The following is a 72089-nucleotide window of genomic DNA, read 5'->3' as shown; positions in this document are numbered from 1 at the left end:
CCTGGGACAGATCCAGAAGTGGGAAAGACAAAGGCCAGTCCTGTAGGGACTTTAGGGCTAAGAACTTGGTGGGCTGATTACAGTGATATAAAGAAGTTATAGGGTTATTTAAGGTCATGATGAAGGAAAATAGTCAACACCTTAGCTAGAAAGTGGAACTGCTGTAGGCAGAAACCTGAAAGACTGCCTAACTGAGGGAAAGTGGGATCAGTTACAAGTCAAGGTGAGTTTAGGGACCATTACTTGCCTGATGTGGCAAGAGTATGGGCAGTGGCTTTCAGACATCTTTAATTGTCACCCACAGAAACACATTTCAGCCATGACCAAGCATATGTATAATATGTGTACTGTGACAAGAGCCTGTCTAAAGCAGGGTAGAGAGGTTAGTGACACCAGAGCCCTGAGTGCCAGAGAACTCAGGCAGTTTCAGGCAGAGAGTGGGGTTCTAGAAGAGATGAAAGATAGGAAGCTTGTTAATGGACCTTTTCAGAATATTTCTGTGGCAGTCATGCACTTATTCTGGATAACTCCAGAAAGTAAACCTAAGACTTGTGGGTGGATGTCATGGAAGAGCAGATTTCAACTCAAACTACATCCGAAATCTCTTCAGTGTAACAGCCTTTCTTTACTCTTGTTCACAGTGTAGAACAGTGGGAACAGTATCACATGCTTGCCTGTCCAGTGCTAGTTAACTAAAAATAAAAATAGTGTATGCTTATTATAGAAAGCTTGGAAAATTCAAGAAGTATTTAAAAATTAAATCTACCCATCTTCCTCTTTGAGGCCTACTTTCATTAAGTCTTTTTCTTTGGAGAATTACTTTTTTCATTTTTTTTTGGCTTGGTTTGAGGGAGAGTTAGCAGTGAAATTTTTATTTTTTACTTTATTTGTTCTTTGACATATGTAGACTATATTCTAACTGTTCACCTCCAACCCCTGTCAATCCTCCCACCAGTACCTTTCCCAGATTAATGACTTCTTAATGACCTTTTAATTTTAAGCCAGACAGTGGTGGTGCATGTCTTTTATCCAGCACTCAGGAGGCAGAGGCAGGCAGATCTCTGTGAGTTCGAGGCCAGCCTGGGCTACAGAGTGAGTTCCAGGAAAGGCTCCAAAGCTACACAAAGAAACCCTGTCTCAAAAAGAAAGATTTTTAAAAAATTTTTATTTTATGCATATGTACATGTGTACCATGTGCATATCTGTTGCCCTAGGAGGCCAGTCAGATAGTTGTGAACCACCATGTGGGTGCTGGGCACAGAACCTGGGTCCTCTGCAAGAGCAGCAAAAGCTGTTGACCACAGATTATTCCTCCAACCCCATGGTTTATATATATTTGTTTTGTTTTGAGACAGGGCCTCACTCTAACCCAGACTGGTCTTGAATTCAATCTATAGCCCAGACTGGCCTCAAACTCATGATAGTCCTCCTGACCTAGCCTCTCAACCACTGGGATTAAGTGCTAAGCCCCTATGCCAGGGAAGTCTTAACATTTAGGAAATCTTGAGTTTGGGAGATTGCTCAATGGGTAAAACACTTGCCACAACACCTGGCAACCTGAGCTTCATCCATGGGACCCACACAACAGAAAGATTGTCCTCTGACTTCCACGTGTGCACTGTGCTATGGCATCTCGCACATATGCATCACATATACAAAAGTAACAACTGTAACTTTACAAACCTGTACAAATACTATGAAATATATCCTGTGGAATTGAGAGTGTAGCAGAGTGGTATGGTGCTTGCCTAGTGTGGGGGTTTGATCCCCAACATTGAAAAGAAAGGCCATACATTTTTATTTTTTGTTTTTCAATACTGGGTTTCTCTGTGTAGCCCTAGCTGTCCTGGAACTCACTGTGTAGACGAGAGTACTGGGATTAAAGGTGTGTGCCACCACATCGGGCTCAAGGTCATACATTTTATAAAGCAAAAGCTCCCATAAATATTGAGTCTTCTGATGGATCTGTGCAAAGTAAATTGAAAATCTTCGAGAAAAGCTAGTTACTGTAGGTGCCACTAAGAGCATTTGTGATCTGCAATTTCAAGGCCAACCTGGTCTACAAAGCGAGTTCCAGGACAGCCAGGACTGTTACACAGAGAAACCCTGTCTCAAAACAAACAAACAAACAAACAAACAAACAGGCATTTGTGAATCATAAGAAGAGGTCAAAATACCAACTTTACCAGACATTTAGAAGTTAATGGATGTCATTGTAGGACTCAAGACCTCAGGGAAGAAATAAATTGCAAGTGTGGTAGAGAGTCGCCTGAGAAGTGAAGTTTGAAGAGGCAGCTGAATTGATCTCATATTAAACCTCAACAAATGAGGAATTGCTTACTATGATAAGTCAAATCCAGTTTCCTGATATAGAATCTACTTCCAGTGAAGATTCTGTGAATATAGTCAGAATGAGAAATAATTTGGAATGTAAATGTAAATAAAAAGCAGAGTTTGAGAAATTGGGTTCCAATTTTGTCCACTGTGGGTCAAATGTTACCAAATTGCATCCCATGCTAAGAGAACTCTCCAATGATTCAGAGCACCTGACTTTAGGAAATGCACAGCCACCCCAGTCTTCAGCAACTATACCCTGGTAAGTCAGAATCATCAACACTGAGGCATGACCCTCACCAGCAACAATGTTACCACTCTCTGAAGGTTCCCTTGATTGTTAGCATTTCTTAGCAATTCAATTGGCATTTCATTTCTGACTGACATAAGTGCATTGTCTTTTTATAATGTGACTGAATACTGACTATACTACAGAACGGTGTGAATATAACTTTTACACATACTGACGAACCAGAAAGTTGGCGTGGCTTGATATTGTGGTGTTTGCTTCACTGCAGTCTGGAACCAAAATCACAGTCTCTCCAGAGTACACCTGGACTTCTGGAACCAAAATCACAGTCTCTCCAAAGTACACCTGGACTTCCAGAACCAAAATCACAGTCTCTCCAGAGTACACCTGGACTTCTGGAACCAAAATCACAGTCTCTCCAGAGATCACCTGGATTTAATTTCTTTCATTACTCCACTACTTAGACATGTGGGGGCTTTTTTAGTTCACTGTTTTCACATTTCCATGAATATTTTCATACAGAAATCTTGCCAGTAGCTTAAAATTATTTCCCTAGGATAGAAAGAAGGCCGTATTTGAAATGACTGATTCAAAGGTTTTGAAATCTCTTAAGTCCACCAAATTGCTTTTCACAAAGGTCAGGCAAGATTTTATTCCCAAGTAAGTGTTCAAGAGTGCCCATCTCATGCCCACTAGCATTTATCTTTTTTAAAAAGCTTTGCCAATTTGACAGATGAAATGGACTCTCATTTTAATTTGCACTGGATCAATAGTGAGGTAGAAAATCTTTACACATGTCTGAGCCCTTTTATAGTTTTTCTAGGAATAAAATTCCACTTCCTGTGTTTGGATGTGTGGTGGGCAAAGAGAACTAAGTAAATTTTCACAGACTTGAAAAATAAATAACAGCAATTTATAAATAAAGGGTGTGGTTACCCACGGTATAGTCATATTGTTTTCCTGTTTTGTTTTGTTTGAGACAGTCTCTCTGTATAGTCCTGGCTGTCCTGGAACTCACTATGTAGACCAAACTAGCCTTGAACTCACAGAGATCTGCCTGCCTCTGACTCCCATGAGCTGGGATCAAAGTCTTGTACCACAACACCTGTCTACCAAAGTCAAATCGTGTTGTGGTTTGCCATTGTTAACAAGGTTTCCTGGGGAAACTGAGTCACCACAAAGCATGTGACTAAATAGACTCATGTGTTGCAGTCAATACAGTGTTGATGTTTTGGGGGTGACCTGGTTTCAGCAGCGTGTCATTCCTTGTATTGAGTAAGTATGGCAGATTTGAATTTCTCTTCATTTGGTAGTTTTATTTGTATCTAATTAACAAATTTGTTTTAGCTTCACAGATGTATAATATGTAAAACTGAGTCCATTCCTTAGTTTTGTGTTTGTATATACATGCATATATATGTATGCAATATTATGAAGGATATCTTAAGCTAACTCGAGGTTCTTGTGAGAATCTTTCTCCTATGAGAAATTCAAACAACATTCAAGTTTGAAAAACATTGTTATAGGAAGTTTGTCTCATTTATGATTCTCGAATCATAGGCATTAAGGGTTTAAAAAGGAAGGTGAATGTAGTGTCCACTTGTGTGTGGTTGATATATTGTACACCCCAATAAACTTATCTGGGGGTCAGAGAACAGAACAGCCACTAGATTAGTCATAGAGGTCAGACAGTGGGGGCACACCCATGCCTTTAATCCTATCACTAGGGAGGCAGAAATCTGTCTGGATCTCTGAGTTCAAGGCCACACTGGAAACAGAACCAGGCAGTGGTAACACACACCTTTACTCCCAGGACTTGAAATCTCATGTCTTTGCTTGGGAAAGACACATGCCTTTAATTGCAGGAAGTAATATGGCAGGACACAGAAAGGTATATAAGGCATGAGGAAACAGGAACTTGCTCTCTTGAGGTGTGAGGACAAGGAACTAGAGGCTTTTGAGTAGTTCAGCTAAGATCCATTCAGGTGAGGACTCAGAGGCTTTCAGTCTGAAGAAACAAGATCAGCTGAGGAGTTGTCAAGGCGAGGTTGGCTGCGGCTTGTTCTGTTTCTCTGGGTTTCAGCATTCACTCCAATATTTGGCTCTAGGTTTTTTGTTAATAAGATTATTTAGCAATTCATCTTACACTTATGTATTAAAATTTTTCTATGCATAATTATGATTTTCCAGCCTTTGGAAATAGTACCAGAAAGACCTATACTCTGTTTAGAATTCAGAGAATGTTTTGCATTAAAGCACACTATTTGTCAAAGTCGGCCTTGTATAGGTTGGTGAGATACAGAAGAATGTCTGCATTTATCCAACCTGACTCTTTAGGACACAAGTTTCAAGCAGACAGTGACTAAGCAGAAATTTTGTGAAGTGGTAAGGAAAGCCCCACATGAGCTGTGGGGACCAGAGAGGGCTGGCCACCCTGATGCACAGCAGTCAGGAAGGATGGATACCATGACCTGACAGCACTGTTAGTCATCTACAGTAAGCCACCTTGACCCTGACCCTGAAGGCAGAGGATGCCTGCACACCAGAACAAACTTCAGAGAACAACCTGGCTGGAACACAGAGGGCCATAAAATCACTCTATATGGTACTAAAATGGCACCTGCATGTCCATATACATTTGTCAAGCCCACAGGACCCCAATAGTGAGCCCTGTTGTAGGCTATGAGCTTGGGTGATACTGATGTGTCCATGAAGATTCAGTAATGAGTGTGCCACTCTTGAAAGGGATGTTGACATGGGGGAGGTTGAGTATATGGGACAGAGACAGGAAATACCCTCCTCTCAATCTAACTGTGAGCCTAAAACTGCTTTTTAAGAAATTCTATTAAAATAAAAAGAATAAATAAAAACTGAGTGCACAGGTTCTTAGTTGATTCAAGTATCCAAGTAAGCCCTGAAGGTAAAACTGGTTGTCGGTAAAGTAGCCAAGCCCACCATTTGAGTGTTCTCTCTGCCTGGGACAACCTTGCTCCAAAGTGACCATATGGCTCACTTCCTCACCTGCTCAGGGCTTTCTTTCAGGTGCTTTTGCAACTGTCTGGGCAGTAAATACAAGAAAACTGGGGACAGTCACCCTCCTCCATCCAGGTCTGGGACTCAGATCATTCCATCTCATGGCAGTCTCAGAACACAGGGCCTCAGAATTCTCCAAGGAGGAAGAAAAGGAGAAGAACACCCACTAGCTGTGAATTGCTTTGGACTATAAGAGACATGTGCTCATTCTGTTTGGTCTGTTGGCCTACACCAGCCACCTGGACCTGCTTCAGAGCAGGCCAGGGAACACAGAACAGCATATAGCAGAGACTCGAATCATTGATGGTAGCACCACCAGTATCTAGGACAACCTGGAATGTGCTAGGAATTCCAGAAATTTTTATGAAGCCAATGAATGAATTCTGCAGTGGCAGTCTGTATTTGTGTGTGTGTGTGTGGGGGTGGTGGTGGTAGTGGGCGGTATTACTGACCTAAGAATGTATGCTGAAGTAGGATTAAAATAACGAATAAGTCTTCCTTACAGCATACCCAACAGTTTATTGAATATGTACAAGACACCATAGTTGATAACAGGAACACATGGGAATGAGACATAGTCCCTGACACCTAGCGAAGAATATAACACTAAAATATGCAATGTTTTCCCAGATCCATTATGGTGGTATTTTATTTGTACTGAAATGTGATTTTAATTGTATATTAATAAATAAAGTTGCCTGGGGGTCAGAGCTTTTACAGCCATAGCAAGAGCATGGCGTTGGTGGCACACGCCTTTAATTCCAGCACTTGGTAGACAGAGCTAGGTAGATCTCTGTGTGTAAAAAGATATAGCCAGCATTGGAGACACACGCCTTTAATCTCAATCCCAACCATAGAAGACCTGGAAGTCTTTACAGACAGGCAGTGACGAGGCATGGGTTTACAACCAATGAGAAGGCAGAACCAAAAGTCTTTATAAAGACAAATACACAGGAAGTAGCTCCCTTTCAGAGAGCTCTCTTGGCTGAAGCAGGAAGGGTAAGGCTCTTAGTTCTGACCTCTTGGCTTTCTTCTCTGAATCAGCTCTGTGTTTCTTATTTAATAAGACGGTTGGTTACATCTACATTTGGCACCCAACGTGACAAGAATCCATTAAAAACTGCTTAACTTGGCTTGGTGGCAGGTCCAGTTTCACGCTTGGGCGGCTGGATCCCTAGCCCGGGCCCAGGTCAGCTTGGCCTCAGGCTGGACTAACCTTGAGCTACTTGCTTGAAGCCAGTGCTACAGACAACTCAGGCCTGCCCTGCCAAACAGGGCCCCTGCCTGTAAAGCCAATGCATGTGGTTGGAGCTTGAGGAAGCTAGAGCCAAGGCTTGACTAGGCTCAAGCGGGAACACGTGGCTGGATTTAAGCTCTTAACCAGAACTTGTGGCTATGCTTTCTTGCTCTCTCTCTCTCTCTCTCTCTCTCTCTCTCTCTCTCTGTCTCTCTCTCTTTCTCTCTGGATTCACATTGCCTCTCATAGTTATTGATTTAAAAGACTGTTTCTTTTCAATACCCTTATAAGAAAAAGACAGAGAAAGATTTGCTTTCACAGTGCCTACCTATAATAATTCTCAACTGATTAAAAGATTTCAATGGAGGGTCCTCCTATAAGGAATGTTGAATAGCACAACTCTGTGCCAATATTTTATACAACAGCCATTGGAAGTGATACGTAAAAAATTTCCTAAATCTATAATTTATCATTATATGGATGATATTTTACTAGCTGACTCAAATGCAGATACTTTAGAAAGAATGTTTGAAGACGTAAAGAAAATTTTGCCTTGCTGGGGATTACAAATTGCTCCTGAAAAGATACAAAGAGGAGATTCTACTAATTATTTAGGATATAAAATAGAGCTACAAAAAATTAGACCCCAAAAGGTGCAAATTAGGAGAGATAGACTACAGACTCTTAATGACTTTCAAAGATTATTTGGAGATATTTCTCATCTACAAACTATTGTTGGGGTAAAAAATGATGAACTGCATAATTTGTTCAAAACCTTAGAAGTTGACAAGGACTTAAATAGTCCAAGAGAATTATCACCTGAAGCTGAGAAAGAATTGGCCTTGGTAGAAAAGAAAGTACATGAAGGGCACGTAGATCGTATTGATCCAAAGCTGGATTGCATTTTGGTTATTTTACCTTCTAGGCATTCTCCTACAGGAATATTAATGCAGAGGGAAGATATTATATTGGAATGGATATTTTTACCAAATAAACCAAATAAAAAATTAAAAACTTATGTGGAAAAAAATCTCTGACTTGATTTGGAATGGAAAATTGAGACTTCGTCAATTAGCAGGAATAGAACCAGCAGAAATTGTCATACCTTTAACTAAGGAGAACATTGAAAAATTATGGACAGAAAGTGAACCTTGGCAAAGAGCTTGCAGTAATTTTTTGGGAGAAATTAACAGCAAATATCCCAAAAGCGATAGAATTGATCTTATAAAGAGAGCTGATTGGATCTTGCCTCAAATTGTATGGGAAAAAGCCATATCTGTAGTTCATACATTTTATACAGATGGCAACAAACAAGAAAAGGCAGGTTACAAATCAGAAAATTTAAGTAAAGTGGTTCAAAGTCCTTATAATTCAGTTTAAAAATCAGAATTGTATGCTATTCTGTTGGTATTAATGGATTTTTCAGAACCTCTCAACATAGTAACTGACTCTCAGTATGCTGAAAGAGTAGTATTACATATTGAGACTGCAGAATTTATCCCTGATGCTTCAGAATTAACTTCACTATTTATTCAATGACAAGATACAATCAGGAAAAGGAGTCATCCTTTATATATAACTCACATCTGATCCCATACTGGTCTGCCAGGCCCTCTAGCACAAGGCAATGATCAGATTGATAAATTATTAATAGAAAATGTGCTGGAGGCCTCAGAATTTCATATAAAACATCATGTCAATAGTAAAGGTTTAAAAAAGGATTTTTCTATAGCCTGGCAACAAGCCAAAGAAATAGTAAAGAAATGTCCTACTTGTTCCTTCTACAATCAAACACCATTACCAGCAGGATGTAACCCAAAGGGTACTCAAAGGAAGGAAATCTGGCAGATGGACGTGTTTCACTTTGCAGAATTTGGAAAATTGAAATACGTACACCATACCATCAATACTTATTCAGGATTTCAATGGGCAACTGCTTTGAGTTATGAAAAAGCTGATTCTGTAATCACTCATTTGCTAGAAGTTATGGCCATCATGGGTATACCTGCACAAATCAAAACTGACAATGCTCCAGCATATATCTCTGTTAAAATGAGACAGTTTTTTGCTTATTACAATATAAAGCATATTACAGGCACACCACATAATCCTACAGGTCAAGCAGTTATAGAAAGATCAGACAGAACTCTAAAGGATATGCTAAATAAACAAAAAGGGGTAACAAAATCCCCAGAAATAGACTGCATAATGCTCTATTAACTTTGTATTTTCTTAATGCCAATGAGAAAGGAACAACAGCTGCAGAGAGACATTGAATAATAGAAAAAACTACAGAATTAAATCAACCTATATACTTTAAGGATGTGCTGACCTCAGAATGGAAACCAGGGTATGTGTTACACTGGGGATGAGGTTTTGCTTTTGTTTCTACAGGAGAAGATAAGCTGTGGGTACCATCAAAATTGAAAAAGGTTCGATTTGAACAAGAGAAACCTCTTAATTAGAGGAGGTGATAGTTCATCAACCAACATGAACATCCAATTTAAACTAACTTATATCAGTAACACATGCCTTTTCATATAATCAGATAATAACTTGCCAAAAAGGAACATCCCCAAAATTAGCTTTGGGGAAAGGTTTTTGTTTTTGTCTTTTAGGAGAATGAAGGTTAAGGAATCTGAACACTGGACAAATGAGACAACTGAAGAAAAGGGACAAATCATCTATCCCAGGAAACAGAGTGAAACGGCGTATGGGTATATATTATCTAAAAAATTTTATGTCTTCCTAAATGTTTGTTTCTGCTTTTCAACAAAGATTTAACACTATTGGTCTTCTAGTAGTCCCAGTTCAATTAAAATTTAAAGCTGGAGCCAGGCGGTGGTGGTGCACGCCTTTAATCCCAGCACTCGGGAGGCAGAGCCACATGGATTTCTGTGAGTTCGAGGCCAGCCTGGGCTACCAAGTGAGTTCCCGGAAAGGCACAAAGCTACACAGAGAAACCTTGTCTCAAAAAACCAAAAAAAAAAAAAAAATTAAAGCTGACTTTGGAGTTGGAGAATGGCTCTCTCCTTCTTAAACTCAAGCATGTTGTTAAAGGGAAAATGCTTTTATGAAACTCCCTGTATCATGCCAGAATAAAAGAGCCATCTTCTGCTATGGGACAGGAGAAAAGCCAATTAATTAAGGGACTATTCTATTACTAATGTCAACTCTTTGATTCTATTCTGATTCTTTAAACTTTTCTTAAAGTATAAGTTTTATATCAAAATTTACAAGATTAATATATAGATATATATATACATTTTAAACTTTGTTAAGATATGAATGGTCATATAGAGTACTAATTAATTCTAAAAAAAGGCTTCAATTAGCTATCTATACATGTCTTTGTGTTTGAGTCTCATCAGTTTTCTGCACGAAATAATGGCCAGGCCTAACATCAACTGAAGTCTCCAGGAAGAAGATGGGGCCCCACAACAACAAATCCACATGGACATTAATAATATCACTAAGCTAACAAACATCATCTACAGATCAGCTTTGAACTACAAGGTGCTCAGAGCAATTTTGAGATGACTAGCTGAGATGATCCTGTTTCAAGGACTACTTGAATAAGGACTTGAGATAAACCCTGAACTTTGGCATTATACACAGACTGAATAATAAAGGATATAGTTACCTTTCTTAGAATTTGACAATTAACCTAAAATTTTTCTTTCAGGATAAAGATAACTTCGCCCATACCCAGCAGGAAGCAATTTTAAGAACACGATGCCCACATTCCCAAAGAGGTGGTTTGGGGCGGGTGGTGTTTTGGTCTTTTTAATGTGTTTTGGGTCTGGAATAATTTTCATTGTTTAGAGAGGTTGGTTACAAGTCGTTGTCAAGGGTTAGGAAAAAGGCTAAGCAAAGGAGATTAGGTTTAAGGTTCTTGTTTAAAATAAAGAGAAAGAAAAGAAGAAAAAGACAATTACTAGTTTTAAATACTTTACATTGGATTGGATTGTTTTATATTGTATACAAATTATATATATTGAAATTGATATTGTTAGAAAATGTTATATGTATATTTCTAATTGTACTTATACCGTTCATTTAACAATGCAATTTTCTGATCCTTGAATGTTATTATTACCAACTATTAGGATATAAAGAAATGAAAGTTAGTAGTTAGACATTACAATAGAACTTGTAGTCATATTAGATGTGTTTTCAAAATTGAGCAGATATATTTTAGACAGGTCATCTTCAAACCCTTCAGAGATCTACAGAATATGGCATTTAAAATGTTTTAATAACTTAGAAAATTTTTCTTTTTTGTTATGACCATGAGACATGTCGGCTCCTGGCAGTACCAATCTACTTCAGAGAATATATGGGCATTGAAGAAACTGCATATGGAGTTAACTTTCATTGTGGCAAAAGTTAGCCACTGGACAACAAAGTATCCTTGAATCAACTGCTGACAAAATGGACAGACTGGACATGAAACAAAGGACTACTGATTCTTGCCAAAACAAGTGTGGTTATGGCTTTATCAAAATGCATCTTCTGAGGCCAGGACAATATGGAACCATCCCTGAAGTGGCCTTCGCAATTCAGAAAAGGTACAGTGCCCTTTTCTTCAAAGGCTGCTGAACAGGCAGTGGGCCGATGGCTCTGATGTGTAATGGAACAGCAGCTGAAACATTTATATTTGAAGAGTAACTAAGCTCATGCCTCTCAATAGTAGACTGGCATTTGATAGAGGGATGTGGAGAAGAACGGGATGCTGAGATGAAGCCATATATACACAGCCAAGAAGAATGGACAGCTGAATTAAAAACCATCAACAATTTCCAGAATATAAAATCCTGAATCATGACATGACACTAGTGGAATTCAGGTGTTTCTGGTACATGGACTGCTCTCACCCAATGTGAGGTTGAACTGTTGACCTTGTGTATATCCTACTTCACAAATGAGTCTGTCAGATACACTAAGCCTATAGACTGAAGATGATGCCGCAGCATTGCGGAGAAACCTCAGGTGACTGTCCAGGCAGCTGGCTGTTTTTGTCAACTCACAAATTTTTTGGAAGTTGCTTGCATGCACTTTCTGTTTTTATTTTTGTTAGCTAATATTATTTCCTTCTTGGGTCTCTGAGGGAGTTGAAGATTAGTTAGTTATAGTTGAAGATAAGTTAGTTATAGTTGAAGATAAGTTAGTTATAGTTGAAGATTAATTAGGATAAAAAGTGAATTAGATACATTTTGGACTTAACAAAATAGGATAATGAAATTATTATCTCTGAATTTGTCAAATACAAATGGACTAGACATTGTTTAGACATTTATTATTTGTATATATTGTATATAGTTATTGTACTTTTGTATATAGTTTTTCTTTTGTTAGTTATAACCTTTTTCTTTTTTTTCCTTTTTATTAAAATAGAAAAGGGGAAATGTGGTGGTATTTTACTTGTACTGAAATGTGATTTTATTTGTATGTTAATAAATAAAGTTGTCTTGGGGTCAGAGCAAATAGCAAGCCATAGTAGAAGCTGGGCAGTGGTGGTGCATGTCTTTAGTCCCAGCACTTGGAAGGCAGAGCTAGGCAGATCTCTGTGTGTTCAAGGATACGGCCAGCATGGAGACACCTTTAATCTCAATACCAACCATAGAAGACCTGGAGGTCTGTATAGATGGGCAGTGAGGAGATCATGTGGTTGGGTTTACAACCAATGAGAAGGCAAAATAGAAAGTCAATAAAAAGGACAAACAGACAGGAAGTAGGTCTCTCTGGCTGAGGATGACAGCAGTGGTAGTTAAGGGTAAGGTTTTTAGCTTTTAGCTATTGCTCTGACCTCTTGGGCTTTCATCTCTGAATTGGCTCTGTGTTTCTTATTTAACGAGACTGTTACATCTACAGAACACACTCTGTTTTGGAGAAAGAAGCACTCTTCTCATTATTGTGGTTCTAATGAATGCATAAGCGTGAAGTTGCTCAGAAATAAAAATAAACTCTGCTTCCTACATACACAGGCCATATTGCTTTCAACTCTGCTTAGGAAACTGATAAGAACAATAGCTTCTCTTACATCCAATACACTGTGCTTTCTGGGAACAGACCTGACTGTTATTTCCACTGTGTGTCAATGGGAGCCCAATACTGACTTTGATTACCAGGAAAGAACTGTTGTTGGTAGGAACAGAGACAGCTTGTGGTTAAACTCCTTTTATGAAAAGGAATACAACTACAAGTTTCCTTATGAGAAACACATTCTGTTTTGGAGAAAGAAGCACTCTTCTCTTTACTGTTTTTCCAATGCAGGCAAAAGAGTGAGTTTGCTCAGAACAAAAGAACAGTGCTTCCTACACACACAGGCCATATTGATTTCAACTCTGCTTAGATATCTGGTAAGAACAGAAGCTTTCTTACATCCAAAGCACTGTATTTTCTGGGAACACTTGAGAGCGGTATTTCCATCGTGTATGTCAAAGGTCATCCAATAGTGACTTTGCTTACCAGAAAAGAACTATTATTGGTAGAACCAGAGGCAGCATGTGGTTAAATTACATTTATAAAAGAGAATTCAACAACAATTTCCCTTAAGAGAAACACACTCTCTTTTGGAGAAAGGAACACTAGTCTCTTTACTGTGGTTCCAATACAGGCAGAAGAGTGAGCTTGCTCACAACAAAAAACTATTCTTCCTACACACACAGGACACAATGCTTTCAACTCTGCTTTGGATACTGGTAAGAACAGTAGATTCTTTTATAATCAATGCACTGTAGTTTTTGGGAACAGACGCCAGGAGTTTTTCCACTGTGTAGTTCAATGGGAGCCCAATAGTGACATTGCTTACCAGAGAAGAACTTTGTTGGAAGGACAAGAGACAGAATGTGGTTAAACTCAGTTTATGAAAGGGAATTCAACACCAAGGTCCTCACAGAAACAAACTCTGTTTTGAGGAAAGAAGCACTCTTCTTTTTACTGTATTTCCAATGTAGGCAGAAAAGTGAGCTTTCTCAGAACAAAAGAACTGTATTTCCTACAAACAGGCCAGGGTGCTTTCAACTTTGCTTAAGAAACAGGTAAGAACAGTAGCTTATCTTATATCCAATGCACTGTACATTCTGGGAACACACGCAAGAGGATTTTCCACTGTGTATGTCAATGGGAGCCCAATAGTGACTTTGCTTACCAGAAAGGAACTATAGTTGGTAAAACCAGAGACAGCATGTGGTTCAACTCCATTTATGAAAGGGAATTCAACACCAAGTTCCCTTTTAAGAAATACACTCTGTTTTGGAGAAAGTAGCCCTCTTCTGCTTACTGTAGTTCTAATGCAGGCAGAAGAATGAGCTTACTCAAAACAAAAGAATTGTGCTTTCTACACACACAGGCCATATTGCTCTCAACTCTGCTTAGGAAACTGGAAAGAACCATAGATTCTCTTGCATCCAATGCATTGTATTGCTTGGAAAAGACAGGAATGGTATTATCACTGTGTATGTCAATGGGAGTGCAATAGTGACTTTCCCATCTAGAAAAGAACTGTTGTTGCTAGGACCAGAGACGGCAAGTGGTTAAATTCCTTTTATGAATGGAATTCAACGCCAAGATCCCTTACTAGAAATACACTCTGTTTTGGAGAAAGAATCACCCTTCTCTTTACTGTATTTCTAATGGAGACAGAAGAGTGAGCTTGCTCAGAACAAAAGAACTGTGCTTCCTACACACATAGGCCATATCGCATTAACTCTGCTAAGGAAACTGGTAAGAACAGTAGCTTTTCTTACCTCCTATGCACTGTACTTGCTGGAAACAGAAGTGAGTGGTATTTCCACTGTGTTTGTCAATGGGAGCCCAATAGTAACTTTGATTACTAGAAAAGAACTGTTGTTGGTAGGACCAGAGAAAGCATGTGCTTAAATGCTGTTTATGAAAGTGAATTCAACACCAAGTTCCCTTACAAGAAACACCCTCTGTTTTGGAGAAAGAAGCACTCTTCTCATTATTGTGGTTCCAATGAAGGCAAAAGAGTGAGGTTACTCAGAACAAAAGAACTCTGCTTCCTACACACACAGGACATATCACTCTCAACTCACCTTAGGAAACTGGAAAGAACAGTAGCTTCTCTTACATTTAATTCACTGTCCTTGCTGGGAACAGACCTCAGTGTTATTTCCACCGTGTGTCAATGGGAGCCCAATTGTGACTTTGATTACCAGAAAAGAACTGTTGTTGGTAGGACCAGAGACAACATGTGGTTAAATTCCATGTATGAAAGGGAATTCAACACAAAATTTCTTTACAAGGAACAAACTTTGTTTTGGAGAAAGAATCACTTATCTCTTACTGTATTTCCAATGCAGTCAGAAGAGTGAGCTTGGTGAGAACAAAAGAACTGTGCTTCCTACACACAGGCCATATTGTTTTCAATGCTGCTCAGGAAACTGGTAAGAACAGTAGCTTCTCCTACATCCAATTCACTGCACTTGCTGAGAACAGACAGGAGTGGTATTTCTGTGTATGACAATTGGAGCCGAAAAGAGACTTGCTTAGTGGAAAATAATTGTTGTTGGTAGGACCAGAGACAGCTTGTGGTTGAACTCCATTTATGAAAGAGAATTCAACAAAAAGTTCTTTTGCAAGCAACATATTGTGTTTTGGAGAAAGAAGAACTCTTTTCTTCACTGTGGTTCCAATGCAGGCAGAAGAGAGAAGTTGCTCAAGTAAAAAGAACTGTGCATCTTAAACATACAAGCCATATCACTTTCAACTCTGCTTAGGAACCTGGTAAGAACAGTAGCTTCTCTTAAATCCAATGTACTGTACTTGATGGGAACAGACCTGAGTGTTATTTCCACTGTGTGTCAATGGGAGCCCAATAGTGACTTTGATTACCAGAAAAGGACTGTTTTTGTTAGAACCAGAGACAGCATGTGGTTAAACTCTGTTTATGAAAGGGCATTCAACACAAACTTCTTTTCCAAGGAACTCGCTCTGTTTTGGACAAAGAAGCACTCTTCTCTTTACTGTGTTTAAAATGAAGGCAGAAGAGTATGCTTGTTCAGAACCAAAGAACTGTGCTTCCTACACACACAGGCCATATCGCTTTCTACTCTGCCTAGGAAACTGGTAAGAACAGTAGATTCTCTAACATCCAATGCACTGCTCTTGCTGGAAACAGAAAAGAGTGATATTTCCAATGTGTATGGCAATGAGAGCTCAATAATCACTTTGCTTAACACAAACGAACTCTTGTTGCTTGGACCAGAGACAACATGACGTTAAACTGCATTTATGAAAGGCAATTTAGCACCAAGTTCTGTTGCAAGAAAAACTCTCAGTTTTGGAGAAAGAAGTACTCTTCCCTTTACTGTGGTTCCAATGAGGGTAGAACAGTGAGCTTGCTCAGAACAAAAGAACTGTCATTCATACACACACAGACCATATTACTTTCAAATCTGCTTATGAAACTGGTAAGAACAGTAGCTTCTCTTATATCCAATGCACTGCACTTGCTGAGAACAGACCTGAGTGTTATTTCCACTGTACGTCAAGGGAGCTCAACAGTGACTTATCTTACCAGAAAAGAACTGTTGTTGGTATGACCAGAGACAACATGTGGTTAAACTCTGTTTATTAAAGGGAATTCAACACCAAGTTCCCTTATGAGAAACACACTCTATTTTGGAGAAAGAAGCACTCTTCTCTGTACTGTGGTTCCAATGCAGGCAGAAGAATGAGTTTGCTCAGAACAAAAGAACTGTGCTTCCCACACACACACTGGCCATATCAATTTCAACTCTGCTTAGGAAACTGGGAAGAACAGTAGCATCTCTTAAATCCAATGCACTGTACTTGCAAGGAACAGATGTGAGTGGTGTTTCCACTGTGTGTGTCAGTGGGAGCCCAATAGTGACTTTGCTTACCAGAAAAAGACTGTTGTTTGTAGGACCAGAAACAGCATGTGGTTAAACTCTGTTTATGAAAGGGAATTCAACACAAAGTTCCTTTACAAGGAACACACTCTGTTTTGGAGAAAAAAGCATTCTTCTCATTATTGTGGTTCCAATGAATGCAGAAGAGTGAGGGTGCACAGAACAAAAGAACTCTTCTTCCTACATGCAAAGGCCATATTGCTTTCAACTCTGCTTAGGTTACTGGTAAGAACAGTAGCTTCTCCTACATCAAATGCACTGTACTTGGTGGGAATAGATTAAATGTTATTTCTACTGTGTGTCAATGGGAGCCCAGTAGTGACTTTGCTTACCAGAAAAGAACTGTTATTGGTAGGACCAGAGACAGTATGTGGTTAAACTCTGATTATTAAATGGAATTCTAAACAAACTCCCTTTACAAGAAACACAATCTCTTTTGGAAAAAGAAGCACTCTTGACTTTACTGTGGTGCCTTGAAGGCAGAAGGGTGATCTTGCACAAAACGAAAGAATTGTGCTTTTGATACCCACTGGTCTTGTCACTTTCTACTCTGCCTAGGAAACTGGTAAGAACAGTAGCTTCTCTTATATTCAATGCACTGTACTTGCTGGGAATAGATGCAAGGGGTATTTCCACTGTGTATGTCAAAGGGAGCCCAATAGTGACTTTGCTTACCAGAAAATAAATGTGTTTGTAGGACCACAGACAGCATGTGGTTAACTTTGTTTGTGAAATGGAATTCAACACGAACTTCCCTTACAAGAAACACACCCTGTTTTAGAGAAAGAAGCACTCATCTCTTTATTGTGGTTCCAATGCAGTCAGAAGAGTGAGCTTGCTCAGAATAAAAGAACTGTACTTATTACATACATAGGCCATATCACATTCAAGTCTGCTTATGAAATTAGTAAGAGCAGTAGCTTCTCTTACATCCAATGCACTATTCTTGCTTTGAATAGACACGAGTGGTATTTCCACTGTTTATGTCCATGGGAACCTAATCATGTCTTTTCTTACAGAAAATAACTGTGTTGGTAGGTCCAGAGACAGTATGTGGTTAACTCCATTTGTGAAATGAAATTTAACATGAAGTTCCCTTACAAGAAACATACTCTGTTTTAGAGAAAGAAGCACTCCTCTATTTACTGTGATTCCAATGCAAGCAAAAGATTTTGCTTGATCAGAACAAAAGAACTGTGCTTCCTATACACACGGGCCATATCTCTTTCAACTCTGCTTAGGAAACTGGTAAGAGCAGTAGCTTTTCTACATCAAATGCACTGTACTTGCTGGGAACAGACACAAGTGATATTTCAACTGTTTATGCCAAAAGGAGTCCAACAGTGACTTTGATTACCAGAAAAGAATTGTAGTTGGTAGGATGAGAGACAGCATGTGCTTAAACTCCGTTTCTGAAAGGGAATTCAACACTAAGTTCCTTTTCAAGAAAAACACTCTGTTTTTAATAAAGAAGCACTCATTTCTTTCTGTATTTCCAATGCATGCAGAAGAGTGAGCTTGCTCAGAACAAAAGAACAGTGTTTCCTACACACACAGCCATATAGTTTTCAACTCTGCTTATGAAACTCATAAGAATAGTAGCTTTTCTTACATACAATGCACTGTGCTTGCTGGGAACAGACCTTAGTGTTATTTCTACTGTGTGTCAATACTGACTTTGATTATCAGAAAGGAACTGTTGTTGTGGGGAGAAGAGACAGCATGTGGTTCAACTCCATTTATGAAAGGGAATTCAACACCAAATTAATTTATGAGAAAAACACTCTGTTTTCGAGAATGAAGATCTCTTCTCTTTATTATGGTTCCAATACAGGCAGAAGAGTGAGCTTGCTCAAAACAAAAAAAAACCCTGCTTCCTACACACAAAGCCATATAGCTTTCAACTCTGCTTTTGAAACTTGTAGGAACAGTAGCTTTTCTTACATCCCATCCACTGTACTTGCTGGGAAAAAATATGAGAGATATTTCCACTGTGTACGTCAAAGGGAGACCAATAGTGACTTTGCTTAAAAGAAAATAACTGTTGTTGTTAGGACCAGAGACAGCATGTGGTAAGACGCCATTTATGAAAGGGAATTTAACACCAAGTTCCTCTACAAGAAACACACTTTGTTTTGGAGAAAGATGAATTCTTCTCTTTACTGTGGTTCCAATGCAGTCAGAGGAGACAGCTTGCTCAGAAAAAAAAAATAGTGCTTCTTAAGCATCCAGGCAATATCACTTTCAACTCTGCTAGGAAACTGGTATGAACAGTAGATTCTCTTACATCAAATGCTCTGTAACTGCTGGGAACAGACCTGAGTGTTATTTCCACTGTGTGTCAATGGGAGCTCAACAGTGCTTTTTTTTTTTTTTACCATAAAAGAACTGTTGTTGGTAGGACCAGAGAAACCATGTGGTTAAACTCAGTTTATGGAAGGGAATTCAACACCAAATTCCCTTACGAGACAGCCACTACATTTTGGAGAAAGAATCAATCTTCTCTCTATTGTGGTTCAAATGCAAGCAGAACAGTGAGCTTGCTCAGAACAAAAGAACTTTGCTTCCAAAACACACTGGCCATGTCACTTTCAACTCTGCTTATGAAACTGGTAAGAACAGTTGCAGCTCTTAAATTCAATGCACTGTATTTTCTATGAACAGAAGAGAGTGCCATTTCCACTGTGTATCACAATGGGAGCCCAATAGTGATCTTCATTACCTGAAAAGTACTATTGCTGGTAGGACAAGAGACAGCATGTGATTCAACTCTGTTTATGAAGGGGAAATTAACACGGAGTTGCCTTACAAGAAACACACTCTGCTTTTGAGAAAAGAGCACTCTTCTACTCTACTGCGTTCCCTATACAGCAAGAACTGAGCTTGCTCAGAACAAAAGAACTGTGCTTCCTATGCATGGGCTATATCTAATTCAACCCTGCTTAAGAAACTGAGCAAAACAGTAGCTTCTATTCCATCCAAGCACTGTACTTGCTGGGAAAAAACACATGTGCTATTTCTACTGTGCATCTCAATGGGAGCAAAACAGTGTCTTTGGCTACCTAAAAAGAACTGTTGCTCCTAGGACAAAACAAAACATGTAATTTAACTGATTTTATGAAGGGAAATCGAACACTGAGTTGCCTTAAAAGAAACACACTCTGATTTTGAGAAAGGAGCACTCTTCTACTCTACTGTGTTTCCAATACAACAACAACATAGACATTGATCAGAACAAAAGACTGTGCTTCCTACCAACACGGGCCATATCTACTTAAACTCTGATTAAAAAACTGATAAGAACAGTAGCTTCTCTTCCATCAAATGCACTGTACTTGCTGGGAACAGAAGTGACTACTATTTCCATTGTGCATCACAATGGGCACCTAACACTAATTTTGTTTACCTAAAAAGAACTGTTGCACCTATAAAAAGAGACAACATGTGATTCAACTCCATTTATTAACAGAAATTCAACACTGATCTTGCTTAGAAGAAGCACATTCTGCTTTTGTACAGGAACACTCTTCTACTCAACTGTGTTTCCAATACAGCAGGAAGAGTGAGCTTGCTCTGAACCACAGAACTGTGCTCCCTACACACACAGGCCACATCTAGTTCAACTCTGCTTGGGAAACTGAGCACAACAGTAGCTTCTTTTACATACAATGCACTGTACTTTGGGGAACAGAAGCGAATGCTATTTTGACTGTGTATCTCAATAAGAGCCTAATAGTGTCTTTTTAGGCTTACCTGAAAAAACAGTTCCTCATAGGACAAGAAACAGCATGTGATTCAACTCCATTTATGAAGTTGAATTCAATACTGAGTTCGCTTACAAGAAACATACTCTGCTTTTGATAAGGAGCATTCTTCTACTCTACTGTGTTTCCAATACATCAGGAACAGTGAGCTTTCTCCAAACAAAAGAATTGTGCTTACAATGCAGGGGTCACCTCTAATTCAATTCTCCTTAGGAAACTGTAAATAATAGTAACTTATCTTACATCCAATACTGTCCTTGTTTTGAAGAGAAGGGAGTGCTATTTCCACTGTGTATCTCAATGGGAGCCCAACAGTGACTAGGCTTACCAGAAAATAACTGTTGCTCCTACGATAAGAAACAGCATTTGATTCACCTCTGTTTATAAATGGGAATTCAACACTGAGTTCGCTTACAAGAAACACACTCTGTTTTTGAGAAAGGAGCACACTTCTACAATACTGTATTTCCCTTACAGCCAGAACAGTGAGCTTGCCCAGAAAAAAAGAACTGTGCTTCCTACACACACGGACCAGATCTAGTTCAACTCTGCTTAGGATATTGATAAGAACAGTAGCTTTTCTTACATTGAATGCACAGTATTTGCTTGGAACAGATGTGAATGTTATTTCCACTGTGTATCTCAAAGGGAACCTAATAGTGACTTTGTTTACCTGAGAAGAACTCCTGCTCCAGGACAAAAAAGGCATTATATTCATCTCCGTTTATGAAGGAGAATTAAACACTGTGTTCACTTACAAGAAACACACTCTGCTTTTGAGACAGGATCACTCTTCTACTCAACTTGTTTCCAATACATCAGGAACAGTGAGCTTGCTCAAAATAAAAGAACTGTGCTTCCTACACACACGGGCCACATCTAGTTCAACTGTTCTTAGAAAACTAAGAAGAAAAGTAGTTTCTCATACATCCAATGCACTGTCCTTGTTTTGAGGAGAAGGGAGTGCAATTTCCACTGTGTATCTCAATGGGAGCCCAACAGTGACTAGGCTTACCAGAAAATAACTGTTGCTCTACATTTAGAAACAGCATGTGATTTACTTCTGTTTATAAACGGGAATTCAACACTGAGTTTGCTTACAAGAAACACACTCTGCTTTTGAGAAAGGAGCACTCTTCTACTATACTGTGTTTCCTTTACAGTCAGAAGAGTGAGCTTGCTCAGAACAAAAGAGTTGTGCTTCCTACACACAAGGGCCACATCTAGTTCAATTCTGCTTAGGAAATTCATAAGAACAGTAGCTTCTCTTACATCAAATTCACTGTATTTGCGGGGAACAGACACGAGTGCTATTTCAACTGTGTATCTCAATGGGAGTCTTATAGTGACTTTGCTTACCTGAAAAGAACTAATGATCCTATGAAAATTTATCCCATTTATGAAGGGGATTTCAACACTGAGTTTGCTTAAAAGAAAAACACTCTGCATTTTATAAAGGAGCACTCTTCTATACTACTGTGTTTTCAAAACAGCAGGAATAGTGAGTTTGCTCAAAACTAAAAACTGTGCTTCCTACACACACAGGCTAGATCTAGTTCAACTCAGCTTAGGAAATTGATATGAACAGTAGCTTCTCTTACATCCAAAGCACTGTACTTGCTTGGAACAGATTGAGCGCTATTTCCACTGTTTATCTCAAAGGGAACCTAATAGTGACTTTGGTTACCTGAGAAGAACTCCTGCTCCTAGCACAAGAGACAGCTCTAGATTCAAATCCATTTATGAAGGAAATTCAACACTGAGTTGCCCTATAAGAAACACACTCTTCTTTTGAGAAAAGAGCTCTTTTCTACTCTACTGTATTTCCGAAACAGCCAGAACAGTGAGCTTGCTCAGAACAAAAGAACTGTGCTTGATATACACACACGCGCATGTCTAGTTCAACTCTGCTAAGGAAACTGATAAAAGTGGTAGCTTTTCTTACTTCCAATGCACTGTACTTACTGGGAACAGATGCAACTGCTATTTCTACTGTTATCTCAATGGGAATCCAACAGTGACAAGGAATACCAGAAAATAACTGTTGCTCCTAGGGCAAGAAATAGCACATGATTCAACTCCATCTATGAAAGGGAATTCAACACTGTATTTGGTGACAAGAAACACATTCTGCTTTTAAGAAAGGAACACTCTTCTACTTTACTGTGTTTCAAACATAACTAGAAAAGTCTGGTTGATCAGAACAGAGTAACTGTGCATCCTACACACATGGGCCATATCTAGTTCAACTCTGCTTAGGAAACAGATAAGAACAGTAGCTTCACTTATATCAGGGCACTGTACTTGCTGGGAATAGACACAAGTGCTGTTTCCACTGTGTATCTCTACGGGAACCCAATAGTCACTATCCATACCAGAAAAGGACTATTGCTCTTAGGAAAAAAGAGAGCATGTGATTCAACTCCATTCATCAAGGGGATTTCACATTGTGTAGCCTTCCAAGAAAAACACTCTCCTTTTGAGAAAGGAGCACTCTTCTACTGCTATGTGTTTCCTATACAGCCAGAACAGGGAGCCTGCTCAGAACAAAAGAATGGTCCTTCCTACAAAAAAGGGCCATACCTAGTTCAACTCTGCTTATGAAACTGAGAACATTAGCTTCTCTTCCATCCACTGAGCTGTACTTGCAGGGAACCAAAATGAGTGAAATTTCTACTCTGAATGAAATCAATCTAAACACAATAGTGACTTTCTTTACCAGAATAGAACTGTTGCTCATAAGACATGAGACAGCATGTGATTCAACTCCATATATGAAGAGGAATTCAACACTGAGTTGAATTAAAAGAATTACTCTGCTTTTGAGAAAGGAGAACTCTTGTACTCTACTGTTTTTCCTATACAACCAGAAGAGTTAGGTTGCTCAGAACAAAAGAACTATGCTTCCTACACACAAGCCATATCTAGTTCAATTTTGCTTAGGAAACTGAGCAGAACAGTAGCTTCTCTTCCATCCAATGTGCTGCATTGCTGGGAACAGACAAGAGTGCCATTTCCACCTTGTATCTCGATGGGAGCTCAATAGTGACATTCCTTACCTGAAAAGAACTGTTCCTGGTAGGACAAGAGACAGTATGTGATTCAACTCCATTTATGAAGGGGAATTAAACACTGTGTTCACTTACAAGAAACATACTCCGCTTTGAGAAAACAGCATTCTTCTACTCTACTGTGCTTCCTATAGAGCCAGAACAGTGAGCTTAATCAGAATAAAAGAACTGTGCTTCCTATACACACAGGCCGTATCTAGTTCAACTCTGCTAAGAAACTGACAAGAACAGTAGCTTCTCTTACATCCAATGCACTGTACTTGCTGGGAACAGACGCGAGTGCCATTTCTACTGTGTATCATAATGCCAGCCCAATAATAGGTTTCATTACCTGAAAGGAACTGTTGTTCATAGGACAGGAGACAGCATGTGATTCAACTCTGTTTATGAAGGAAAATTCAACACTGAGTTGCCTTATAAGAAACACACTCTGCTTTTGAGAAAAGAGCACTCTTCCATTCTACTGTGTGTCCTCTACAACCAGAAGAGTGAGCTTACTCAGAACAAAAGAACTGTGGTTCCTATACACATGGGCCATATCTAGTTCAAGTCTACTTAGGAACCTGAACAGAACCAAAGGTTCTCTTCAATACAATACACTCTACTTGCAGGGAACAGGTGCTAGTCTATTTTAACTTTGTATCTCAAAGGGAGCCCAATACTGACTCTCTTTACCAGAAAAGAACTGTTGCTAATAGACAAGAGACCACATGTGATTCAACACCTTTATAAAGGGGAATTCAACACTGAGTTGCCTTACAGGAAACACACTCAACTTTTTAGGAAGGAGCACTCTTCTAATCTACTATGTTCTCGATACAGCCAGAATAGTGACATTGCTCAGAGAAATTGAACTGTGCTTCCTAGACTCACAGGCCATATCTAGTGCAACTCTGCTTAGAAAACTGAGAAGAACTGTAGATTCTCCTCCATCCAATGCACTACACTTGCTGGAAACAGATGCAAGTGCTATTTTCACTGTGTATCTCAATGGGAGCACAATAGTGACTAGGCTAACCAGAAAGGAACTGTTGATCATAGGAAAAGAGACAGCATGTGATTCACCTCTGGTTATGAAGGGAATTCAATAGTGAGTTGCATTACAAGAAACACACTCTGCTTTTTAGAAAGGAGCACTTTTGTACTCTACTGTGTTGCCTATACTTCCAGAACAGTTTGGTTGCTGAGAACAGAAGTACTGTGCTTCCTAAACACACAATCCATATCTAGTTCAACTTTGCTTAGAAAACTGAGAAGAATCTTACCTTCTCTTCCACCCAATACACTGTATTTGCTGGGAACAGATGAGAGTGCATTTCTACTGTGTATCTCAATGGAAGCCCAATAGTGACTAGACTAAGAGAAATGAACTGTTGCTCCTGGGAAAAGAGACAGCATGTGATTCAACTCTGCCAAAGAAAGTGAATTCAACACTGAGTTGCCCTATGAAAAACACACTCTGCTTTTGAGAACAGAGCACTCTTCTATTCTACTCAGTTTCCTGTACAGACAGAAGAGTAAGCTTGCTTAAAACAAAACAAATGTACTTCCTACACACGGGTTATATCTAGTTCAACTCTGCATAGAAAAACTTGAAGAACAGTAGCTTCTCATACATCCAATGCACTGTAATGATGGTAACAAATACGAGTACCATTTACACTGTGTATCTCAATTGGAGGTCTATAGTGGCTTTCCTTACCCCAAAAGTACTGTTGCTCATAGGAAAAGAAAAGCATGAGATTCAACTCTGTGTATGAAGGGAAATTTAACACTGAGTTGGCTTTAAAGAAACAAATCCTTCTTTGGAGAAAAGAACACTATTCTACTCTACAGTGTTTCCTATAAAGCCAAAACAGTGAGCTTGCTCAGAACAAAAGAACTGTGATTCCTACACAAACAGGCCTTATCTAGTTCAACTCTGCTTAGGAAACTGAGCACAACAGTACCTTTTCCTCCATCCAATGCACTGTGTTTACTGGAAACACACAAGAGTGATATTTCTACTGTGTATCTCAATGGGCTCACAATATTGACTTTCCTTACCTGAAAAGAACTGTTGCTCATAAGACAAGAGAAAGTATATGATTCAACTCAGTTTTTGAAAGGAAATTCAACACTGAGTTGTCTTACAAAAACACACTCTGCTTTTGAGAAAGGAGGACTCTTGACTCTACTGTGTTTCTATGCAGCCAGAACAGTGTGCTTGCTCATAACAAATGAATTGTGCTTCCTACACACACGGACAATATCAAGGTCAACTCTGCATAGGAAACTGAGCAGAACAGGAGCTCTCTTATGTCCAGTGCACTGTATTTGCTGGGAAAAGACACGAGTGCCATTTCCATTGTGTATCTCAATGAGAACCTAATACTGGCTTTCCTTACCTGAAAAAAAACTTGCTAGTAGGACAAGAGACACCATGTAATTCAACTCTGTTTAAGGAATGGAATTCAACTCTGAGTTACCTTAAAAGAAAAACACTCTGTTTTTGAGAAAAGAGCACTCTTCTACTCTACCGTGTTTCCTATATAACCAGAACAGTGAGCTTGCTCAGAACAAAAAAAAAGTGCTTCCTTCACATGCAGGCCATATATAGTTCAACTCTGCTCAAGAAAATGAGCAGAACAGTAGCTTCTCTTATATCCAATGCACTGTACTTGCTGGGAACAAACTTGAGTCCCACTTAACTGTGTATGTCAAAGGGAGCCCAATACTGACTTTCTTTACACGAAATGAACTGTTGCTCATAGGACAAGAGACACCATGTGAATCAACTCAGTTTATGAGGAGAATTCAACACTGATGTGCTTTAAAAGAAACAAACTCTGATTTGGGGAAACAAACCCTCTTTTACACTGCAATGTTTCCCTTAGAGCCAGAACAGAGAGCTTGCTTAGAACCATAGAATTGTGCATCCTACACAAACGGGCCATGTCTAGCTCAACTCTGCTTAGGAAACTGAAAAAAAACAGTAGCTTCTCTTCTGTCCAATTTACTGTACTTTCTGGGAAGTTTCGTGAGCACAATTTCCAATGTGTATCTCAATGGGAGCCAAACAGTGACTATTCTTACTTGAAAAGAATTGTTGCTTTTAGGAGAAGAAACAGGATGTGATTCAACTTCCTTTAAGATGGGGATTTCAACACTGAGTTGTATTACGAAAAACATACTCTGCTTTTGAAAAAGGACCATTCTTCTACACTACTGTGTTTCCTATAGAACCAGAACAGTGAGCTTGATCAGAACAATAAAAAAAAATGTACTTTCTACACAAGCAGGCCATATCTAGTTCAACTCTGCTTAGGAAACTGAGAAGAACAGCAGCTTGTTTTATATCCAATGCACTGTACTTCCTGGGAACCGACAAGAGTGCCATTTCCACTGTGTTTCTCAATGGGTTCCCAATAGTGAATTTCCTTACTCAAAAATAATTGTTGCACGTAATGACAAGAGACAGCATGTGATTCAACACCGTTTATGAAGGAGAAATTAACACTTAGTTGCCTTAAAAGAAACATAATTCACTTTTGAGATATTAGCACTCTTCTATTCTTCTGTGTTTCTTAGAGACCCAGAACAAGGAGCTTGTCCAGAACAAAAGAACTGTGATTCCTAAACAAACGGGCCATATTTATTCAAATCTACTTCAAAAATTGACAAGAATCATAGCTTCTCTTACATCCAATAAACTATAGTTGTTGTTGGGAACAGACAAGCATGCTATTTGCACTATGTATCTCAATTGGAGCTGAATAGTAATTTTCCTTACCCAAAAAGAACTGTTCACAGGACAACAGACAGCAAGTAATTCAACTCTGTTTATGAAGGGGAAATTAACACTGATTTGCCTTAAAAGAAACACACTCTGCTTTTGAGACAGGAACAGTCTTCTACTCTACTTGTTTCCTATAGAGCTACAACTGTGAGCTTGCTCAGAACAAAAGAACTGGGATTCCTACACAATGGACCATATCTTGTTCAACTCTGTTTAGGAAATTGAGCAAAATCATAGCTTCTCTTCCTTCCAATGCACTGTACTTGCTGGGAACAGACACAGGTGCCATTTCCACTGTGTTTCTCAGTTAGAGCCCAATAGTGACTTTTCCTACCTTAAAAGAACTATGGCTTGTAGGATAATAGTCAGCATGTGATTCAACTCAGTTTATGAAGGAGAATTCAACACTTGGTTGCCTAACGAGAAACAAACTCTGCTTTTGAGAAAAGAGCACTGCTCTTCTTCACTGTGTTTCCTATAGAGCCAGAACAGTGAGCTTGCTCAGAGCAAAACAACTGTGCTTCCTACACAATGGGCCATATCTAGTTCAACTCTTTTTAGGAAACTGATCAAAACAGCAGCTTCCCTTCCATCCAATGAACTGTAATTGCTGGGAACAGACACAAGTGCCATTTCCACCTTGTATCTCAATGGGAGCCCAATAGTGACTTTCCTGAACCGAAAAGAACTGTTACTCATAGGACAAGAGACAGCATGTGATGCAACTCCATTTATGATGGGGAATTCAACACTGGGTTGTCTAATGAGAAACAATCTGCTTTTGAGAAAAGAGCAGAGTTTCTCTCTACTGTGTTTCTTATACAGGCAGAAAAATGAGCTTGCTCAGAACAAAGAACTTTGTTTCCTAAACACGGGCCACATCGAGTTCAACTCTGCATAGGAAATTCAGCACACTGTACCTTCTCTTTCATCCAATGTACTCACCTTTCTGGGAACAGACATGAGTGCCATTTCCACTGTGTTTCTGAATGGGCATCCAATAGTGACTTTCCTTACCCGAAAAGAACTGTTGTTCTTAGGATAAGTGAAAGCATGTGCTTGAACTCAGTTTATGAAAGGGAATGAAACACTGGGTTGCCTAACGAGAAACAACCCTTTTTTGAGAAAAGAGAACTCTTCTACTCTGCAGTTTTCCTATAGAGTCAGAATTGTAAGCTTGCTCAGAACAAAAGAATTGTGCTTCCTACACTCACAAGCCATATTTAGTTCAACTCTGCTTAGGAAACTGAGCAAAACAGGAGCTTCTCTTCAATCCAATACACTGTACTTGCTGGGAACAGATGTGAGTGCTATTTGCACTGTGTATGGCAATGGGAGCGCAATAGTGACTTTCCTTACCAGAAAAGCACTCTTGATCGTAAGACCAGAAACTGCATGTCATTCAACTCCGTTTATGAAGGGGAATTCTACACTAGTTCGCCTTACACCAAACACACTCTGCTTTGGAGAAAGGAGCACACTTGTACTCTACTGTGTTTCCTATAGAGCCAGAAGAGTGAGCTTGCACAGAACAAAAGAAATGTGCTTCCGAAACACATGAGCAATGTCTAGTTCAACTCTGCTTAGGAAACTGACAAGCACAGTAGCTTCTCTTCAGTCCAATACACTGTACTTGCTGGGAACAGACGCGAGTGCTATTTGCACTGTGTTTGACAATGGGAGCACAACAGTGACTTTCTTTACCAGAAAAGAACACTTGCTCGTAGGAGCAGAAACTGCATGTGATTCAACTCCATTTATAAAGCAAAATTAAACACTAGCTTGCCTTTAACCAAACACACTCTGCTTTGCAGAAAGGAGCACTCTGGTACTCTACTGTGTTTCCTATAGAGCCAGAACAGTGTGCTTGCTCAGAACAAAACAACTATATTACTACACACACGGGCCATATCTGGTTCAACTCTGTTTAGGAAACTGACAAGAACAGTAGCTTTCCTTCTGTCCAATACACTGTATTTGCTGGGAACACACGGAGTGCTATTTGCACTGCATATGGCAATGGGAGCATAATAGTTACTTTCCTGACCAGAAAAGAACTGTTGCTGGTAGGACCTGAAACTGCATGTGATTCAACTCCCTGTATTAAGGGGGATTCAATACTAGTATGCCTTAAGAGAAACACATTCTGCTTTTCAGATAGTAGCACTATTCTACTCTACTGTGTTTCCTATAGACTCAGAACAGTGAGCTTGCTCAGAACGAAAGAACTGTGCTTCATACACGCACAAGCCATATCTAGTTCAACTCTGCTTCTGAAACTGACAAGAACAGTAGCTTCTCTTCCGTCTAACACACTGCACTTGCAGGGAACAGACGCGAGTGCTATTTGCACTGTGTATGGCAATGGGAGCACAATAGTGACTTTCCTTACCAGAAAAGAACTGTTGCTGGTAGGACCAGAAACTGCATGTGACTGAACTCCCTTTATGAAGTGGAATTCAACACTAGCTCCCTTTATTTGAAACACTCTACTTTTGAGAAAGGAGCACTCTTCTACTCTACTGTGTATCCTCTAGGCCAAGAACAGCGAACTTGCTCAGAATGAAAGAACTGTCCAAGTGGTGGTGGTGCACGCCTTTAATCCCAGCACTCGGGAAGCAGAGCCAGGCGGTTCTCTGTGAGTTCAAGGCCAGGCTGGGCTACCAAGTGAGTTCTAGGAAAGGCAAAAAGCAACACAGAAAAACCCCGTCTTGAAAAACCAAAAAATAAAAATAAAAATAAAAATAAAAAAATGAAATAAATGTGCTTCCTACACAAACGGGCATTATCTAGTTCAACTCTGTTTAGGAAACTGACAAGAATAGTAGCTTCTCTTCTGTCCAGCTGACTGCACTTGAGGGAACAGACGGAAGTGCCCTATGCAATGTGTATGGCAATGGGACCACAATAGTGACGTTCCTTACCAGAAAGGAACTGTTGCTGGAAGGACCAGAAACTGCATGTGATTCATCTCCCTTTAGGAATGGGAATTCAATACTGGCTGGCCTTAATTGAAACACACTCTGCTTTTGAGAAAGGAGCACTCTTCTACTCTACTGTGTATCCTATTGACCAAAATAATGAGCATTCTCAGAACAAAAGAACTGTGCGTCCTACCCACACAGGTCATATCTAGTTCAACTCTGCCTACGAAACTGAGAAGAACAGTAACTTCTATTCTGTCCAAAACACTGCACTTGCTGGGATCAGACTCGTGTGCTATTTGCACTGTGTATGGCAATGTGAGCGCAATAGTGACTTTCCTGACCAGAAAAGAACTGTTGCTGGTAAGACCAGAAACTGCATGTGATTCAACTCCCTGTATGAAGGGGAATTCAATACTATCTCACCTTACAAGAAACACATTCTGCTTTTGAGAAAAGAACACTCTTCTACTCTACTGTGTTTCCTATAGGCCCAGAAAAGTGAGCTTGCTCAGAACAAAAAATCTGTGCTTCCTACAAACACGTCCCATATCTAGTTCAATTCTGCTTAGGAAATTGACAAGAACAGTAGCTTCTCTTCCGTCCAACACACTGCAGTTACTGGGAACAGACAGGACTGCTATTTGTACTGTGTATGGCAATGGGAACACAATAGTGACATTCCTTACCAAAAAATAATTGTTGCTGGTAAGACCAGAAAATGAATGTGACTCAACTCCCTTTATTAAGGGGAATTCAACTCTATCTCGCCTTATTTGAAACACACTCTGCTTTTGACAAAGGAGCAGTCTTCTACTCTACAGTGTATCCTATAGGTGAAGACCAATGCGCTTGCTCAGAAAAAAAGAACTGTGCTTTCCGCACACATATGCCATATCTAGTTCAACTCGGCATAGTAAATTGACAAGAACAGTAGCTTCTCTTTCATCCAACACACTGCACTTGCTGGGAACAGACACGAGTGCTATTTGCAGAGTGTACAGCAATGGGAGCACAATAGTGAGTTTCCTGACCATAAAAGAACTGTTGATGGTAGGACCAGAAACTGTATGTGAATCAACTCCCTTTATGAAGGGCAATTCAAATCTATCTCGCCTTATTTGAAACACACTCTGCTTTTGAGAAAGGAGCAGTCTTCTTTTCTACTGTGTATTTTTTGGGCCAAGAACAATGAGCTTGCTCAGAGCAAAAGAACTGTGCTTCCTACACACACGGGCCATATCTAGTTCAACTCTGCTTAGGAAACTGACAAGAACAGTAGCTTCTCTTACGTCCAACACTGCACATACTGGGAAGTGACTCGAGTGCTAAATGCACTGTGTACAGCAATGGGAGCACAATAGTGACATTCCTTACCAGAAAAGAACTGTTGATGTTAGGACCAGAAACCGCATGTGACTCAACTCCCTTTATGAAGTGGAATTCAATACAAACTCACCTTATTTGAAACTCACTCTTATTTTGAGAAAGTAGCTCTTTTCTACTGTACAGTGTATTCTATTGTCCTACAACAGTGAGCTTGCTCAGAATGAAAGAACTGTGCTTCCTACAAACACGGGCCATATCTAGTTAAACTCTGTTTAGGAAACTTACAAGAACAGTAGCTTCTCTTCTGTCCAACACACTGCACTTGCTGGGAACAGACGGGAGTGCTATTTGCACTGCATATGGCAATGGGAATACAATAGTGACTTTCCTGACCAGAAAAGAACTGTTCCTGGTAGAATCAGAAACTGCATGTGATTCAACTCCCTTTATGAAGGGGAATTCAATACTAGCTCGCCTTATGAGAAGCACATTTTGCTTTTCAGATAGGAGCAGTATACTACTCTACTGTGTTTCCTATAGGCCCAGAACAGTGAGCTTCCTCAGAACAAAAGAACTGTGCTTCCTACACACACAGACCATATCTAGTTCAACTCTGCTTAGGAAACTGACAAGAACAGTAGCTTCTCTTCCGTCTAACACACTGCACTTGCTGGAAAAAAACGCGAGTACTATTTGCACTGTGTATGGCAAAGGGAGCACAATAGTGACTTTCCTTACCAGAAAAGATCTGTTGCTGGAAGTACCAGAAACTTCATGTGACCAAACTCCCTTTATGAAGTGGAATTCAACACTAGCTCGCTTTATTTGAAACATACTCTACTTTTGAGAAAAAGCACTCTTCGACTCTAATGTGTATCCTATAGGCCAAGAACAGTGAGCTTGCTCAGAATGAAAGAACTATCTGGGCGGTGGTGGTGCACGCCTTTAATCCCAGCACTCGGGAGGCAGAGCCCAGCGGATCTCTGTGAGTTCAAGGCCAGCCTGGGCTACCAAGTGAGTTCTAGGAAAGGCACAAAGCTACACAAAGTAACCCTGTCTTGAAAAATCAAAAAAAAAAAAAGAATAATGAACTGTGCTTCCTACACAAACGGGCCTTATCTAGTTCAACTCTGTTTAGGAAACTGACAAGAATAGTAGCTTCTCTTCTGTTCAGCCAACTGCACTTGAGAGAACAGAGGGAAGTGCCCTTTGTACTGTGTATGGCAATGGGACCACAATAGTGACGTTCCTTACCAGAAAGGAACTGTTGCTGGTAGGACCAGAAACTGCATGAGATTCATCTCACTTTAGGAATGGGAATTCAATACTAGGTGACCTTAATTGAAACACACTCAGCTTTTGAGAAAGGAGCACTCTTCTACTCTACTGTGTATCCTATCGAACAAGAATGATGAGCTTTCTCAGAACAAAAGAACTGTGCTTTGTTCCCACACGAGTCATATCTAGTTCAACTCTGCCTAGGAAACTGACAAGAACAGTAGCTTCTCTTCTGTCCAACACACTGCACTTGCTGGGATCAGACTCGTGTGCTATTTGCACTGTGTATGGCAATGTGAGTGCAATAGTGACTTTCCTGACCAGAAAAGAACTGTTGCTGTTAAGACCAGAAAGTGCATGTGATTCAACTCCCTGTATGAAGAGAAATTCAATACTATTTCACCTTACGAGAAACACGTTCTGCTTTTGTGAAAAGAACACTCTTCTACTCTACTGTGTTTCCTATAGGCCCAGAAAAGTGAGCTTGCTCAGAACAAAAAATCTGTGCTTCCTACACATGGGCCATATCTTGTTCAATTCTGCTTAGGAAATTGACAAGAACAGTAGCTTCTCTTCCATCCAACATTCTACAGTTACTGGGAACAGACAGGACTGCTATTTGTACTGTGTATGGCAATGGGAACACAATAGTGACATTCCTTACCAAAAAATAATTGTTGCTGGTAAGACCAGAAAATGAATGTGACTCAACTCCCTTTATTAAGGGGAATTCAACTCTATCTCTCCTTATTTGAAACACACACTGCTTTGGAGAAAGGAGCAGTCTTCTTCTCTACTGTGTATCCTATAGGTGAAGACCAATGCGCTTGCTCAGAACAAAGGAACTGTGTTTCCCACACACATATGCCATATCTAATTCAACTCTCTTTAGGAAACTGACAAGAACAGTAGCTGCTCTTCTGTCCAACACACTGCGCTTGCTGGGAACAGACACGAGTGCTAATAGCACTGTGTATGGCAATGGGAGCAGAATAGTGACTTTCCTGACCATAAAAGAACTGTTGATGGTACGACTAGAAACTGCATGTGATTCAACTCCCTTTATGTAGTGGAATTCAATATTAGCTCGCCTTATGAGAAACACATTCTACTGTTGAGAAAGGAGCACTCTTCTACTCTACTGTGTTTCCAATAGGCCCAGAAGTGTGAGCTTGCTCAGAACAAAAGAACTGTGCTTCCTACATGCACGGGCCATATCTAGCTCAACTCTGTTTAGGAAACTGAGAAGAGTACCTTCTCTTCCGTCCAACACTGGGCACTTGCTGGGAACATATGTGAGAGCTATTTGCACTGTGTATGGCAATGGGAGCACAATAGTGACTTTCCTTACCAGAAAAAACTGTTGCTGGTAGGACCAGAAACCACAAGTGACTGAACTCCCTTTATGAAGTGGAATTCAACACTAGCTCACTTTATTTGAATCACACTCTGCTTTTCAGATAGGAGCACTATACTACTCTACTGTGTTTCCTATGGGCCCAGAACAGTGAGCTTCCTCAGAACAAAAGAACTGTGCTTCCTACATGCACAGACCATATCTAGTTCAACTCTGCTTAGGAAAGTGACAAGAACAGTAGCTTCCCTTCCGTCCAACACTGCACTTGCTGGGAAAACAAGGGAGTGCTATTTGCACATTGTATGGCAATGGGAGCACAAAAGTGACTTTACTGACCATAAAAGATCTGTTGCTGGTAGGACCAGAAACTGATGTGATTCAACTCCCTTTAGGAAGGGGAATTCAATACTAGCTTGCCTTATGAGAAAAACATTCTGCTTTTGAGAAAGGAGCGCTCTTCTACTCTACTGTGTTTCCTATAGACCCAGAACAGTGAGCTTGCTCAGAACAAAAGAACTGTGCTTCCTATATACATGGATCATATCTAGTTCACCTCGCCTTAGGAAACTGACAAGAACAGTAGCTTCTCTTCTGTCCAAGACACTGCACTTCCTGGGAACAGATGTGAGAGCTATTTGTACTGTGTATTGCAATGGGAGCACAATAGTGATTTTCCTTACCAGAAAAGAACTGTTGCTGGTAAGAACAGAAACTGCATGTGACTCAACTCCCTTTATGAAGGGAAATTAAATACTAGCTGGCCTTAATTGAAACACACTCTGATTTTGAGAAAGGAGCACTCTTCTACTCTACTGTGTATCCTATTGGCCAAGAATAGTGAGCCTTCTCAGAACAAAAGAAATGTGCTTCCTACCCACATGGGTCATATCTAGTTCAACTCAGCCTAGGAAACTGAGAAGAACAGTAACTTCTATTACGTCCAACACACTGCACTTGCTGGGAACAGACTGGTGTGCTATTTGCACTGTGTATTGCAATGGGAGCACAATAGTGACTTTCCTGACGAGAAAAGAACTGTTGCTGGTAGGACCAGAAACTGCATGTGATTTAACTCGCTTTAGGAAGGGGAATTCAATAGTAGTATACTTTATGAGAAACACATTCTGCTTTTCAGATAGGAGCACTATACCACTCTACTGTGTTTCCCATAGGCCCAGAAAAGTGAGCTTCCTCAGAACAAAAGAAATGTGCTTCTTACATGCACAGACCATATCTAGTTCAACTCTGCTTAGGAAACTGACAAGAACAGTAGCTTTCCTTCTGTTCAACACACTGCACTTGCTGGGAACAGACGCGAGTGCTATTTGCACTGTGTACAGCAATGGGAGCACAATAGTTACTTTACTACCATAAAAGAACTGTTTTGGTAGGACCAGGCACTGCATGTGATTCAACTCCCTTTATCAAGGGGAATTCAATAATAGCTTGCTTAAGAGGAACACATTCTGCTTTTGAGAAAGGAGCATTCTTCTACTTTACTGTGTTTCCTATAGGCCCAGAAGAGTGAACTTGCTCAGAAAAAAAGAACTCTGCTTCCTACACACACGGGCCATATCTAGCTCAACTTTGCTTAGGAACTGTCAAGAACAGCAGCCTCTTTTCCGTCTAACACACTGCACTTGCTGGGAACAGACTGAATGCTATTTGCACTGTGTATGGCAATGGGAGCACAATAGTGACTTTCCTGACCAGAAAAGAACTGTTGCTGGTAGGACCAGAAACTGCATGTGATTCAAATCCCTGTATGAAGGGGAATTCAATACTATCTCACCTTACGAGAAAAACATTCTGGTTTTGAGAAAGGAGCACTCTTCTACTCTACTGTGTTTCCTATAGACCCAGAACAGTGAGCTTGCTGAGAACAAAAAACTGTGTTTCCTAGATATGGGCCATATCTAGTTCAACTCTGCTTAGGAAACTGACAAGAACAGTAGCTTCTCTTCTGTCCAGCACAATGCACTTGATGGGAACAGACTTGTGTGCTATTTGCACTGTGTATGGCAATGGGAGCACAATAGTGACATTTCTTACCAAAAAATAGTTGTTGCTGGTAAGACCAGAAACTGAATGTGACTCAACTCCATTTATTAAGGGGAATTCAAATCTATCTCGCCTTATTTGAAACACACACTGCTTTTGAGAAAGGAGCAGTCTTCTAGTCTACTGTATATCCTCTAGGCCAAGAACAATGCGCTTGATCAGAAGAAAAGAACTGTGCTTCCTACACACACAGGCCATATCTAGTTCAACTCTGCTTAGTAAACTGACAAGAACAGTAGCTTCTCTTACGTCCAACACACTGCACTTGCTGGGAACAGACGCGAGTGCTATTTCCAGAGTGTACAAATAGTGACTTTCCTGACCATAAAAGAATTGTTGATGGTAGGACCAGAAACTGTAGGTGAATGAACACCCTTTATGAAGGGGAATTCAATAATAGAATGCCATAAGAGGAACACATTCTGCTTTTGATAAAGGAGCACTCCTCTTCTCTACTGTGTTTCCTATAGCCCCAGAACAGTGAGCTTGCTCAGAACAAAAGAACTGTGCTTCCTACACTCACATGCCATATGTATTTCAAGTCTACTTAGGAAACTGACAAGAACAGTCACTTCTCTTCCATCCAACACACTGCACTTGCTGGGTACAGATTTGCGTGCTAATAGCACTGTGTATGGCAATGGGAGCAGAATAGTGACTTTCCTGACGATAAGAGAACTGTTGATGGTACGACCAGAAACTGCATGTGATTCAACTTCCTTTATGAAGTAGAATTCAATATTAACTCGCCTTATGAGAAACACATTCTACTGTTGAGAAAGGAGCACTCTTCTACTCTACTGTGTTTCCAATAGGCCCAGAAGTGTGAGCTTGCTCAGAACAAAAGAACTGTGCTTCCTACATGCACAGGCCATATCTAGCTCAACTCTGTTTAGGAAACTGAGAAGAAGAGTACCTTCTCTTCCATCCAACACAGGGCACTTGCTGGGAACAGACGTGAGAGCTATTTGCACTGTGTATGGTAATGGGAGCACAATAGCGACTTTCCTTACCAGAAAAGATCTGTTGCTGGTAGGAACAGAAACTTCATGTGACTGAACTCCCTTTATGAAGTGGAATTCAACACTTATAGCTTTATTTGAAACACACTCTGCTTTTGAGAATGGACCTCTCTTCTACTCTACTGTGTATCTTATAGGCCAAGAACAGCAAGCTTGCTCAGAATGATAGAACTGTAGCTTCTCTTCTGTCCAGCACATTGCACTTGCTGGGTACAGATGGAAGTGCCCTTTGCAGTGTGTATGGCAATGGGAGCACAATAGTGACTTTCCTGACCAGAAAAGAATTGTTGCTGGTAGGACCAGAAACTGCATGTGATTCATTTCCCTTTAGGAATGGGAATTCTATACTAGCTCACCTCATGAGAAACACATTCTGCTTTGAGAAAGGAGCACTCTTCTAATCTACTGTGTTTCCTATAGGCCCAGAACAGTGAACTTGCTCTGAATAAAAGAACTGCACTTCCTACACACACGGGTCATATCTAGTTCAACTCTACTATGGAAACTCACAAGAACAGTAGCTTCTCTTTTGTCCAACACACTGAACTTGCTGGGAACCGACGAGAGTGCTATTTGCACTGAGTATGGCAAAGGGAGCACAATAGTGACTTTCCTTACCAGAAAAGAACTGTTGCTGGTAGGAGAGAAACTGCATGTGATTCATCTCACTTTAGGAATGGGAACTCAATACTAGCTGGCATTAACTGAAACATACTCTGCTTTTGAGAAAGGAGCACTCTTCTACTCTACTGTGTATCCTATAGCCCCAGAATAGTGAGCTTGCTCAGAACAAGAGAACTGTGCTTCCTACTCACACGGGCCAAATCTAGTTCAACTCTGCATTGGAAACTGAGAAGAACAGTAACTTCATTTTCATTCAACAGACCGCACTTGCTGGGAACAGACTGGTGAGCTATTTGCACTGTGTATGGCAATGGGAGCACAATAGTGACTTTCCTGACCAGAAACGAACTGTTGCTGGTAGGACCAGAATCTGCATGTGATTCAACTCCCTTTAGGAAGGGGAATTCAATACTAGTATGCCTTAAGAGAAACACATTCTGCTTTTGAGAAAGGAGCACTCTTCTACTCTACTGTGTTTCCTATAGGCCCAGAACAGTGAGCTTGCTCAGAACAAAAGAACTGTGCTTCCTACACACGGGCCATATCTAGTTCAACTCTACTTAAGATATTGACCAGAACAGTAGCTTCTCTTCCGTCCAACACACTGCATTTGCTGGGAAAAGATCCGAGTGTTAATTGCACTGTGTATGGCAATAGGAGCACAATAGTGACTTACCTGACCAGAAAAGAACTGTTGCTGGTAGGACCAGAAACTGCATGTGATTCAACTCCCTGTAGGAATGGGAATTAAATACTAGTTTTCTTTATGAGAAACACATTCTGCTTTTCAGAAAGGAGCACTATTCTACTCTACTGTGTTTCCTATAGGCCCAGAAGCTTGCTCAGAACAAAAGAACTGTGCTTCCTACACACACAGGCCATATCTAGTTCAACTCTGCTTAGAAAACTGTGAAGAACAGGAGCTACTCTCCATCCATCACACTGCCCTTGCTGGCAACAGATGTGAGTGCTATTAGCACTGTGTATGGCAATGGGAGCACAAAGTGACCCTCCTGACCAGAAAAGAACTGTTGCTGGTAGGACAAGAAACTGCATGTGATTCAACTTCCTTTATGAAAGGGAATTCAATAGTAGATCGCCTTATGAGAAATACATTCTGGTTTTGAGAAAGAAGCATTCATCTACTCTACTGTGTTTCCTACAAGCACACAACAGCGAGCTTGCTCAGAACAAAAGAACTGTGCTTCCTACACACGGGCCATATCTAGTTCAACTGTACTTAGGAAACTGACAAGAACCATAGCTTCTCTTCTGCCCAACAAACTGCACTTGCTGGTAATAGACGCAAGTGTTATTTGCACATTGTTTGCCAATGCAAGCACAATAGTGACTTTCCTGACCAGAAAAGAGCTGTTGCTGGTAGGAAAAGAAACTGCATGTGATTCAACTCCCTTTATGAAAGGGAATTCAATACTAGCTCTCCTTATGAAAAACACATTCTGATTTTGAGAAAGGAGCACTCATCTACTCCACTGTGTTTCCTACAGGCCCACAACAGTGAGCTTGCTCAGAACAAAAGAACTGTGCTTCCTACACACACGGGCCATATCTAGTTCAACTCTCCTTAGGAAACTAACAAGAACAATAGCTTCTTTTCCATCCAACACACTATACTTGCTGGAAACAGACACTAGTGCTATTTGCACTGTGTTTGGCAATGGGAGCACAATAGTGACGTTCCTGTCCAGAAAAGAACAGTTGCTGGTAGGACAAGAAACTGCATGTGATTCAACTCCCTTTATGAAGGGGAATTCAATACTAGCTTGCCTTATGAGAAACTCATTCTGCTTTTGAGAAAAGAAAACTCTTCTACTCAACTGTGTTTCCTTTAGGGTCAGAACAGTGAGCTTGCTCAGAACAAAAGAACTGTGCTTCCTACACACACGGCCATATCTAGTTCAACTCTGATTAGGAAACTGACAAGAACAGTAGCTTCTCTTCCGTGCAACACCCTGCACTTGCTGGGAAAAGAAGGGAGTGCTATTTGCACTGTGTATGGCAATGGGAGCACAATAGTTCCTTTCCTGACTATAAAAAATTTTTTGCTGGTTGGACCAGAAACTGCATGTGATTCAACTCCCTTTATGAAGGGGAATTCAATACTAGCTCGCCTTATTTGAAACACACTCTGCTTTTGAGAAAGGAGCACTTTTCTACCCTACTGTTCGTCCCATATGCCAAGAACAGTGAGCTTGCTCAGAACAAAAGAACTGTGCTTCCTACACACACAGACCATATCTAGTTCAACTCTACTTAAGAAAATGACAAGAACAGTAGCTTCTCTTTCGTCTAACACACTGCACTTGCTGGGAACAGATGCGAGGGCTATTTGCACATTGTATGGCAATGGGAGCACAATAGTGACATTCCTTACCAGAAAAGATCTGTCGCTGGTAGGACCAGAAACTGCATGTGACTGAACTCACTTTATGAAGTAGAATTCAACACTAGCTCGCTTTATTTGAAACACACTCTGCTTTTCAGAAAGGAACACTCTTCTACTCTACTTTGTATCCTATAGGCCAAGAACAGCGAGGTTGCTCAGAATGAAAGAACTGTGCTTCCTACACACACGGGCCTTATCTAGTTCAACTCTGTTTAGGAAACTGACAAGAACAGTAGCTTCTCTTCTGTCCAGCACATTGCACTTGCTGGGTACAGACGGAAGTGCCTTTTTCACTGTGTATGGCAAGGGGAGCACAATAGTGACTTTCCTGACCAGAAAAGAATTGTTGCTGGTAGGACCAGAAACTGCAAGTGATTCATCTCCCTTTAGGAATGGGAATTCAATACTAGCTCACCTTATGAGAAACACATTCTGCTTTTGAGAAAGGAGCACTCTTCTAATCTACTGTGTTTCCTATAGGCCCAGAACAATGAGCTTGCTCAGAATAAAAGAACTGAGCTTCCTACAAACACAGGACATATCTATTTCAACTCTACTTAAGAAACTGACAAGAACAGTAGCTTCTCTTCCATCCAACACACTGCACTTCCTGGGAACAGATGCTAGTAATGTTTGCACTGTGTATGGCAATGGGAGCTCATAGTGACTTTCCTTACCAGAAAAGAACTGTTGCTGGTACGAACAAAAACTGCATGTGATTCAACTCCCTTTATGAAGAGAAATTCACTATTCGCTGGCCGTAATTGAAACACACTCTTGTTTTTGAGAAAGAAGCACTCTTCTACTCTACTGTGTATCCTATAGGCCAAGAATAGTGAGCTTTCTAAGAACAAAAGAACTGTGCTTCCTACCCACACGAGTCATATATAGTTCAACTATGCCTAGGAAATTGAAAGAACTGTAACTTCTATGCCATACAACGCAATGTACTTGCTGGGAACAGACTCGTGTGCTATTTGCACTGTGCATGGCAATGGGAGCACAATAGTGGCTTTCCTGACCAGAAAAGAACTGTGGCTTTTAGGATCAGAAACTCCATGCAACTCAACTCCCTTTTTGAAGTGGAATTCAATACTAGCTCGCCTTATTTGAAACACACTCTGCTTTTGAGAATGGAGCTCTCTTCTACTCTACAGTTTATTCTATAGGCCAAGAATAGTGAGCTTGCTCAGAATGAAAAAACTGTGCTTCCTAAACACACAGGCCTTATCTTGTTCAACTCAGCTTAGGAAACTGACAAGAACAGTAGCTTCCCTTCCGTCCAACACACTGCACTTGCTGGGAAAAGAAGGGAGTGCTATTTGCACAGTGTATGGCAATGGGAGCAGAATAGTGATATTCCTGACCATAAAAGATCTGTTCCTGGTAGTACCAGAAGCTGCATGTGATTCAACTCCCTTTATGAAGGGGAATTCAATACTAGCTCGCCTTACTTGAAACACGCTCTGCTTTGAGAAAGTAGCACTCTTCTACCCTACTGTGTATCCTATAAACCAAGAACAGTGAGCTTGCTCAGAACAAAAAAACTGTGCTTCCTACACACAGGTGCCATATCTAGTTCAATTCTGCTTAGGAAACTGACAAGAACAGTAGCTTCTCTTTTGTCCAACACACTGCACTTGCTGCCAACTGACGTGAGTCCTATTTGCACTGTGTATGGCAATGGGAGCGCAATAGTGACTTTCCTTACTAGAAAAAAATTCTTACTCGTAGGACCAGAAACTGAACGTGATTCTACTCCTTTATGAATGGGAAACCAAAACTAGCTCGCCTTACAACAATCACACTGTGCTTTTGAGAAAAGAAAACTCTTCTACTCTACTCTTTTTCCTTCAGGGCCAGAACTGTGAGCTTGCTCAGAACAAAAGAACTGTGCTTCCTACACACATGGGCCATATCTACTTCAACTCTTCTTAGCAAACTGAAAAGAACAGTAGATTCTCTTTTGTCCAAACACTGCACTTGCTGGGAACAGACGCGAGTGCTATTTGCACTGTGTTTGGCAATGGGAGCACAATAGTGACCTTCCTAACCAGAAAAGAACTGTTGCTGGTAGGACAAGAAACTGCATTTGATTCAACTCCCTTTATGAAGGGGAATTCAATACGAGCTCGCCTTATGAAAAATACATTCTGATTTTGAGAAAGGAGCACTCATCTACTCTACTTGTTTCCTACAGGTGCACAACATTGAGCTTGCTCAGAACAAAAGAACTGTGCTTCCTACACACACGGGCCATATCTAGTTCAACTCTCCTTAAGAAACTGACAAGAACAGTAGCTTCTCTTCCCTCCAACACACTGCACTTGCTGGGAACAGACTCGAGTGCTATTTGGACTGTGTATTGCAGTGGGAGCACAATAGTGAATTTCCTGACCAGAAAAGAACTGTTGTTGGTAAAACCAGAAACTGCATGTCATTCAACTCCCTACATGAAAGGGAATTCAATAAGAGCTTGCCTTATTTGAAACTCACTCTGCTTTTGAGAAAGGAGCACTATTCTACCCTAATGTGTGTCCCATAGGCCAAGAAAATGAGCTTGCTCAGAAAAAAAGAACTGTGCTTCCTACAACACAGGCCATATCTAGTTCAACTCTGCTTAGGAAACTGACAAGAACAGTAGCTTCTCTTCCCTCTAACCCACTGCACTTGCTGGAAACAGACGAGAGTGGTATTTGCACTGTGTATGGCAATGGGAGCACAATAGTGACTTTCCTTACCAGAAAAGAACTGTGGCTTTTAGGACCAGAAACTGCATGTGATTCAACTCCCTTTATGAAGAGGAACTCAATACTAGCTCGCCTTATTTGAAACACACTCTGCTTTTGAGAAAGGAGCACTCTTCTACCCTACTGTGTATCCTATAGGCCAAGAACAGTGAGCTTGCTCAGAACAAAAAAACTGTGCTTCCTACACACACATGACATATCTAGTTCAATTCTGCTTAGGAAACTGACAAGAACAGTAGCTTCTCTTCTGTCCAACGCACTGCACTTGCTGCCAACAGACACGAGTGCTATTAGCACTGTGTATGGCAATGGGAGTACAATAGTGACTTTCGTTACCAGAAAAATCTCTTGCTCATAGGACCAGAATCTGGACGCAATTCAACTCATTAATGAATGGGAAACCAACACTAGCTTGCCTTAAAACAATCAAACTCTGTTTTTGAGAAAAGAAAACTCTTCTACTCTACTCTTTTTCCTTTAGGGCCAGAACAGTGAACTTGCTCAGAACAAAAGAACTGTGCTTCCTACACACATGGGCCATATCCAGTTCAACTCTCCTTAGGAAACTGACAAGAACAGTAGCTTCTCTTCCCTCCAACACACTGCACTTGCTGGGAACAGACGAGAGTGCTATTTGTACTGTGTTTGGCAATGGGAGCACAATAGTGACCCTCCTGACCAGAAAAGAACAGTTGCTGTTAGGACAAGAAACTGCATGTGATTTAACTCCCTTTGTGAAGGGGAATTAAATACTAGCTCGGCTTATGACAAATACATTCTGATTTTGAGAAAGGAGCACTCATCTACTCTACTGTGTTTCCTACAGGTGTACAAGATTGAGCTTGCTCAGAACAAAAGAACTGTGCTTCCTACACACGGGCCATATCTAGTTCAACTCTGCTTAGGAAACTGACAGGTACAGTAGCTCCTCTTCAGTCCAATTCACTGTTCTTGCTGGGAACAGACGCGAGTGCTATTTGCACTGTGTATGGCATAGGAGCGCATTAGTGACTTTCCTGACCAGAAAACAACCATTGCTGATAGGAAAAGAAACTGCATGTGATTCAATTCACTTTATTAAGGGGAATTCAATACTAGCTTGCCTTATGAGAAACACATTCTGCTTTTGAGAAAGGAGCACTCATCTACTCTACTGTGTTTCCTACAGGGCCACAACAGTGAGCTTGCTCAGAACAAAAGAACTGCTTCTAACACACATGGGCCATATCTAATTCAACTCTGCTTAGGAAACTGACAGGAACAGTAGCTTCTCTTCCATCCAACACAGTGCACTTGCTTGGAACATACTTGAGTGCTATTTGTACTGTGTATTGCAGTGGGAGCACAATAGTGAATTTCCTGACCAGAAACGAACTGTTGTTGGTAGGACCAGAAACTGCATGTGATTCAACTCCCTTTCAGAAGGGGAATTCAATACTAGCATGGCTTATGAGAAACACCCTCTGCTTTGGAGAAAGGAGCACTCTTCTTCTTTACTGTGTTTCCTATAGGCCCAGAACAGTGACCTTGCTCAGAACAAAAGAACTGTGCTTCCTACACACACGGGCCATATCTAGTTCAACTCTGCTTAGGAAAGTGACAAGAACAGTAGCTCCTCTTCAGTCCAATACACTGTACTTGCTGGGAACAGACGCGAGAGCTATTTGCACTGTGTATGGCAATGGGAGCGCAATAGTGACTCTTCTTACCAGAAAACAACTCTTGCTCATAGGACCAGAAACTGCATGTGATTCAACTCCATTTATGACTGGGAAACAAACACTAGCTTGCCTTACAAGAAACACACTCTGCTTTTGAGAAAAGAGCACTCTTCTACTCTACTGTGTTTCCTATAGGCCCAGAACAGTGACCTTGCTCAGAACAAAAGAACTGTGCTTCCTGCACACACAGTCCATATCTAGTTCAACTCTCCTTATGAAACTGACAAGAACACTGGCTTCTCTTCTGTCCAACACACTGCAATTGCTGGGAACAGACAGAAACGCTATTTGCACTGAGTATGGCAATGGGAGCACAATAGTGACTTTCCTTATAAGGAAAGAATTGTTCCTGTAGGACCAGAAAATGCATGTGACTCAACTCCCTTTATGAATTGGAATTGAATCCTAGCTCTCCTTATGAGAAACACATTCTGCTTTTGAGAAAGGAGCACTCTTCTACTCTAATGTGATTCCTATAGGGACAGAACAGTGAGCTTGCTTAGAAAAAAAGAACTGTGCTTCCTGAACACATGAGCCATATCTAGTTCAAATCTGCTTGGAAAATTGACAAGAACAGTAGCTTTTCTTCCGTCCAACACACTGCACTTGCTGGGAAAAGAAGGGAGTGCTATTTGCACTGTGTATGGCAATGGGAGCACAATAGTTACTTTCCTGACTATAAAAGATTTTTTGCTGGTAGTATCAGAAACTGCATGTGATTCAACTCCCTTTTGAAGAGGAATTCAATACTAGCTCGCCTTATTTGAAACACACTCTGCTTTTGAGAAAGGAGCACTCTTCTACCCTACTGTGTATCCCATAGCCCAAGAACAGTGAGCTTCCTCAGAACAAAAGAACTGTGCTTCCTACACACATGGGCCATATCTAATTCAACTCTACTTAGGAAACTTACAAGAACAGTAGCTTCCCTAACGTCCAACAAACTGTGCTTACTGGGAACAGACGTGAGTGCTATTTGCACAGTGTATGGCAATGGGAGCACAATAGTGACTCTCCTGACCATAAAAGAACTGTTACTGGTAGGACCAGAAACTCCATGGGATTCAACTCCCTTTATGAAGGGGAATTTAATAATAGCTTGGCTTAAGAAAAATACATTCAGCTTTTGAGAATGGAGCACTCTTCTACTCTGCTCTGTTTCTTATAGGTACAGAACATTGAGCTAGCTCAGAACAAAAGAACTGTGCTTCCTACACACAGGCCATATCTTGTTCATCTCAGCTTAGGAAACTGACAAGAACAGTAGCTTCTCTTCCATCCAAAACACTGCACTTGCTGGGAAAAGAAGGGAGTGCTATTTGCACAGTGTATGGCAATGGGAGCACAATAGTGACTTTCCTGACCATAAAAGATCTGTTGTTGGTACAACCAGAAACTGTAATTGATTCAACTCTCTTTTTAAAGGGAATTTCAATACTAGCTCGTCTTATTTGAAACACTCTTTGCTTTTGAGAAAGGAGCTCTCTTCAACCCTACTGTGTATCCTAAGGCCAAGAACAGTTAGATTCTTCAGAACAAAAAAACTTTGCTTCCTACACGCATGTACCATATCTAGTTCAACTCTGCATAGGAAACTAACAAGATCAGTAGCGTCTCTTCTGTCCAACACACTGCCCTTGCTGGGAACAGACGCGAGTGCTATTAGCAATGTGTATGCAATGGGAGCACAGTACTGACTTTCCTTACCAGAAAAAAACTCCTGCACGTAGGACATGAAACTGGACATGATTAAACATGTTTATGAATGGGAAACCAACACTAGCTCGCCTTATGAGAAATACATTCTAATTTTGAGAAAGGAGCACTCATCTACTCTACTGTGTTTCCTACAGGCACACAACAGTGAGCTTGCTCAGAACAAAAGAACTGTGCTTCCTACACAAACGGGCCATATCTAGTTCAACTGTACTTAGGAAACTGACAAGAACAGTAGCTTCTCTTCCGCCCAACACACTGCACTTGCTGGGAACAGATGCCAGTGCTATTTGCACTGTGTATGGCAGTGGGAGCAAAATAGTGACTTTCCTTACCAGAAAACAACTCTTGTTCGCAGGACCAGAAACTGCATGTGATTCAACTCTGTTTATTAATGGGAAGACAACACTAGCTTGCCTTACAACAATCACACTCTGGTTTATAGAGAAGAGCACTCTTGTACTCTACTCTGTTTCCTATAGGGTGAGAACAGTGAGCTTGCTCAGAACAAGAGAACTGTTTCTCCTACAAACAGGCCATATCTAGCTCAGCTCTGTTTAGGAAACTGACAAGAACAGTAGTTTCTCTTCCATCCAAAATACTGTACTTGCTGGGAATAGACGCAAGTGCTATTTGCACTGTGTATGGCAATGAGAGTACAATAGTAACTTTACTTACCAGACAACAACTCTTGCTCATAGGACCAGAAATTGCATGAGATTCAACTCTGTTTATGAATGAGAAACAAACACAAGAGCGCCTTACAAGAAACACACTCTGCTTTTGAGAAAAGAGCAATCTTCTACTCTACTTTTTCCTATTGGGAAGGAGAAGTGAGCTTGCTCAGAACAAAAGAACTGTGCTTCCTACACAAATGGGCCATATCTAGTTCAACTCTGCTTAGGAAACTCACAAAAACAGTAGCTTCTCTTCAGTCCAATACACTGTATATTCAAGGAACAGGCGTGAGTGCTATATGCACTTTGTATGGCAATTGGAAAGCAATAGTGACTTTCCTTACAAGAAATCAACATTTGTTCATAGGAACAGAAACTGCATGTGATTACAACCTTTTTTTAGTGGAAACCAACATTAGCTCACCTTACAAGAAACACACACGGCTTCTGAGAAAGGAGCATTCTTCTACTCTGCTGTGTTTCCTATAAAGCCAGAACAGTGAGTTTGCTCAGAACAAAAGAACTGTGCTTCATACACACATGGGCCATATCAGGTTCAATTCTGCTTAGGAAACTGACAAAAACAGTAGCTTCTATTCAGCCAAATAGTCTGTACTAGCTGGGAACAGATGCAAGTGCTATTTGCACTGTGTATGGCAGAGGGAGCACAATAGTGACTTTCCTTAACAGAAAACAACTCTTGCTCACAGGACCAGAACCTGCACTGTTTTCAACTTTGTTTATGTATTGCAAACCAACACTATCTCACCTTACAAGAAACACACTCTGCTTTTGAGAAAGGAGTACTCTTCTACTCTTCTGTGTTTCCTATAGGGCCAGAACAGTGAGCTTTCTCCAAACAAAAGAACTGTGCATCCTAAACACACGGGCCATATCTAGTTCAGCTCTGCTTAGGAAACTGCCAAGAACAGTAGCCTCTCTTCAGTTCAATACACTGTATTTGCTGGGAAGAGACGAGTGTGCTAGTTGCTCTGTGTATGGAAATGGAAGTGCAATAGTGACTTTCATTAACAGAAAACAACTCTTGCTTGTAGGACCAGAAACTGCATGGGATTCAAATTTTATGTAGTGGAAACTAACAATAGCTTGCCTTACAAGAAACACACTCTGCTTTTGAGAAAGTACATTCTTCTACTCTACTGTGTTTCCTATAGGGCCAGAATAGTGAGCTTGCTCAGAAAAAAAGAACTGTGCTTTCTAAATACAATGGCCATATCGAGTTCAACTCTGCTTAGGAAACTGAAAGAACAGTAGTTTCTCTTCAGTCCAATACACTGTAGTTGCTGGGAACAGACGCATGTGATAGTTGCTCTGTGTATGGCAAGGGAAGTGCAATAGTCACTTTCCTTAACAGAAAACAACTCTTGCTCTTAGAACCAGAAACTGCATGTGATTCAACTCTGTTTAGTAATGGGAAGACAACACTAGCTTGCCCTACAACAAACACACTCTGGTTTATAGAAAAGAGCACTATTCTACTCTACTCTGTTTCCTATAGGGCGAGAACAGTGAGCTTGCTCAGAACAAGAGAACTGTTTCTCCTACACACGGCGATATCTAGCTCAGCTCTGTTTAAGAAACTGACAAGAACAGTAGCATCTCTTCCGTCCAATATACTGTACTTGCTGGGAATAGATGCAAGTGCTATTTGCACCGTGTATGGTAATAAGAGTGCAATAGTGATTTTACTTACCAGAAAACAACTCTTGCTCATTGGACCAGAAATTGCATGAGATTCAACTCCGTTTATGAATGAAAAACAAACAGTAGAGCGCCTTACAAGAAACACACTCTGCCTTTGAGAAAAGAGCAATCTTGTACTCTACTGTATTTCCTATAAAGCCAGAACAGAGAGCGTTCTCAGAACAAAAGAACTGTGCTTCCTACACACATGGGCCATATCAGGTTCAACTCTGCTTAGGAAACTGACAAAAACAGTAGCTTCTCTTCAGCCAAATACTCTGTACTAGCTAGGAACAGATGCGAGAGCTATTTGAACTGTGTATGGCAGAGGGAGCACAATAGTGACTTTCCTTACCAGAAAACAACTCTTGCTCATAGGACCAGAAACTGCGTGTGATTCAACACCATTTATGACTGGGAAACAAACACTAGCTAGTCTTACAAGAAACATACTCTGCTTTTGAAAAAAGTGCACTCTTCTACTCTACTGTGTTTCCTATAGGGCCAGAACAGTTAGCTTGCTCAGAACAAAAGAACTGTGCTTCCTACACACACGGACCATATGTAGTTCAACTCTGCTTAGGAAACTGACAAGAACAGTAGCTTCTCTTCAGTCCAATACACTGTACTTGCTGGGAACAGACGCGAGTGCTATTTGCACTGTGTATGACAATGGGAGTGCAATAGTGACTCTTCTTACCAGAAAACAACTCTTGCTCATAGGACCAGAAACTGCATGTGATTCTACTCCATTTATGACTGGGAAACAAACACTAGCTTGCCTTAGAAGAAACACACTCTTCTTTTGAGAAAAGAGCACTGTTCTACTCTACTGTGTTTTCTATAGGGCCAGAACAGTGAGCTTGCTCAGAACAAAAGAACTGTGCTTCCTACACACACGGGCCATATCTAGTTAAACTCTGCTTAGGAAACTGACAAGAACAGTAGCTTCTCTTCAGTCCAATACATTCTACTTTCTGGGAACAGACTCGAGTGTCTCTTGCACTGTATATGGCAAAGGGAGCACAGTAGTGACTGTCCTTACCAGAAAAAAAACTGTTGCTCATAGGAACAGAAACTGTATGTGATTCCACTCCGTTTATGAATGGGAAACAAACACTAGCTCGCCTTACAAGAAACACACTCTGCTTTTGAGAAAAGAGCACTCTTCTACTCTACTCTGTTTCCTACAGGGCCAGAAACATGAGCTTGCTCAGAACAAAAGAACTGTGCTTCCTACGCACACGGGCCATATCTACTTTATGTCTGCTTACAAAACTGACAAGAACAGAAGCTTCTCTTCAGTCTAATACACTGTACTTGCTGGGAACAGACGCGAGTGCTATTTGCACTGTGTATAGCAATAGGAGCAAAATAGTGTCATTCCTTACCAGAAAACAACTCTTGTTCGTAAGACCAGAAACAGCATGTGATGCAACTCTGTTTTAGAATGGGAAACAAACACTAGCTCGCCTTACAAGAAACACACTCTGCTTTTGAAAAAAGAGCACTTTCCTTCTCTACTGTGTTTTCTATAGTGCCAGAATAGTGAGCTTGCTCAGAACAAAAGAACTGTGCTTCCTACACACACGGGCCATATCGATTTCATCTGTGCTTAGGAAACTGACAAGAACAGTAGCTTCTCTTAGTCCAATACATTGTACTTGCTGGGAAGAAACGTGAGTGGTATTTGCACGGTGTATCACAAAGTGAGCACCATAGTGACATTCCTTACCAGAAAACAACTCTTGCTCATAGGACCAGAAACTGCGTGTGATTCAACACCATTTATGACTGGGAAACCAACACTAGCTAGTCTTACAAGAAACATACTCTGCTTTTGAGAAAAGAGCACTCTTCTACTCTACTGTGTTTCTTATAGGGCCAGAACAGTGAGCTTGCTCAGAACAAAAGAACTGTGCTTCCTACACACACGGACCATATGTAGTTCAACTCTGCTTAGGTAACTCACAAGAACAGTAGTTTCTTTTCAGTCCAATATGCTGTATTGCTGGGAAGAGACACGAGTGCTATTTGCACTGTGCATGGCAAATGGAGCGCAATAGTGACTCTTCTTACCAGAAAAAAACTCTTGCTCATAGGACCAGAAACTGCATGTGATTCAACTCCATTTATGACAGGGAAACAAACACTAGCTCGCCATACTAGAAACAAACTCTGCTTTTGAGAAAAGAGCACTCTTCTATTCTACTGTGTTTCCTGTAATTCCAGAACAGTTAGCTTGCTCAGAACAAAAGAATTGTGCTTCCTACACACACGGACCATATGTAGTTCAACTCTGCTTAGGAAACTGACAAGAACAGTAGCTTCTCTTCAGTCCAATACACTGTACTTGCTGGGAACAGACGCGAGTGCTATTTGCACTGTGTATGGCAATGGGAGTGCAATAGTGACTCTTCTTACCAGAAAACAACTCTTGCTCATAGGACCAGAAACTGCATGTGATTCTACTCCATTTATGACTGGGAAACAAACACTAGCTTGCCTTAGAAGAAACACACTCTTCTTTTGAGAAAAGAGCACTGTTCTACTCTACTGTGTTTTTTATAGGGCCAGAACAGTGAGCTTGCTCAGAACAAAAGAACTGTGCTTCCTACACACATGGGCCATATCTAGTTAAACTCTGCTTAGGAAACTGACAAGAACAGTAGCTTCTCTTCAGTCCAATACATTCTACTTTCTGGGAACAGACTCGAGTGTCTCTTGCACTGTATATGGCAAAGGGAGCACAGTAGTGACTGTCCTTACCAGAAAAAAAACTGTTGCTCATAGGAACAGAAACTGTATGTGATTCCACTCCGTTTATGAATGGGAAACAAACACTAGCTCGCCTTACAAGAAACACACTCTGCTTTTGAGAAAAGAGCACTCTTCTACTCTACTCTGTTTCCTACAGGGCCAGAAACATGAGCTTGCTCAGAACAAAAGAACTGTGCTTCCTACGCACACGGGCCATATCTACTTTATGTCTGCTTACAAAACTGACAAGAACAGAAGCTTCTCTTCAGTCTAATACACTGTACTTGCTGGGAACAGACGCGAGTGCTATTTGCACTGTGTATAGCAATAGGAGCAAAATAGTGTCATTCCTTACCAGAAAACAACTCTTGTTCGTAAGACCAGAAACAGCATGTGATGCAACTCTGTTTTAGAATGGGAAACAAACACTAGCTCGCCTTACAAGAAACACACTCTGCTTTTGAAAAAAGAGCACTTTCCTTCTCTACTGTGTTTTCTATAGTGCCAGAATAGTGAGCTTGCTCAGAACAAAAGAACTGTGCTTCCTACACACACGGGCCATATCGATTTCATCTGTGCTTAGGAAACTGACAAGAACAGTAGCTTCTCTTAGTCCAATACATTGTACTTGCTGGGAAGAAACGTGAGTGGTATTTGCACGGTGTATCACAAAGTGAGCACCATAGTGACATTCCTTACCAGAAAACAACTCTTGCTCATAGGACCAGAAACTGCGTGTGATTCAACACCATTTATGACTGGGAAACCAACACTAGCTAGTCTTACAAGAAACATACTCTGCTTTTGAGAAAAGAGCACTCTTCTACTCTACTGTGTTTCTTATAGGGCCAGAACAGTGAGCTTGCTCAGAACAAAAGAACTGTGCTTCCTACACACACGGACCATATGTAGTTCAACTCTGCTTAGGTAACTCACAAGAACAGTAGTTTCTTTTCAGTCCAATATGCTGTATTGCTGGGAAGAGACACGAGTGCTATTTGCACTGTGCATGGCAAATGGAGCGCAATAGTGACTCTTCTTACCAGAAAAAAACTCTTGCTCATAGGACCAGAAACTGCATGTGATTCAACTCCATTTATGACAGGGAAACAAACACTAGCTCGCCATACTAGAAACAAACTCTGCTTTTGAGAAAAGAGCACTCTTCTATTCTACTGTGTTTCCTGTAATTCCAGAACAGTTAGCTTGCTCAGAACAAAAGAATTGTGCTTCCTACACACACGGACCATATGTAGTTCAACTCTGCTTAGGAAACTGACAAGAACAGTAGCTTCTCTTCAGTCCAATACACTGTACTTGCTGGGAACAGACGCGAGTGCTATTTGCACTGTGTATGGCAATGGGAGTGCAATAGTGACTCTTCTTACCAGAAAACAACTCTTGCTCATAGGACCAGAAACTGCATGTGATTCTACTCCATTTATGACTGGGAAACAAACACTAGCTTGCCTTAGAAGAAACACACTCTTCTTTTGAGAAAAGAGCACTGTTCTACTCTACTGTGTTTTTTATAGGGCCAGAACAGTGAGCTTGCTCAGAACAAAAGAACTGTGCTTCCTACACACATGGGCCATATCTAGTTAAACTCTGCTTAGGAAACTGACAAGAACAGTAGCTTCTCTTCAGTCCAATACATTCTACTTTCTGGGAACAGACTCGAGTGTCTCTTGCACTGTATATGGCAAAGGGAGCACAGTAGTGACTGTCCTTACCAGAAAAAAACTGTTGCTCATAGGAACAGAAACTGTATGTGATTCCACTCCGTTTATGAATGGGAAACAAACACTAGCTCGCCTTACAAGAAACACACTCTGCTTTTGAGAAAAGAGCACTCTTCTACTCTACTCTGTTTCCTACAGGGCCAGAAACATGAGCTTGCTCAGAACAAAAGAACTGTGCTTCCTACGCACACGGGCCATATCTACTTTATGTCTGCTTACAAAACTGACAAGAACAGAAGCTTCTCTTCAGTCTAATACACTGTACTTGCTGGGAACAGACGCGAGTGCTATTTGCACTGTGTATAGCAATAGGAGCAAAATAGTGTCATTCCTTACCAGAAAACAACTCTTGTTCGTAAGACCAGAAACAGCATGTGATGCAACTCTGTTTTAGAATGGGAAACAAACACTAGCTCGCCTTACAAGAAACACACTCTGCTTTTGAAAAAAGAGCACTTTCCTTCTCTACTGTGTTTTCTATAGTGCCAGAATAGTGAGCTTGCTCAGAACAAAAGAACTGTGCTTCCTACACACACGGGCCATATCGATTTCATCTGTGCTTAGGAAACTGACAAGAACAGTAGCTTCTCTTAGTCCAATACATTGTACTTGCTGGGAAGAAACGTGAGTGGTATTTGCACGGTGTATCACAAAGTGAGCACCATAGTGACATTCCTTACCAGAAAACAACTCTTGCTCATAGGACCAGAAACTGCGTGTGATTCAACACCATTTATGACTGGGAAACCAACACTAGCTAGTCTTACAAGAAACATACTCTGCTTTGAGAAAAGAGCACTCTTCTACTCTACTGTGTTTCTTATAGGGCCAGAACAGTGAGCTTGCTCAGAACAAAAGAACTGTGCTTCCTACACACACGGACCATATGTAGTTCAACTCTGCTTAGGAAACTCACAAGAACAGTAGTTTCTTTTCAGTCCAATATGCTATATTGCTGGGAAGAGACACGAGTGCTATTTGCACTGTGCATGGCAAATGGAGCGCAATAGTGACTCTTCTTACCAGAAAAAAACTCTTGCTCATAGGACCAGAAACTGCATGTGATTCAACTCCATTTATGACAGGGAAACAAACACTAGCTCGCCATACTAGAAACAAACTCTGCTTTTGAGAAAAGAGCACTCTTCTATTCTACTGTGTTTCCTGTAATTCCAGATCAGTTATCTTGCTCAGAACAAAAGAACTGTGCTTCCTACACACACGGCCATATCTAGTTCAACTTTGCTTAGGAAACTGACAAGAACAGTAGCTTCTCTTCAGTCCAATACACTGTACTTGCTGGGAAAAGACGCGAGTGCTATTTGCACTGTGTATGGCAATGGGAGCGCAATAGTGACTCTCTTACCAGAAAACAACTCTTGCTCATAGGACCAGAACCTGCATGTGATTCAACTCCATTTATGACAGGAAAACAAACACTAGCTCGCCTTACTAGAAACACACTCTGCTTTTGAGAAAAGAGCACTCTTCTACTCTACTGTTTTTCCTAAGGGCCAGAACAGTGAGCTTGCTCAGAACAAAAGAACTGTGCTTCCTACACACACAGGCCCTATCTAGTTCAACTCTGCTTACGAAGTGGACAAGAACAGTAGCTTCTCTTCAGTTCAATACACTGTATTTGATGGAAGAGAAGCGAGTTTTATTGGCACTGTGTATGGCAATGGGAGCGCCATAGTGACTTTCCTTACCAAAAAAAACTCTTGTTTGTAGGACCAGAAACTGCATGTGATTCAACTCCATTTATGAATGGAAAACAAACACTATCTCCACTTACAGGAAACACACTCTGCTTTTGAGAAAAGAGCACTCTTCTACTCTACATTGTTTCCTATAGGGCCAGAACAGTGAGCTTGCTCAGAACAAAAGAACTGTGATTCCTACACACAGGGGCCACTTCCAGTTAAACTTTGCTTAGGAAACTGTCAATAAGGGTAGCTTCTCTTCACTCCAATACACTGTACTTGCCGGGAACAGACGCGAGTGACATTTGCACTGTGTATGTCAATGGGAACGCATTAGTGACTTTCCTTACCCGAAAACAACTCTTACTCATAGAACTAGAAACTGCATGTGATTCAACTCCTTTAAGAATGGGAAAACAACAGTACCTCACCTTACAAGAAACACAATCTACTTTTGATAAAAGAGCACTCTTCTACTGTACTGTGTTTCCTAAAGGGCCAGAACAGTGAGTTTGCTCAGAACAGAAGAACTATGCTTCCTACAATCACAATCAACATCCAGGTCAACTCTGCGTATGAAACTAACAAGAACAGTAGCTTCTCTTCAGTCAATACACTGTACTTGCTGGGAACAGACGCGAGTTTTTTTGGCACTGTGTTTGGCAATGGAAGCACAATAGTGACTTTCCTTACCAGAAAACAACTCCTGCTCGTAGAACCAGAAACTGCATGTGATTCAACTCCATTTATGACTGGGAAACAAACACTAGCTCGCCTTACAAGAAAAACACTCTGCTTTTGATTAAAGAGCACTCTTCTACTCTTCTCTGTATCCTGTAGGGCCAGAATAGTGAGCTTGCTCAGAACAAAAGAACTGTGCTTCCTACACACTCAGGCCATATCCAGTTCAACTCTGCTTAGGAAACCAACAAAATAGTAGCTTCTCTTCAGTCCAATACACTGTACTTGTTGGGAACAGAAGTTAGTTTTATTAGCACTGTATATGGCAATGGGAGCACAATAGTGACTTTCCTTAGCAGAAAACAACTCTTGCTTGTAGGAACAGAAACTGCATGTGATTCAACTCCATTTATGAATGGGAAACTAGCACTAGCTCGCCTTTCAAGAAACATACTCTGCTTTTGAGATAAGAGCACTCTTCCAATCTACTGTGTTTTTTATAGGGCCAGAACAGTGAGCTTGCTCAGAACAAAAGAACTGTGCTTCCTTCACACACGGGCCATATCTCGTTCAACTCTGCTTAGGAAACTGACAAGAACAATAGCTTCTCTTCAGTCTAATAAACTGTACTTGCTGGGAACAGACAAGAGTGCTTTCTGTACTGTGTATGGCAATGGAGTGCATTAGTGACTTTCCTTACCAGAAAACATCTCTTGTCTGTAGGACCAGAAACTTCATGTGCTTTAACTCTGTTTATGAATGTGAAACAAACAGTAGCTCGCCTTACAAGAAACACACTCTGCTTTTGAGAAAAGAGCACTCTTCTACTCTACTGTGTTTCCTATAGGTCCAGAACAGTGAGCTTGCTCAGAACAAAAGAACTGTGCTTCCTACGTACATGGCCATATCTAGTTCAACTCTGCTTAGGAAACTGACAAGAACAGTAGCTTCTCTTCAGTCCAAAACAGTGTACTAGCTGGGAACAGACTTGAGTGCTATTTAAACTGTGTATGGAAATGGGAGTGCCATAGTGACTTTTCTTACTAGAAAAAAACTCTTGCTTGTAGTACCAGAAATTGCATGTGATTCAACTCCATTTACAAATGGAAAACAAACACTAGCTCACCTTACAAGAAACACACTCTACTTTTGAGAAAAGAGCACTCTTCTACTCTTCTGTGTTTTCTATAGTTCCAGAAGACTGAGCTTGCTCAGAACAAAAGAACTGTGCTTCCTATACACACGGGCCATATCTATTTCAATTCTGCTTAGGAAACTGACAAGAACAGTTGCTTCTCTTCAGTCCAATATATTGTACTTGCTGGGAAGAGACGCGAGTGTTATTTACACTGTGCATCACAAAGGGATTGCAATAGTGACTTTCCTTAACAGAAAACAACTCTTGTCTGTAGGACCAGAAACTGCATGTCATTTAACTTTGTTTATGAATGGGAAGCAAACAGTAGCTTGCCACACCAGAAACACACTCTGCTTTTGAGAAAAGAGCACTCTTCTACTATACTGTGTTTCCAAATGCCAGAACAGTGAGCTTGCTCAGAACAAAAGAACTGTGCTTCCTACACACAGGAGCCGTACCTAGGTCAACTTTGCTTAGGAAACTGACAACAACAGTAGCTTCTCTTCAGTCCAATACACTGTACTTGCTGGGAACAGACGCGAGTGCTATCTGCACTGTGTATGGCAATGGGAGTGCAATAGTGACTCTTCTTACCAGAAAAAAACTCATTCTCATAGGAACAGAAACTGCATGGGATTCAACTCCGTTTAGGAATTGTAAACAAACACTAGCTTGTCTACAAGAAACACACTCTGCTTTCAAGAAAAGGGCACTCTCCTACTCTACTTTTTCTTTTTTTTAAAATTTATTTTGCAATACAATTCAGTTCTGCATATCAGCCACGGATTCCCTCGTTCTTCCCCCTCCCGCCCTCCCTACCTCCCCCCAGCATGCCCCCCATTCCCATCTTCTCCAGGGCAAAGCCTTCCCCGCTGACTGAGATCAACCTGGTAGACTCAGTCCAGGTATGTCCAGTCCCCTCCTTTCAAGCCATTCGACCCTGCATAGGCCCAGGTTTCAAACAGCCGACTCATGCAATGAGCACAGGACCTGATCCCACTGCCTGGATGCCTCCCAAACAGGTCAGGCCAACCAACTGTCTCACCCACTCAGAGGGCCTGATCCAGTTGGTGACCCCTCAGCCATTGGTTCATATTTCATGTGTTTCCATTCGTTTGGCTATTTGTCCCTGTGCTTCATCCAACCTTTGTCTCAACAACTCTCGCTCATATAAACCCTCCTCATTCTCGCTAATTGGACTCCCAGAGATCCACCTGGGGCCTAGTCATGAATCCCTGCATCCAGATCCCTCAGTATTTGGATGAGGTTTCCAGCTCGACAATTAGGGTGTTTGGCCATCCCATCACCAGAGTAGGTCAGTTCGGGCTGTCTCTCGACCACTTCCAGCAGTCTGTTGTGGGGGTATATTTGTGGATTTCTGTGGGCCTCTCTAGCACCCTGCTTCCTCCTATTCTCATGTGGTCTTCATTCACCATGGTCTCCTATTCCTTGTTCTCCCTATCTGTTGTTGATCCAGCTGGGATGTCCCGCTCCCCCAAGCTCTCCCTCCCTCGGCCCTAAACCTTCACCACCCCCACTCATGTCCATGCTGTTCATACAGTTCTCATTCCACTTCTCTGTCATTGGGCGATCCCCGTGTCTTTCTTAGGGTCCTGTTTTCCAGGTAGCCTCCCTGGTGATGTGAGTAGCAGTCCAGTCATCCTTGATCCACATATAGTATCCTGCTATCCTGCTATGAGTGAGTACATACCATGTTTGTCTTTCTTAGTCTGGGTTACCTCACTCAGGATGATTTTTTTCTAGATCCATCCATTTGTCTGCAAACCTCATGATGTCATTGTTTTTCTCTGCTGAGTAGTATTCCATTGTGTATATGTACCACATTTTGTTTATCCATTCTTCAGTTGAAGGGCATCTAGGTTGTTTACATGTTTTGGCTATTACAAACAATGCTGATATGAACATAGCTGAACAAGTGCTCTTGTGGTTTGGCTGAGCATTCCTTGGGTATATGCCCAAGAGTGGTATGGCTGGATCTTGGGGGAGATGGATTCCCAATTTTCTAAGAAAGCACCATATTGATTTCCAAAGTGGTTGTACAAGCTTGCATTCCCAACAGCAGTGGAAGAGAGTTCCCCTAGCTCCACATCCTCTCCAGCAAAAGGTGTCTTCAGTGATTTTTAATCTTAGCCATTCTGACAGGTGTAAGGTGGTATCTCAGAGTTGTTTTGATTTGCATTTCCCTGATGATTAGGGATGTTGAGCAATTCCTTAAATGTCTTTCAGCCATTTGAGTTTCCTCTGTTGAGAATTCTCTGTTTAGTTCTATAGCCCATTTCTTAATTGGACTGTTGGGCATTTTGATGTCTAATTTCTTGAGTTCATTATATATTCTGGATATCAGTCCTCTGTCAGATGTGGGGTTGGTGAAGATCTTTTCCCATTCTGTAGGCTGTCACTTTGCCTTGTTGACCGTATCCTTTGCTCTACAAAAGCTTCTAAGTTTCAAGAGGTCCAATTAATTGATTGTTTCTCTTAGTGTCTGTGCTACTGGTGTTCTATTTAGGAAGTGGTCTTCTATGCCAATGCGTTCAAGACTACTTCCTACCTTCTCTTCTATCAGGTTCAGAGTAGCTGGATTTATGTTGAGGTCCTTGATCCACTTGGACTTAAGTTTTGTGCACGGTGATAGATATGGATCTATTTGCAGCCTTCTACATGTTGATATCCAATTTTGCCAGCACCATTTGTTGAAGATGCTTTCTTTTTTCTATTGTGCACTTTTGATTTCTTTGTCAAAAATTATATGTTCATAGGTGTGCGGATTAATGTCAGGGACTTCAATTCGATTCCATTGGTCCACATGTTGGTTTTTATGCCAGTACCAAGCTTTTTATTACTGTAGCTCTATAGTACAGCTTGAAGTCAGGGATCGTGATGCCTCCAGAGGTTGTGTTATTGTACAGGATTCTTTTGGCTATCCTGGGTTTTTTGTTTTTCCATATGAAGTTGAGTATTATTCTTTCCAGGTTTCTTGCTCAGAACAAAGGAACTGTGCTTTCTAATCACACGGGCCATATGTAGTTCAATTCTGCTTAGGAAACTGACAAGAAGAATAGCTCCTCTTTAGTCCAATACACTGTACTTGATGGGAAGAGTCAGGAGTGCAATTTGCACTGTGTATGGCAAAGGGAGCGCAATAGTGACTTTCTTTACCAGAAAACAACTCTTGCACGTATGAGCAGAAACTGGATATGATTCAACTTTGTTTATGAATGGGAAACAAACTCTAAATTTCCTTAAAAGAAACACACTCTGCTTTTGAGAAAAGAGCACTCTTCTACTCTACTGTGTTTCCTATAGGGCCAGAACAGTGAGCTTGCTCAGAACAAAAGAACTGTGCTTCCTACACACACGGGTCATATCTAGTTCAACTCTGGTTGGAAACTGACAAGAACAGTAGCTTCTCTTCATCCAATACACAGTACTTGCTTGGAACACACGCGAGTGCTATTTGCACTGCATATGGCAATGGGCGTGCAGTAGTGACTTTCCTTACCAGAAAACAACTCTTGTCTGTAGGACCATAAAGTGCATGTGATTTAACTCTGTTTACGAATGGGAAACAAACAGTAGCTCGCCTTACAAGAAACACACTCTGCTTTTGAGAAAAGAGCAGTATTCTACTCTACTGTGTTTCCTATAGGGCCAGAACAGTGAGCTTGCTCAGAACAAAAGAACTGTGCTTCCTACACTCACGGGCCATATCTAGTTCAACTCTGCTTAGGAAACTGAAGAGAACAATAGCTTCTCTTCAGTTCAATACATTGTACTGGCTGGGAAGAGACGCGAGGGCTATTTGTACTGTGTATGGCAATGGGAGCACAATAGTGTCTTTCCTTACCAGAAAACAATGCTTGCTAGTAGGACCATATACTGCATGTGATTCAACTTCGTTTATGGATGGGAAACAAACACTAGTTCGCCTTGCAATAAGCACACTCTGCTTTTGAGAAAGGAGCTCTCTTCTCCTCTACTTTGTTTCCTATAGGGCCAGAACAGTGACCTTGCTCAGAACAAAAGAACTGTACTTCCTACACACACGGGCCATATCTAGATAAACTATGCTTATGAAACTGACAAGAAGAGTAGCTTCTCTTAGTCCAATACACTGTACTTGCTGGGAACAGACGTGAGTGCTATCTGCACTGTGTATGGCAATGGGAGCACCATAGTGACTTTCCTTACCAGAAAACAACTCTTGTGTGTAGGAACATAAAGTGCATGTGAGTCAACTCCGTTTATGAATGGGAAACTAACACTAGCTCCCCTTACAAGAAACACACTCTGCTTTTGAGAAAAGAGCACTCTTCTACTCTACTGTGTTTCCAAAAGTGCCTGAACAGTGAGCTTGCTCAGAAAAAAAGAACTCTGCTTCTCACACTCAAGCCATATGTAGCTCAACTCTGCTTAGGAAACTGACAAGAATAGCAGCTTCTCTTCAGTCCAATACACTGTACTTGCTGGGAACAGATGAGAGTGCTATTTGCACTGTGTATGGCAATGGGAGCGCAATAGTGACTGTCCTTACCAGGAAACATCTCTTGCCCGTAGGACCAGAAACTGCATGTGATTCAATTCTATTTATGAATGGGAAACAAAAACTAGCTCGCCTTACAAGAAAAACACTCTGCTTTTGAGAAAAGAGCACTCTTTTCTGTGTTTCCAATAGGGCCAGAACAGTGAGCTTGTTTAGAACAAAAGAACGGTGATTCCTCCACACGAGTCATATCTAGTTTTACTCTGCTTGAGAAACTGACAAGAACAGTAGGTTCTCTTCAGTCCAATACACTGTACTTGCTGGGAACAGACGTGAGTGCTCTTTACACTGTATATGGCAACGGGAGCACAACAGTGACTTTCCTTACCCGAAAACAACTCTTGCTCTTAGGATCAGAAACTGCATGTGATACAAGTCTGTTTATGAATGGGAAAAAACCACTGGCTGGCCATACAAGCAACACACTCTGCTTTTAAGAAAAGAGCACTCTTCTACTCTACTGTGTTTCCTATAGGTCCAGAACAGTGAGCTTGCTCAGAACAAAAGAACTGTGCTTCCTACACACACGGGCCATACATAGTTCAATTCTGCTTAGGAAACTGATAAGAAGAGTTGCTTCTCTTCAGTCCAATACACTGTACTTGCTGGGAAGATACAAGAGTGCTAATTGCACTGTGAATGGCAAAGGGAGCACCATAGTGACATTGCATAAAAGAAAACAACTCTTGCTTGTAGGAGCAGAAGCTGCATGTGATTCAACTCTGTTTATGAATGGGAAACAAAACCTAGCTCCTCTTACCAAAAACACACTCTGCTTCTGAGAAAAGAGTACTCTTCTCTACTGTGTTTCCTATAGGGCCACAATAGTAAGCTTGCTTAGAACAAAAGAACTATGCTTTCTACCCAAAGGGGCATATGTACTTCAACTATGCCTTGGAAACTGACAAGAACAGTAGCTTCTATTCAGTCCAATAGACTGTATATGCAGAGAACAGACACAAGTGCTATTTTCATTCTGTATCACAAAGAGAGCACAATGTGACTATTTTTTTTTTTACCAGAAAACAACTCTTGCTCGTAGGACGAGCAAATGCATGTGATTCAAGTCCGTTTAAGAGTGGGAAACCACCACTGCCTCGCTTTACAGGAAACACACTCTGCTTTTGAGAAAAGAGCACTCTTCAAATCTACTGTGTTTCCTATAGGGCCAAAACATTGAGCTTGTTCATAACAAAAGAACTGTGCTTCCTGCACACATGGACCATATCTAGTTCAACTATGCTTAGGAAAGTAACAAGAACAGTACCTTCTCCTCAGTCCAATACACTGTAGTTGCTGGGAACAGACGTGAGTGCTATTTGCACTGTGTAAGGAAATGGGAGCACAATAGTGACTTTTCTTACAAGAAAACAACTCTTGCTCATAGGGCTAGAAACTGCATGTGATTCAACTCCGTTTATGAATGGGAAACAAAAACTAGCTCGCCTTAGGAAACACACTCTGCTTTTGAGAAAAGAGCACTCTTCTACTCTACTGTGTTTTTTATATGGCCAGAACAGTGAGTTTGCCCAGAAAAAAAGAACTGTGCTTCCTACACACAGACCATATCTAGATCAACTCTGCTTAGGAAACTGACAAGAATAGCAGCTTCTCTTCAATTCAATACACTGTACATGATGGAAACAGACACGAGTGCTATCTGCACTGTGTATGGCAATGGCAGCGCAGTAGTGACTTTCCTTACCAGAAAACAACTCTTGCTCGTAGGACCAGAAATTGCATGAGATTCAACTCCGTTTATGAATGGGAAACAAACACTAGCTTGCCTTACCAAAACAGACTCTCCTTTTGAGAAAAGAGCTCTTTTCTCCTCTACTTTGTTTCCTATAGGGCCAGAAGAGTGAGCTTGCTCAGAACAAAAGAACTGTGTTTCCTACACACACGGGCCATATCTTGGTAAACTATGCTTATGAAACTGACAAGAACAGTAGCTTCTCTTAGTCAAATACACTGTACTTGCTGGGAACAGACGCGAGTGCTATCTGCCCTGTGTATGGCAATGGGAGAACCATAGTGACTTTCCTTACCAGAAAACAACTCTTGCTTGTAGGACCAGAAACTGCAAGTGATCAACTCCGTCTATGAATGGGAAACAAACACTAGCTTGCCTTACAAGAAGCACACTCTGTTTTGGAAAAGAGCACTCTTCTACTCTACTGTGTTTCCCACTGGGCCAGAACTTTGAGCTTGCTCAGAACAAAGAACTGTGCTTCGTAAACATATGGACCATATCTAGTTCAACTCTGTTTAGGAAACTGACAAGGACAGTAGATTCTCTTCAGTCTAGTACACTGTACTTGCTGGGAACAGACGCGAGTGCTATTTGCACAGTGTATGGCAATTGGATTGCAGTAGAGACTTTCCTTACCAGAAAACAACTCTTGTGTGTAGGACCATAAAGTGCATGTGAGTCAACTCTGTTTATAAATGGGAAACTAACACTAGCTCGCCTTACAAGAAACACACTCTGCTTTTGAGAAAAGAGCACTCTTCTACTCTACTGTGTTTCCAATAGGGCCTGAACAGTGAGCTTGCTCAGAAAAAAAGAACTCTGCTTCCTACACTTGGGCCATATGTAGCTCAACTCTGCTTAGGAAACTGACAAGAATAGCAGCTTCTCTTCAGTCCAATACACTGTACTTGCTGGGAACAGATGAGAGTGCTATTTGCACTGTGTACGGCAATGGGAGCGCAATAGTGACTTTCCTTACCAGGAAACGTCTCTTGCCCTTAGGACCAGAAACTGCATGTGATTAAATTCTATTTGTGAATGAAAAACAAAAACTAGCTTGCCTTACAAGAAACACACTCTGCTTTTGAGAAAAGAGCACTCTTTTCTGTGTTTCCTATAGGGCCAGAACAGTGAGCTTGTTTAGAACAAAAGAACGGTGATTCCTCCACACAAGTCATATCTAGTTTTACTCTGCTTGAGAAACTTACAAGAACAGTATGTTCTCTTCAGTCCAATACACTGTATTTGCTGGGAACAGACGCGAGTGCTCTTTGTACTGTGTATGGCAACGGGAGTGCAATAGTGACTTTCCTTACCAGAAAACAACTCTTGCTCTTAGGATCAGAAACTGCATGGGATTCAACTCTGTTTATGAATGGAAAAAAAACCACTGGCTGGCCGTACAAGCAACACACTCTGCTTTTAAGAAAAGAGCACTCTTCTACTCTACTGTGTTTCCTGTAGGTCCAGAACAGTGAGCTGGCTCAGAAGAAAAGAACTGTGCTTCCTACACACACTGGCCATATATAGTTCAACTCTGCTTAGGAGACTGATAAGAAGAGTAGCTTCTCTTCAGTCCAATACACTGTACTTGCTGGGAAGAGACAAGAGTGCTAATTGTACTGTGAATGGCAAAGGGAGCACCATAGTGACGTTGCGTAAAAGAAAACAACTCTTGCTCATAGGAGCAGAAACTGCATGTGATTCAACTCCGTTTATGAATGGGAAACAAACAGTAGGTCGTCTTACCAGAAGTACACTCTGGTTTTAAGAAAAGAGCACTCCTCCACTCTACTGTGTTTCCTATAAGGACAGAACAGTGAGATGGCTCACAAAAAAAGAACTGTGCTTCCTACACGGGCCATATCTAGTTCAACTCTGCTTAGGAAATTGACAAGAACAGGAACATAATCAGTCCAATACACTGTACATGATGGGAACAGACATGAGAGCTATTGCACTGTGTATTGCAAAGGGAGGGGAATAGTGACTTTCCTTTCCAGAAAACAACTCTTGCTCATAGGTCCAGAAACTGCATGTGATTCAACTGCGTTTATGAATGGGAAACAAATACTAGCTCACCTTACCAGAAACAAACTCTGCTTTTGAGAAAAGAACACTCTTCTAATCTACTGTGTTTCCTATAGGGCCAGAACAGTGAGTTTGCTCAAAACAAAGGAACTGTGATTCCTACACACATGGGTCATATCTAGATCAACTCTGCTTAGAAAACTGACAAGAACAGTAGCTTCTCTTCTGTCCTATACACTGTACTTGCTAGGAACAGACGCAAGAGCTATTGCACTGTGTATGGCAAAGGGAGCGCAATAGTCATTTTCATTACAAGAAAACAGCTCTTGCTAATAGGAATAGAATCTGCATGTGACTCAACTGCGTTTATGAATGGGAAACAAACCCTAGCTCGCCTTACAAGAAACACACTCTGATTTTGAGAAAGGAGCACTCTTCTACTCTACTGTCTTTCCTATAGGGACAGAACAGTGAGCTTGCTCAGAACAAGAGAACTGTGCTTACTACACCCATGGCAATATGTAGTTCATCTCTGCTTAGGAAACTGACAAGAACTGTACCTTCTCTTCAGTCCAATACACTGAACTTGCTGGGAACAGATGCGAGTGCTATATTTAGTTTGTATGGTAATAGCAGCAGTAATGACTTTCCTTAACAGAAAACAACTCTAATTGCAGGACCAGAAACTGCATGTGATTTAACTCTGTTTATGTATGGGAAACAAACATTAGCTCTCCTTACCAGAAGCAAACTCTGCTTTTGAGAAAAGAGCACTCTTCTACTCTACTGTGTTTCCCATTGGGCCAGAACAGTGAGCTTGCTCAGAACAAAAGAACTGTGCTTCATACACAATGGGCTACATCTAGTTAAACTCTGCTTAGGAAACTGACAAGAACAGTAACTTCTCTTCAGTCCAATACTCTGTAGTTGCTGGGAACAGACCTGAGTGCTATTTGCACTGTGTATGACAATGGAAGCTCAATAGTGACTTTCCTTACCAGAAAACAATTCTTGCTCGTAGGACCAGTAACAGCATGTGATTCAACTCCGTTTATGAATGGGAAACAAACACTATCTCGCCTACAAGAAACACATTCTGCTTTTGAGAAAAGAGCACTCTTCTACTCTGCTGTGTTTCCTATAGGGCCAGAACAATGAGCTTGCTCAGAACCAAAGAACTGTGCTTCCTACACAAACGGGCCATACTTTGTTCAACTCTGCTTAGGATACTGACAAGAACAGTAGCTTCTCTTCTGTCCTATACACTGTACATGGTGGGAACAGACGCGAGTGCTACTTGCACTGTGTATGGCAAAGGGAGTGCAAATAGTGTCTTTCCATACCAGAAAACAACTCTTGCTCATAGGACCAGAAACTGCATGTGATTCAACTCTGATTATGAATGAGAAACAAACACTACCTCGCCTTACAAAAAACACACTCTGCTTTAGAGAAAAGAGCACTTTTTTACTCTACTATTTTTCCTATAAGGCTAGAACAGTAAGCTTGCTCAGATAAAAGCACTGTGCTTTCTATACACGGGCCATACCTACTTTAACTCTGCTTAGGAAAATGTCAAGAACAGTATCTTCTCTTCAGTCCAATACACTCTACATGCTGAGAAGAGACCACGAGTGCTATTTGCACTGTGTGTCGCAAAGAGAGCACAATAGTGACTTTCCTTACAGAAAACAAGTGTTGCTCATAAGACCAGAAACACCATGTGATTGATTCATCTCCATTTATGAATGGGAAACAAACAGTAGCTCGCCTTACCAGAAACACACACTGCTTTTGAGGAAAGAGCACTCTTCTATTCTGTGTCCTATACAGCCAGAACAGTGATCTTCCTCAGAACAAAAGAACTGTACTTCCCACACACACGGGCCAAATCTAGTTCAATTCTGCTTAGGAATCTGCCAAGAACAGTAGCTTCTCTTCAGTCCAATACACTGTACTTGCTGGGACAACGCTAGTGCTATTTGTATTGTTTATGGCAATGGAGCGCAATTGTGATTTTCCTAATGAGAAAACAACTCTTGCTCATAGGACCAGAAACTGCATGTGATTGAAATCCATTTATGAATGGGAAACAAACACTAGCTCGCCTCACAGGTAAACACACACTGCTTTTGAGAAAAGACCACTCTTCTACTCTTCTGTGTTTCCTATAGGAACTAAACAGTGAGCTTGCTCAGAACAAAAGAAATGTGCTTCCTACACACACAGGCTACATCTAGTTCAACTCTGCTTAGGAAACTCACAAGAACAGTAGCTTCTCTTCAGTCCAATACACTGTACATGCTGAGAAGAGACCTGAGTGCTATTTGCACTGAGTGTCGCAAAGGGAGCGCAATAGTGACTTTCCTTACCAGAAAACAACTGTTGCTCTTAGGTCCAGTAACTGCATGTTATTCAACTCCCTTTATTAATGGAAAACAAACACTAACTCATCTTACAAGAAACACACTCTGCTTTTGAGAAAAATAGCACTCTTCTACTCTACTGTGTTTCCTATAAGTCCAGAACAGTGAGCTTGCTCAGAATAAAAGAACTGTGCTTCCTACACACACGGGCCATATCTAGTTCAACTCTGCTTAGGAAAATGACAAGAACAGTAGCTTCTCTTCAGTCCAATACACTGTACTTGCTGGGAACAGAGGCGAGTGGTTTTGCACTGTGTGTGGCAATGAAAGCACAATAGTGACTTTCCTTACTAGAAAACAACTCTTGTTCGTAAGTCCAGAAACTGCAAGTGATTCAACTCCGTTTATGAATGGGAAACAAACAGTAGCTGGTTTTGGAAGAAACACACTCTGCTTTTGAGAAAAGAGGTCTCTTCTACTCTACTGTGTTTCCTATAGGGCCAGCACAGTGAGTTGCTCAGAACAAAAAAAACTGTGCTTCCTACACTCACGGGCCATATCTAGTTCAACTCTGCTTAGGAAACTGACAAGAACAGTAGATTCTCTTCAGTCCAATACACTGGACTTGCTGGGAAGAGACGTGAGTGCTTTTTGCACTGTGTATGGCAATGAGAGCACAGTAGTGACTTTCCTACCAGAAAACACCTCTTGCTTGTAGGACCAGAAATTGCATGTGATTCAACTACTTCAGGAAGGGAAACAAACACTAGTTTGCCTTACAGGAACGGCACTCTGCTTTTGAGAAAAGAGCACTCTTCTACTCTACTCTGTTTCCTATAGTACCAGAAAACTGAGCTTGCTTAGAACAAAAGAACTGTGCTTCCTCTACACACGCTTTTTGCACTGTGTATGGCAATGAGAGCACAGTAGTGACTTTCCTTACCAGAAAACACCTCTTGCTTGTAGGACCAGATATTGCATGTGATTCAACTACTTCAGGAAGGGAAACAAACACTAGTTTGCCTTACAGGAACGGCACTCTGCTTTTGAGAAAAGAGCACTCTTCTACTCTACTCTGTTTCCTATAGTACCAGAAAACTGAGCTTGCTTAGAACAAAAGAACTGTGCTTCCTCTACACACGGTCCATATCTAGTTTAACTCGGCTTGAGAAACTGACAAGAACAGTAGTTTCTCTTCAGTCCAATACACCTTACTTACTGCAAACAGACACGAGTGCTATTTGCTCTGCTTATAGTGCAAATAGGGAGTGCAATAGTGACTTTTTTTTTCTTACCAGAAAACAACTCTTGCTCATAGGAAAAGAAAGAGCATGTGATTTAACCTCATTTATGAATGGGAACCAAACAGTAGCTCGTGTTACCAAAAACACTCTCTGCTTTTGAGAAAAGAGCACTCTTTCATTCTACTGTGTTTCCTATAGGGACAGAACAGTGAGCTTGCTCAGAACTAAAGAACTGGGCTTCCTATACATGGGCCCTTACTAGTACAACTCTGCTTAGGAAAGTGACAAAAATAGTAGCTGCCCTTCTGTCCAATACACTGTACTTGGTTTGAACAGACACAAGTGCTATTTGCACTGTGTATGGAAATGGGAGCGCAATAGTTAGTTTCTTTACCAGAAAAAAACTCTTGCTCCTAGGACCAGAATCTGAATGTGATTAACTCCATTTATCAATGGGAAACAAACACTAGCTTGCCTTACAAGAAACACACTCTGCTTTGAGAAAAGAGCACTATTCTACTCTACTGTGATTCCTATAGGGACAGAAAAGTGAGGTTGCTCAGAACAAAAGACCTGTGCTTCCCACACACACGGGCCATATCTAGTTCAACCCTTCTTAGGAAACTCACAGGAAATTAGCTTCTCTTCAGGCCAATACACTGTACTTGCTCTGAAGAGACGCGAGTGCTCTTTGCAATATATGGTAATGGGAGCGCATAGCAACTTTCCTTAACAGAAAACAACTCTTGCTTGTAGGACCAGAAACTGCCTGTGACTCAACTATGTTTATGAATGGGAAACAAAGAGTATCTTGCATTTCAAGAAACACACTCTGCTTTTGAGAAAAGTGCACTCTTCTACTCTGTTGTGTTTCTTATAGGGCCAGGTCAGTGAGCTTCCTCAAAACAAAAGACTGTGCTTCCTGTACACACGGGCAATATCTAGTTCAACTCTGCTTAGGAAACTGACAAGAAGAGTCGCTTCTCTTCTGTCCTTTACAGTTTACATGCTGGCAACAGATGCGAGAGCTATTGCACTGCATATGGCAATGGGAGCGTAATAGTGACTTTCCTAACCAGAAAACACCTCTTGCTCACAGGAACATTAAACTGCATGTGATTCAGCTCCGTTTACGAATGGGAAACAAACACTAGCTTGCCTTACAAGAAACACACTCTGCTTTTGAGAAAACAGCATCTTCTACTCTACTGTGTTTCCAATAGGGCCAGAACAGTGAGCTTGCTCAGAACAAAGAAACTGTGCTTCCTACACACACGGGCCATATCCAGTCATCTCTGCTTAGGAAACTCACAAGAAGAGTAGCACGTCTTTAGTCCAATACACTGTAATTGCTGGGATGAGACGCGAGTGCAATTTGTACTGTGTGTGTGAATGGGAACGCAATAGTGACAATCCTTATGAGAAAACAACTCCTGCTTGTAGGACCAGAAACTGGATGTGATTCAACTCCAATTATGAATGGGAAACAAACAGCAGCTTGCCTTACTAGAATCACACTCTGCTTTTGAGAATCAGCACTCTTCTCCTCTACTGTGTTTCCTATAGGGCCAGAACAGTGAGGTTGCTCAGAACAAAAGAACTGTGCTTCCTACACAGACGGGCCTTATCTAGTTCAACTCTCCTTAGGAAACTGACATGAACAGTAGCTTCTCTTCAGTCCAATACACTGTACTTGCTGGGAACAGACACGAGTGCTATTTGCACTGTGTCTGGAAATGGGAGCACAACAGTGACTCTTCTTACCAGAAAACAACTCTTGCTCGTAGGACCAGAAACTGCATGTGATTCAACTCCATTTCTGACTGTGAAACAAACACTAGCTCTCCTTACAAGAAACACACTCTGCTTTTGAGAAAAGAGCACTCTTCTACTCTACTGTGTTTCCTATAGGGCCAGAACAATGAGCTTGCTCAGAACAAAAGAACTGTGCTTCCTACACACACGAGACACGTCTAGTTCATCTCTGCTTAGGAAACTGCCAATAAAAGTAGCTCCTCTTTAGTCCAATACACTGTACTTGCTGGGAACACAAGTGAGAGCTATTTGCTCTGTGTATGGCAATGGGATCACAATAGTGACTCTTCTTACCAGAAAACAACTCTTGCTGGTAGGACCAGAAACTGCATGTGATTCAACTCCATTTTCGACTGGGAAACAAACACTAGCTCGTCTTATAAGAAACACACTCTACTTTAGAGACAAGAGCACACTTCTACTCTACTGTGTTTCCCATAGGGCCAGAACAGTGAGCTTGCTCAGAACAAAAAAACTGTGCTTCCTACACACACAAGCCATATCTAGTTCAACTCTGCTTAGGAAACTGACAAGAAGAGTAGCTCCTCTTCAGTCCAATACACTGTACTTGCTGGGAAAAAAAGCCAGTGCTCTTTGCACTGTGTATGGCAAAGGGAGTACAATAGTGACGCTTCTTACCAGAATACAACTCTTGCTCGTAGGACCAGAAACTGCATGTGATTCAACTCCATTTCTGACTGGGAAACAAACACTAGCTTGCTTTACAAGAAATACACTCTGCTTTTGAGAAAAGAGCACTCTTCTACTCTCCTGTGTTTCCTATAGGGCCAGAACACTGAGCTTGCTCAGAACAAAAGAACTGTGCTTCCTACACACACGGCCATATATACTTCAATTCTGCTTAGGAAACTGACAAAAACAGTAGCTCCTCTTCAGTCCAATACACTGTACTTGCTGGGAACAGAAGTGAGTGCTATTTGCACTGTGTGTGGCAATGGGAGCGCAACAGTGACTCTTCTTACCAGAAAACAACTCTTGCTCGTAGGACTAGAAACTGCATGTGATTCTACTCCATTTATGACTGGGAAACAAACAGTAGCTCGCCTTACAAGAAACACAATCTGCTTTTGAGAAAACAGCACTCTTCTACTCTACTGTGGTTTCTATAGGGCCTGAACAGTGAGCTTCCTCAGAACTAAAGAACTGTGCTTCCTACACACACGGGCCATATCTAGTTCAACTCTGCTTAGGAAACTGACAAGAACAGTAGCTCCTCTTCAGTCCAATACACTGTAATTGCTGGGAACAGACGCAAGAGCTATTTGCACTGTGTATGGCAATGGGAGTGCAATAGTGACTATTCTTACCAGAAAAAAACTTTTGCTCAAAGGACCAGAA

The sequence above is a fragment of the Peromyscus eremicus genome, unplaced genomic scaffold, assembly GCF_949786415.1.
Source record: "Peromyscus eremicus unplaced genomic scaffold, PerEre_H2_v1 PerEre#2#chr23_unloc_1, whole genome shotgun sequence".
Lineage (NCBI taxonomy): Eukaryota > Metazoa > Chordata > Mammalia > Rodentia > Cricetidae > Peromyscus > Peromyscus eremicus.
This window is presented reverse-complemented; position numbering follows the sequence as displayed.